Source organism: Drosophila persimilis, unplaced genomic scaffold, assembly GCF_003286085.1.
Source record: "Drosophila persimilis strain 14011-0111.01,24,50 unplaced genomic scaffold, DperRS2 tig00001810-arrow-arrow-pilon, whole genome shotgun sequence".
Classification (NCBI taxonomy): domain Eukaryota; kingdom Metazoa; phylum Arthropoda; class Insecta; order Diptera; family Drosophilidae; genus Drosophila; species Drosophila persimilis.
The window spans coordinates 14,450-81,867 of record NW_020825576.1 but is presented as its reverse complement, the minus strand read 5'-3'; the positions used below and the strand labels follow the sequence as shown (position 1 = coordinate 81,867).

Genomic DNA, 67,418 nt, shown 5'->3' with positions numbered 1-67,418 from the left:
CCACTACAGCGACAGTTGCAGCAACAGCAGCCACCCACACAGCCACTCCACCCACAGCTGCAGCAGCAACGTCAGCGACGGTCTGGGTCGGCAGCATCGGCAACAGCTACAGCATCGCAACCAACATCACCCAGCCACTTGGCCGAGGGGCGCCAATACCAAAGGGTCCAGCCCGATGCAGCCGATCCCAAATCGTGCTCCGACGCCACGCCAACACCAGCAACAAGCAACGGCAAGCAGCTCAGTGCGATGGCAGCTGCGCTCAAAATCTGAAAAGATATGCCGGTAAAATTAGAGAGCTGGAAGAAAAACTGGCAGAAATCACAACGAAACTGACAAACCTGCTGCAAGGCAAGGGACGAGAGCACGGGAGGAGTGCCGCCACTACAGACAACAACAGCAGCAGCAGCATCCACACAGCCATCACCAAGACCAGCACCAAATACGCACCATGACGCCGCAGCCATATCGGACTCTGAATCCGACGAATGGACCGACCACGATCCATTTGACGCGCTGGATGGCCTGGGCGAAATATGGAGGGCACAAATCGCCAGCGCACGCGAAAGCATGCGATCGGGCGGTGCCTATTGATGTGCCCAATCGTCGTTCCCGAGACAGCCACTGCAACGAAGAAAAAGACGTCAATACAGACAACAAGAAGGACTTGCCAAAACACACGAAATCACACGTACCTGCCAATCACCAGACAGAGCTGCCACGCCATCAACAATGGACAATTTCCTGCCAAATGGGCGGAAAAGGAGGCCTCTTACTGATGACGCTGCCACCACACCATCACAATGATGTCACGCCACTCTCAACCAACAGCTGCCATTCCAAACGACGACGCAGATGCTGGCGCCTGTTGCCGCTCCACTCGGTCACACCCGTCTCTCATGCCAATTATGTGAGGGCGGGATGGCCCGGTGTTGAGCCGGCCAGACGCCAGCAAATCCTGCAAAAGAAGAAGGAGAATCATGAAGGAGGCTGCCAATAAAAACACAAAATACTCACCTGCTGTTTACGGCCAACACAAACCGGACAAGGGTCGCCAGCAACAACATCCAAACGCCGACAAGTACCTGCAAATAAACACATATTAAAACTCAAACGCCAAAGCAAACACCTCATCTGGATGGCCGCACCAGCAGCCATCCAAAACGCCATTACAAATTGACGATAACGTGGCCGAGGAGGCCAGGCCAATCCAACTGACAGCGCATCCTGGTGGCCGGACCAGCAGCCACTTGGATGCGGCCAACAATTAAAATCGACAACGCATCCTGGTGGCCGGACCAGCAGCCACTTGGATGCGGCCAATAACATGATTCGTTGGCATCACACTTCATGCCAACGCCAACACACTGGACAATTCATCTCGGGTGGCCGGACCAGTGCCACTCGGTCTGCTGCACCAAACCAACAGACAGATGCAACGTGGGCGGCCGGACTAGAGCCGCTCGCCATCTCCAACTTTGCCCACGATGCACGCCAACACCATGAATCCAGACAGCCAATAAACAACACACAGGGGGACAACAGAGCCGGCCGGTATACAGCGTAATGTTCGCATTGCGTTTGTTATGCCCGCCGGTGCTCCGTTGTTGTTTGTCCTCCTGTTAGAAATAAAATAAATTGTAATTAATATGTTTATATGTGTGTAAATGTATGTCAATTATCGTTTATTTACCTTGTCTGCATCAATGTTTTTGTTGTAGATGTCAATCCTGTTGTTTCTGTAGTTTTTGCATGTCCGTAGATAGTTTTGTCCATAGTTTTAGCTAGATTACTTGCCTGTGATATTAGAAAAAGTTTTTGTAAATTAATGTAGTTTTTCTATAGTTAATTGTATATTTTTAGTAGTTTTCTGATTAGTTTTATTACCTTTTTCCTCTTCTTTCCCAACTATCTGCCATTCCCATATTCCCCTGACATGTGGTATCACCAAAATACCACGCAAATACCAGACCATTGACCGATAACACACAAAAAGCCATTTTAAATTCAAAATGCATTTCTCAATGCTAGTGTGTTATCGGTCGCCAACTTCGGCAATTTATGCCCAGCCAATCCCACACCCACCCCCCCTACCCACTGCAAATGCCACTAAATGCCAAATGAGGCTGAGCAGGAATAAAACGAACACTGCCAACCATCGCCACTCTGCCAAACGCCCCAACAAAGCCATTACAACCGCCCACAAGATGCTATGCGATCGTCTCTTCGGAGCTACTCGCGCCCGGATCGTAAGATCCGGAAGTTTAAAGTATCCGGGCGGTTATACGGGAGCAGGCCAAATTTCCCCTTCCCATCCCATCCCATCCTTGACAACAGAGCAGCCAATACAAAAAGCACAGAGAAACATTAGACATGAGCCATTTGCCAACAACAACACACAGCCACTAATGCAAACAGCCATTGCAAATTTTCATTGCCTACTTGTCGGTGCTGCTGCCCTCGGACCATTTTCATCTCACTCAATATTGGGGTGAGTGAAAGTGGAACCGGGGGTGAGAGCACTGGTAAATGACGATCGGCGATCGGATCTCTCGAGTGGAGAGCATGGGAGTTGGCGGACATATGAGTGTTCCACCATGAACCTCGTCCAGGCCACTCTCATCTCGTCCGCCCGCTCGAGAGGTCGCGATCGTCGGACGTGCCAAAACCGTTTTCGTGTCGTTTTGCCGTGTCGCCATTTCCGTTATCTTGCTGTTGTGCCCTGTTTTCTTTTTGTGCTGTCTGTCGTGTGCCGTGCCGTGCTGTGCCGTGCCCCCGCTGACATGACAAAAAGTCCCTTCCCCCCCACCGCCACTACTACTACCGACAAGCTTTCTTCTCCCCAATAAATGTGATTAATTTTAAACGCCAACAAATAACATTAACTTGTAAAAACACAAAAAGTTTAAACACAAACCTAATGATAAACACAAACCTAACTAGAGAAAACTGTGTAAAGAGACAGAAAGTGCCAACAAATACATTAAACACAAACACACACACACAAGAGACTTTTTAATAGGGGAAAAGAGCAACAAACAGACAGCAAATCGCCAACACACAAACCAACAACACTATGACGAGAGGAATGGCCAGACGAGGGTCGAATAGACGCCACAGCGACGGCGGCAGAGCGGCCCGCAGAGGCGCACTAGCAGCAACAGCAGCAGCCAACAACACCAACACCAACACCGCCAATAGCAGCAGCAGCAGCAGCAGAGCCCTCGGCGCAGGCGACAATACCAACACAAACGCCCCAGCCAATGCAGAGCGCCGACGCCACAGTCACCCAGTGAGTGAGTACCCGCCACTCCCCCCTCGAGACCCATCAAAACAGCCAGTCCAATACAGGCCATGCCCCTCCACTCCCGGCTGCATAGCGGCGAGCAATTCTGCTTCCGCCAGTGCCAGGAGGAGGTGGCACAAAGATGGGAGGCGGCAGCGACGGCCGCCTCAGCAGCAACAGCAGCGCCAATACCAAAAATACCAACTGCAAGTCCCGCAACCCCGCCAAATTCCAAAAACCCGCCAAGCAAAAAGGGAAAGGCCGATAGGACGCCGCTCTCGCTGCCGCTTTTCCCGCCTCTCACGCTCTCGAACATTCAAAACCGTTCGGGAGTAACCGGAGAGGGAGAAGACGGAGGAGAGCTGGCAAGCCGACGCGCAGGAGCAGAGCGCCAAAACGGCCAACGGGCAGCCACACACACACACATGACCGGATCGAACCCGTTGCGAATCGAACTTGGTTCGAGTTCGAGCATCGGGTCGATTCAAGCCATAGCCCAGCCAGCACCTACACAAAGACAAACAGCAACAACTACACAGCCGCAATCACAGCCAATCCCACCAACACCGAAACGACGCCGCGCCCTCATCGACAGTGCCGCCATCACCAGCAGCGGCAGCAAACACAACACACAAAGACAAACACCAACACCGTCACCGCCACTAACACCAGCACCATCGCCATAACCAACACCAACACAACTATTGCCACTCCCAATACACACACCCTTACCATCTTCCCCATTCCACGCCCTCTGACTGGTTCCGGGACTGCATGCAAGACGAGGGGTACACGGTCCGGTATACTCGGGCGATCACCGATCGGTTCGATCGCAGCCGTCAATTCAACCTCTTCGAGGCTGAGATCGCCCCCAAACCGGACCGTGGTCAATACGCTCCTGGCCCACAGGGTCGCCAGGGAGGAGGAGCATCGACGGCAGCAGCAGCAGCCTCAGCCACTACGGCAGCAGCCACAGCCAATGCAACAGACAATTCAGCAGCAACAGCCAGCACATCGTCTCCAGCAGCCACCACAACGTCACCAGCAGCCACTACAGCGACAGTTGCAGCAACAGCAGCCACCCACACAGCCACTCCACCCACAGCTGCAGCAGCAACGTCAGCGCGGTCTGGGTCGGCAGCATCGGCAACAGCTACAGCATCGCAACCAACATCCCCAGCCACTGGCCGAGGGGCGCCAATACCAAAGGGTCCAGCCGATGCAGCCGATCCCAAATCGTGCTCCGACGCCACGCCAACACCAGCAACAGCAACGGCCAGCAGCTCAGTGCGATGGCAGCTGCGCTCAAAATCTGAAAAGATATGCCGGTAAAATTAGAGAGCTGGAAGAAAAACTGGCAGAAATCACAACGAAACTGACAAACCTGCTGCAGGCAAGGGACGAGAGCACGGGAGGAGTGCCGCCACTACAGACAACAACAGCAGCAGCAGCATCCACACAGCCATCACCAAGACCAGCACCAAATACGCACCATGACGCCGCAGCCATATCGGACTCTGAATCCGACGAATGGACCGACCACGATCCATTTGACGCGCTGGATGGCCTGGGCGAAATATGGAGGGCACAAATCGCCAGCGCACGCGAAAGCATGCGATCGGGCGGTGCCTATTGATGTGCCCAATCGTCGTTCCCGAGACAGCCACTGCAACGAAGAAAAAGACGTCAATACAGACAACAAAGAAAGACTGCCAAAACACACGAAATCACACGTACCTGCCAATCACCAGACAGAGCTGCCACGCCATCAACAATGACAATTTCCTGCCAAATGGGCGGAAAAGGAGGCCTCTTACTGATGACGCTGCCACCACACCATCACAATGATGTCACGCCACTCTCAACCAACAGCTGCCATTCCAAACGACGACGCAGATGCTGGCGCCTGTTGCCGCTCCACTCGGTCACACCCGTCTCTCATGCCAATTATGTGAGGGCGGGATGGCCCGGTGTTGAGCCGCCAGACGCCAGCAAATCCTGCAAAAGAAGAAGGAGAATCATGAAGGAGGCTGCCAATAAAAACACAAAATACTCACCTGCTGTTTTACGCCAACACAAACCGGACAAGGGTCGCCAGCAACAACATCCAAACGCCGACAAGTACCTGCAAATAAACACATATTAAAACTCAAACGCCAAAGCAAACACCTCATCTGGATGGCCGGACCAGCAGCCATCCAAAACGCCATTACAAATTGACGATAACGTGGCCGAGGAGGCCAGGCCAATCCAACTGACAGCGCATCATGGTGGCCGGACCAGCAGCCACTTGGATGCGGCCAACAATTAAAATCGACAACGCATCCTGGTGGCCGGACCAGCAGCCACTTGGATGCGGCCAATAACATGATTCGTTGGCATCACACTTCATGCCAACGCCAACACACTGGACAATTCATCTCGGGTGGCCGGACCAGTGCCACTCGGTCTGCTGCACCAAACCAACAGACAGATGCAACGTGGGCGGCCGGACTAGAGCCGCTCGCCATCTCCAACTTTGCCCACGATGCACGCCAACACCATGAATCCAGACAGCCAATAAACAACACACAGGGGGACAACAGAGCCGGCCGGTATACAGCGTAATGTTCGCATTGCGTTTGTTATGCCCGCCGGTGCTCCGTTGTTGTTTGTCCTCCTGTTAGAAATAAAACGAGGGGGAACGTTGTGAGTTGCTGCGGACACCGCAACTCTAAGGTTATACCCGATACTAAGTCAGTATGGCTCTCCTCCGGCAGACGCCGCTAATATTTAACGACACGACAAAGAGTGCGTGCGAGAGAGACAGAAAATCAGTCTGAGCGTGACGTCGGGCGCTGCGTAGCCACTGCAAATTGATTTGTTCCTTTTGGCTAAAAAATTCTGAGATATACGTTTTATAGTGACATCTTAAAGGAGTGTGTGCACCAAATTTGGTTACTCTAGCCTTAATAGTCTCTGAGATTTGTGGTTGCCTCAGATTTTCGTCCTTTGCGGGGGCGGAAGGGGGTGTGGCGAAATTTGGACAGGAAACGGTCAAGGTCCGATATCACAGGAGTGTGGATACCAAATTTGGTTGCTCTGGCTTTTATAGGTTCTGAGATCCTTGAACTCATATTTTGCAATTGGCAAAACCGACCATGAAACCTGTGTGTTAGAGTGAGACAGAGCGAGAAAGAGTGAAATTGTTTTCGTGATTCTGGCTGTAATAATTATACGATCTGGTTCAGATTTTGCACTCTAGAAGATATAGTCATCTTCTACGATTCTGCGTTTTTAGTTTTCTCGTATCGTCGAAATTGTGGATGCCACAGATTTTCGCCCTTTGTGGGGGCGGAAGTGGGCGGGGCAAAGTTTTGAAATATTTTTGGAGCAGTGACATATCACAGAAGTCTGGATCCAAAACATCGTTGCTCTAGCTCTTATAGTCTTTGAGCATTAGGCGCTGAAGGGGACGGACAGACGGACGGACGGACAGACAGTCAGGGCTCAATCGACTCGGCTATTGATGCTGATCAAGAATATATATACTTTATAGGGTCGGAAACGATTCCTTCTGGACGTTACACACATCCACTTTTACCACAAATCTAATATACCCCAATACTCATTTTGAGTATCGGGTATAATAAATTGTAATTAATATGTTTATATGTGTGTAAATGTATGTCAATTATCGTTTATTTACCTTGTCTGCATCAATGTTTTTGTTGTAGATGTCAATCCTGTTGTTTCTGTAGTTTTTGCATGTCCGTAGATAGTTTGTCCATAGTTTTAGTTACTTTACTTGCCTGTGATATTAGAAATAAGTTTTTGTAAATTAATGTAGTTTTTCTATAGTTAATTGTATATTTTTAGTAGTTTTCTGATTAGTTTTATTACCTTTTTCCTCTTCTTTCCCAACTATCTACCATTCCCATATTCCCCTGACATGTGGTATCACCAAAAATACCACGCAAATACCAGACCATTGACCGATAACACACAAAAAGCCATTTTAAATTCAAAATGCATTTCTCAATGCTAGTGTGTTATCGGTCGCCAACTTCGGCAATTTATGCCCAGCCAATCCCACACCCACCCCCCCTACCCACTTCAAATGCCACTAAATGCCAAATGAGGCTGAGCAGGAATAAAACGAACACTGCCAACCATCGCCACTCTGCCAAACGCCCCAACAAAGCCATTACAACCGCCCACAAGATGCTATGCGGTCGTCTCTTCGGAGCTACTCGCGCCCGGATCGTAAGATCCGGAAGTTTAAAGTATCCGGGCGGTTATACGGGAGCAGGCCAAATTTCCCCTTCCCATCCCATCCCATCCTTGACAACAGAGCAGCCAATACAAAAAGCACAGAGAAACATTAGACATGAGCCATTTGCCAACAACAACACACAGCCACTAATGCAAACAGCCATTGCAAATTTTCATTGCCTACTTGTCGGTGCTGCTGCCCTCGGACCATTTTCATCTCACTCAATATTGGGGTGAGTGAAAGTGGAACCGGGGGTGAGAGCACTGGTAAATGACGATCGGCGATCGGATCTCTCGAGTGGAGAGCATGGGAGTTGGCGGACATATGAGTGTTCCACCATGAACCTCGTCCAGGCCACTCTCATCTCGTCCGCCCGCTCGAGAGGTCGCGATCGTCGGACGTGCCAAAACCGTTTTCGTGTCGTTTTGCCGTGTCGCCATTTCCGTTATCTTGCTGTTGTGCCCTGTTTTCTTTTTGTGCTGTCTGTCGTGTGCCGTGCCGTGCCCCCGCTGACATGACAAAAAGTCCCTTCCCCCCCACCGCCACTACTACTACCGACAAGCTTTCTTCTCCCCAATAAATGTGATTAATTTTAAACGCCAACAAATAACATTAACTTGTAAAAACACAAAAAGTTTAAACACAAACCTAATGATAAACACAAACCTAATGATAAACACAAACCTAACTAGAGAAAACTGTGTAAAGAGACAGAAAGTGCCAACAAATACATTAAACACAAACACACACACACAAGAGACTTTTTAATAGGGGAAAAGAGCAACAAACAGACAGCAAATCGCCAACAGGCTGGGTACTCACTCGATGGGTGACTGTGTCGACGGCGCTCTGCATTGGCTGGGGCGTTTGTGTTGGTATTGGCGCCTGCGCCGAGGGCTCTGCTGCTGCTGCTGCTATTGGCGGTGTTGGTGTTGTTGGCTGCTGCTGCTGACGGAGGAGAGCCGGCAAGCAAACGCGCAGGAGCAGAGCGCCAAAACGGCCAACGGGCAGCCACACACACACACACACACACGAACGGATCGAACCTGTTGCGAGTCGAACTTGGTTCGAGTTCGAGCAACGGGTCGATCCAAGCCATAGCCCAGCCAGCACCTACACAAAGACAAACAGCAACAACTGCACAACCACAACCACCTGTTCACCTGCCAGTACACGGGTAATCCCATCAAGACTGTCAGCTGGATGAAGGACGGCAAGGCCATGGGACACAGCGAGCCCGTGCTGCGCATCGAGTCGGTCAAGAAGGAGGACAAGGGCATGTACCAGTGCTTTGTGCGCAACGACCAGGAGTCGGCCGAGGCCAGTGCAGAGCTGAAGCTCGGAGGCCGCTTCGATCCCCCCGTCATCCGGCAGGCCTTCCAGGAAGAGACCATGGAACCGGGCCCCAGTGTGTTCCTCAAGTGTGTTGCCGGCGGCAATCCCACGCCCGAAATCTCCTGGGAGCTGGATGGCAAGAAGATCGCCAACAACGACCGCTACCAGGTCGGCCAGTACGTCACCGTCAACGGGGACGTGGTCTCCTATCTGAACATCACATCACAGCCAGGCGCCCAGTGCGATGGGAGCTGTGCCCATAATCTGAAAAGATATGCCGGTAAAATTAGAGAGCTGGAAGAAAAACTGGCAGCAATTACAACAAAACTGACAAACCTGCTGCAGGCAAGGGACGAGAGCACGGGAGGAGTGCCGCCACTACAGACAACAACAGCAGCAGCAGCATCCGCACAGCCATCACCAAGACCAGCACCAAATACGCACCATGACGCCGCAGCCATATCGGACTCCGAATCCGATATGGACTGCGAAGCAATTGACGACGATGATGACGACGAATGGACCGACCACGATCCATTTGACGCGCTGGATGGCCTGGGCGAAATATGGAGGGCACAAATCGCCAGCGCACGTGAAAGCATGCTATCGGGCAGCGCCCATTGATGTGCCCAATCGTCGTTCCCGAGACAGCCACTGCAACAAAGGAAAAGACGTCAATACGGACAACAACGAAAAACGGCCAAAACACACGAAATCACACGTACCTGCAAATCACCAGACAGAGCTGACCATGAAGAAGCTGCCTCGCCATCAACAATGACAATTTCCTGCCAAAGGGACGGAAAAGGAGGCCTCTTTTGATGACGCTGCCACCACACCATGGCCGTGACGTCACGCCACTCGCAACCAACAGCTGCCATTCCAAACGACGATGCAGATGCTGGCTCCTGTTGCCGCTCCACTGGGTCGCACCCGTCTCTCATGCCAATTATGTGAGGGCGGGATGGCCTGGTGTTGAGCCGCCAGACGCCAGCAAATCCTGCAAAAGAAGAAGGAGAATCATGAAGGAGGCTGCCAATAAAAACACAAATACTCACCTGCTTTTTACGCCAACACCAACCAGACAAGGGTCGCCAGCAACAACATCCAAACGCCGAAAGCACCTGCAAATAAATATAAATTAAAAATCAAACGGCAAAAACAAACACCTCATCTGGATGGCCGGACCAGCAGCCAATCAAAACGCCATTAAAAACTGACGACGAACGTGGCCGAGGAGGCCAGGCCAATCCAACTGACAGCGCATCCTGGTGGCCGGACCAGCAGCCACTTGGATGCGGCCAACAATTAAAATCGACAACGCCCACGATGCACGCCAACACCACCAATCCAGCCATCACCAATAAACAACACACAGGGGGACAACAGAGCCGGCCGGTATACAGCGTAATGTTCGCATTGCGTTTGTTATGCCCGCCGGTGCTCCGTTGTTGTTGTCCTCCTGTTAGAAATAAAATAAATTGTAATTAATATGTTTATATGTGTGTAAATGTATGTCAATTATCGTTTATTTACCTTGTCTGCATCAATGTTTTTGTTGTAGATGTCAATCCTGTTGTTTCTGTAGTTTTTGCATGTCCGTAGATAGTTTGTCCATAGTTTTAGTTACTTGCCTGTGATATTAGAAATAAGTTTTTGTAAATTAATGTAGTTTTTCTGTAGTTAATTGTATATTTTTAGTAGTTTTTGATTAGTTTTATTACCTTTTTCCTCTTCTTCCCCACCTATCTGCCATTCCCATATTTCCCCTGACATGTGGTATCACCAAAAATACCACGCAAATACCAGACCATTGACCGATAACACACCAAAAAGCCAATTCAAATTTAAATTGAATTTCTCAATGCTAGTGTGTTATCGGCCAAATGCCACTAAAGACCAAATGAGGCTGAGCAGGAATAAAATGAACACTGCCAACCATCGCCATAAAGCCATTACAACCGCCCACAAGATGCTATGCGGTCGACTCTTCGGAGCTACTCGCGCCCGGATCGTAAGATCCGGAAGTTTAAAGTATCCGGGCGGTTATACGGGAGCAGGCATTTATCCCCTTCCCATCCCATCCCATCCTTGACAACAGAGCAGCCAATACAAGAAGCACAGAGAAACATTAGACATGAGCCATTTGCCAACAACAACACACAGCCACTAATGCAAACAGCCATTGCAAATTTTTTTATTGCCTACTTGTCGGTGCTGCTGCCCTCGGACCATTTTCATCTCACTCAATATTGGGGTGAGTGAAAGTGGAACCGGGGGTGAGAGCACCGGTAAATGACGATCGGCGATCGGATCTCTCGAGTGGAGAGCATGGGAGTTGGCGGACATATGAGTGTTCCACCATGAACCTCGTCCAGGCCACTCTCATCTCGTCCTCGTCATCTCGTGCCATCACCGTTTTCGTGTCGTTTTGCCGTGTCGCCATCTCAGTTTTCTTTCTGTGTTGCCCTGTTTTCTTGTGCTGTCTGTCGTGTGCCGTGCCGTGCCGTGCCCCCGCTGACATGACAAAAAGTCCCTTCCCCCCCACCGCCACTACTACTACCGACAAGCTTTCTTCTCCCCAATAAATGTCATTAATTTTAAACGCCAATAAGTAACATAAATATTTTAAAACACAAAAGTTTAAACACAAACAAAAGAGAAACACAAACCTAACTAGAGAAGAGGGGAACAAAAAAAAAAAACAAAAAAAAAGGTGCATACTTCCAGGCGGAACTATTTGTTCTGGTAAGGAGTAAGCGATACCTGCCTACATCTAGGCCAAAAGTAGCTAGCACAAGTCTAGATAGGGGAAAGGGCTGAAGGTCGCGGATCCGACTATTTTCCAACCCCCCCGCCTAGGCGGTGTCCCGGAAAAAGGGGCTCTGGGGACCGAGAAGGGGCGGTATATCCCCCATCGACCAGAAGCCAAGGGAAACCTGTGGCCAGCGCGGGATCCCCTATCGCCTGACCTGGTAAAGCAAGCGACATGGAGGTAGGGAACCCCTTTGGAAAAAGCGCAGCGATGGCAAGATCGCCCCCTCAGCCAAAAGCCACGCCATTGGCACAGCAGCTGGCCGAATCGCTTAGCAGCCCTACCACGGCACCAAAGTCCCTGGCGGACGCGGTAAGTCAAATAGGGCTGATCTTGAAGGACCTCTCGACCCTGTTCACTGGCCAGAGGCACATCAACCAGCGGATGAGAGACAGCCTAACACAGCTGGTAAACCTGCAGGAGATGGTAGCCGACCTCACCAGCCAAGAAAATGGTAAGGTCCCCGAGCGCAAAGAGGCAGACACGCAGACGTCGCCAATAGCTGCAAGTAGGAACGGCAGAGGGCTCGGCACACTGGAGAGGAGTCAAGCGACACCAAAACGTGCAACCAACAGCAGGACAGAGGCAGACACCGCCGAAGAAGTTCAGGCCACGGGAGCGAACGGTCCGCGAACCTGAAACCCAACGGTCCCCAACTGGCAGCAGTTCGGTAGAAACCAGAAAAAAACAGACCACGAAAAAAACGCGACCAGACGCTGTAGTAATAGCGAGCGTAGGAAACATCACTTACGCGGAACTATTAAAATCGGTGAAAGGAGATGCAACGCTGAGCCATGTGAGCGGTGACGTGGAAAGCATCAGGAAGACAGCAAAGGGAGATCTGCTGCTGCGCCTCAAAAAAGCCCCGAGTCACAGCGCGGAGGAGGTTAAATCGGCGGTCGGAAATGCACTAGGGGCCAAGGCAGTGGTACGGGCACTTACCGAACAAACAAGGCTCGAGTTAATGGATCTAGATGAGATAACAACGAAGGCAGAGATATTGGAAGCACTAAAGCGTGCCACAGGGGTAACCGAAATCCCCGAGGACGCGGTAAGGTCCTTAAGAGCCACCAGAAGCGGGATGCAGATAGCCACCCTATCCCTCCAGGCAGTTGCCGCCAACAAACTCGCTGAAATGGGGAAGATAAGGGTCGGCTGGGTGAACTGCCGTATCAAGCAAATAATGTCGCCAAAACGATGCTACAAGTGTTTGGAGTTCGGGCACATCTCGGTAAACTGCACCGGAGAAAAGGACCACAGAGGAGCGTGCTTTAGATGTGGAGGCAGAGACCATGAGGCCAGAAATTGCAGCAAGGACCCACACTGCATACTCTGCGCACAAAAAACGGGTAGCCCCACAGACCATGCCTCGGGAAGTTTTAAGTGCCCAGCGTACCGCGAGGCAGTTAGAAAACTCAAATGTTAAGGATCATCCAACTGAACCTTAACCATTGCAGGGTGGCCCAAGACCTTCTCACCCAATCCGTTACAGAGCTCAACACGGACCTGGCACTGCTGAGCGAGCCCTACAAGACCGTGAGATCCAACACGTGGGTCATGGATCAATCGGGGAAAGCGGCAATCTGGATGTGCGGCAAACCAGCACAGCACCTGGACGGAGTTAAAAGATCCAAAGGATACGTACGAGGGAGGCTGAAAGACCTATGGGTATACAGCTGTTACCTACCACCCAGCTGGTCACTCGAAGAGTTCAGCGACACAATAGACAAATTGGCAGATGACATCAGAGCACACTCGCCGTCGCTAGTAGCTGGGGACTTCAACGCCTGGGCAACGGAATGGGAGTCAGCAACAACGAATGCCAGGGGCCGTGTCTTAGTGGAGGCTTTTGCCTCCCTGGACATAGTCCTAAAAAACGCTGGTTCCAACCCAACTTTCAGCAGAGCAGGTACCACATCCATCATAGACCTCACCTACATAAGTACTCGACTAGCAGCGAGCACGTTATGGCAGATCAGCGAGCAGTACACCGCGAGCGACCACAACGCTATCCTCTGCAGCATCCAGACCAGAAGAGCCACCCAGAGTATCGCTACGAGGGGGCACTACAAAGAAACCACGCTGAACACACCAGCCTTCAGGGCAGCCCTAGCAGGACTAGCCGAGGTGGAAGGCGAAGGCGATCTAGTGGCACAAGTCATGGGACAACTCGAAAGGGCGTGCAAAGCTAGTATGGAGCGCAGCAAACCATTTAAAGGCCATAGGCCGGTATACTGGTGGAACCAGGCAATCGAGGAGGCCCGCCACGCATGCATAGGCGCCAGAAGAGCATACCACAGATCCCGCGGAACAGCAGACTTCCAGGCTCTCAAGGAAATCTACACCCGAAGAAGGAAGGCACTGAAGAAGGAAATCAAAAATAGTAAACAACGATGCTTCTTAGATCTCTGTGACGAAGCCGAAAACGATCTCTGGGGAAAGGCCTACAAGGTGGTCATGAAGAAGACCGGCGCATTCAAGCACGCGGCACCAACAGGAGCGGATAAAATGGAGGCAATCGTCAAGCACCTATTCCCAGCGCAGGACACGCAGATAGACAGGATCACGAGTACGGGACACCAAGTACCCCCAGTGACCCCGCAAGAGTTGGCAAAACTGGTAAAGAGAGTGCCAAACTGCAAGGCACCAGGACCAGACGGCATCCCAAATCGGGCCCTCAAGCTGGCTATTAGCCTGCACTCGATGATCTTTGCGCAGACCTACACCAAATGCCTCACAGACGGATGCTTTCCTGGAAGATGGAAGAAGCAAAAGCTGGTGCTGATACCAAAACCTGGGAAAGACACGGAGGACCCATCGGCATACAGGCCTATCTGCCTCCTGGACGGCGCAGGTAAGATGCTGGAAAGCATAATCAGCGCAAGGCTAACGGAGGCTATCGAGGCCGCTGGTGGACTCTCCGACAGCCAGTACGGCTTTAGGAAGGCTCGCTCTACCTTGGATGCGCTAGACAAGGTGTGCGGCACTGCCAGAAAGGCCTTGGAAGGCACACGATGGCTCGGCGGGGCCAAAAAATACTGTCTGGTGGCAACACTGGACGTGAAAAACGCCTTTAACTCGGCATCCTGGAGCAGGACACTCGCACACTCGAAATCCCCGGATATCTACAGGCGATGGTCAGCGACTACCTGGACAACAGATGGCTGACGTACGACACGGAAGATGGCCCTCGATCATACTCCATCACGGGAGGAGTCCCACAAGGATCTGTACTGGGACCTTTACTGTGGAATACCATGTACGATGGAATTCTTCGCCTCAACTTCCAGCAAGGAGTCGAAATAGTGGGATTCGCTGACGATGTCGCGGTGACGGTCACGAAGAAAACCCTCGCGGAGACCGAGAGCTGTATGAACGAGGCAATCAGAATCATAAGCGACTGGCTAGACCTGGCAGGGCTCAAGCTAGCCGAGCACAAGACGGAAGCGGTTCTCATCAGTAGCAGGAAACAGGTGGATACGGCGAGGATAACCGTAGGAGGAGCCTCAATTACCTCAAAACGAGCAATAAGGTACCTGGGAGTTATGCTGGACACCAGACTGTCGTTTAAAGAGCACCTGCAGCAGACACACCAGAAGGCACACGGTGTAGTCATGGCGGTGTCACGTATGATGCTGAACCACAGAGGCCCAAAGTCAACGAGTAGGAGACTGCTATTTAACGTGGCCAAGTCATCCATACTATACGCAGCGCCAATATGGGCCCAGGCCACGAGGACCAAGAGCTACACTAAGGGCATAGAGTCGGACTTCAGACTCGGAGCCCTGCGGGTCAGCTCGGCGTTCCGTACTGTCTCCACAGAGGCAATAATGGTAATAAGCGGCATACCACCCGTAGAGCTCGCAGCGAAGGAAGCCAGTGAAATCCACAAGGGAAGAAAGGCCGCCAACACACAGGCAGAAGCTAGAACGGCTAAGACCAGGGCGAGGGCTGAATGTCTCGAGAGCTGGCAACTCAGATGGGATAATGCTGTAACCGGCCGCTGGACCCACCGTCTAATCCCCAACATTACAGCATGGATGAATCGGCGGCATGGAGAACTTACGTTCTCGCTGACACAAGTTCTCAGCGGCCACGGGTGCTTTAAAGAGTACCTTCACCGCTTTGGCCACGAAGAAGCCATGCTTGTGAAGCAATGCTTCACGGCAGTCCCGCAAGTCTGATATACCCCATATATATGTATACGCTATATATTTTTATTCTAATTTTTATATTCTTATATTTTATATATATATATCCTATTTTTAATATGAATAAAAAAAAAAAAAAAAAAAAAAAAACCTAACTAGAGAAAACTGTGTAAAGAGACAGAAAGTGCCAATAAATACATTAAATACAAACACACACACACAAGAGACTTTTTAATAGGGGAAAAGAGCAACAAACAGACAGCAAATCGCCAACACACAAACCAACAACAACTATGACGAGAGGAATGGCCAGACGAGGGTCAAACAGACGCCACAGCGACGGCGGCAGAGCGGCCCGCAGAGGCGCACTAGCAGCAGCAGCAGCAGCCAACAACACCAACACCAACACCGCCAATAGCAGCAGAGCCCTCGGCGCAGGCGCCAATACCAACACAAACGCCCCAGCCAATGCAGAGCGCCGTCGACACAGTCACCCATCGAGTGAGTACCCAGCCATTGACATGGCCGACATATCCACGGCCACAGCCACTCCCCCCTCGAGCCCCATCAAAACAGCAGCGCCAATACCAAAAATACCAACTGCAAGTCCCGCAACCCCGCCAAATTCCAAAAACCCGCCAAACAAAAAGGGAAAGGCCGATAGGACGCCGCTCTCGCTGCCGCTTTTCCCGCCTCTCACGCTCTCGAACATTCAAAACCGTTCGTGAGTAACGGGAGAGGGAGAAGACGGAGGAGAGTCGGCAAGCAAACGCGCAGGAGCAGAGCGCCAAAACGGCCAACGGGCAGTTCGAGTTCGAGCAACGGGTCGATCCAAGCCATAGCCCAGCCAGCACCTACACAAAGACAAACAGCAACAACTGCACAACCACAACCACCTGTTCACCTGCCAGTACACGGGTAATCCCATCAAGACTGTCAGCTGGATGAAGGACGGCAAGGCCATGGGACACAGCGAGCCCGTGCTGCGCATCGAGTCGGTCAAGAAGGAGGACAAGGGCATGTACCAGTGCTTTGTGCGCAACGACCAGGAGTCGGCCGAGGCCAGTGCAGAGCTGAAGCTCGGAGGCCGCTTCGATCCCCCCGTCATCCGGCAGGCCTTCCAGGAAGAGACCATGAAACCGGGCCCCAGTGTGTTCCTCAAGTGTGTTGGATGGCAAGAAGATCGCCAACAACGACCGCTACCAGGTCGGCCAGTACGTCACCGTCAACGGGGACGTGGTCTCCTATCTGAACATCACATCGGTGCATGCCAACGACGGCGGTCTCTACAAGTGCATTGCCAAGAGCAAGGTGGGCGAGGCGGAGCACTCGGCCAAGCTGAATGTCTACGGCCTGCCATACATCCGTCAGATGGAGAAGAAGGCGATCGTCGCGGGCGAGACCTTGATTGCGCCAACTGCCAGGGCGCCCACATTAGCGCCTACAAGGGCTGCAGCGCCTACAAGGCAGCCAGGCAGCGGCTCCTGGCCCACAGGGTCGCCAGGGAGGAGGAGCATCGACGGCAGCAGCAGCAGCCTCAGCCACTACGGCAGCAGACACAGCCAATGCGACAGACAATTCAGCAGCAACAGCCAGCAAATCGTCTCCAGCAGCCAGCACAACGTCACCAGCAGCCACTACAGCGACAGTTGCAGCAGCAGCAGCCACCCACACAGCCACTCCACACACAGCCGCAGCAGCAACGTCAACGCGGTCCGGGTCGGCAGCATCGGCAACAGCAACAGCATCGCGACCAACATCCCCAGCCATTGGCCGAGGGGCGCCAATACCAGAGGGTCCAGCCGATGCAGCCGATCCCAAATCGTGCTCCGACGCCACGCCAACCCCAGATACAGCAGCAGCCAGGCGCCCAGTGCGATGGGAGCTGTGCCCATAATCTGAAAAGATATGCCGGTAAAATTAGAGAGCTGGAAGAAAAACTGGCAGCAATTACAACAAAACTGACAAACCTGCTGCAGGCAAGGGACGAGAGCACGGGAGGAGTGCCGCCACTGCAGACAACAACAGCAGCAGCAGCATCCGCACAGCCATCACCAAGACCAGCACCAAATACGCACCATGACGCCGCAGCCATATCGGACTCCGAATCCGATATGGACTGCGAAGCAATTGACGACGATGATGACGACGAATGGACCGACCACGATCCATTTGACGCGCTGGATGGCCTGGGCGAAATATGGAGGGCACAAATCGCCAGCGCACGCGAAAGCATGCTATCGGGCGGTGCCTATTGATGTGCCCAATCGTCGTTCCCGAGACAGCCACCGCAACGAAGAAAAAGACGTCAATACAGACAACAACGAAAAACGGCCAAAACACACGAAATCACACGTACCTGCCAATCACCAGACAGAGCTGACCATGAAGAAGCTGCCTCGCCATCAACAATGACAATTTCCTGCCAAAGGGACGGAAAAGGAGACCTCTTTTGATGACGCTGCCACCACACCATGGCCGTGACGTCACGCCACTCTCAACCAACAGCTGCCATTCCAAACGACGATGCAGATGCTGGCTCCTGTTGCTGCTCCACTGGGTCGCACCCGTCTCTCATGCCAATTATGTGAGGGCGGGATGGCCTGGTGTTGAGCCGCCAGACGCCAGCAGATCCTGCAAAAGAAGAAGGAGAATCATGAAGGAGGCTGCCAATAAAAACACAAATACTCACCTGCTTTTTACGCCAACACCAACCAGACAAGGGTCGCCAGCAACAACATCCAAACGCCGAAAGTACCTGCAAATAAACATAAATTAAAAATCAAACGGCAAAAACAAACACCTCATCTGGATGGCCGGACCAGCAGCCAATCAAAACGCCATTAAAAACTGACGACGAACGTGGCCGAGGAGGCCAGGCCAATCCAACTGACAGCGCATCCTGGTGGCCGGACCAGCAGCCACTTGGATGCGGCCAACAATTAAAATCGACAACGCATCCTGGTGGCCGGACCAGCAGCCACTCGGATGCGGCCAATAACATGACTCGTTGGCATCACATTTCGATGCCAATGCCAACGCACTGGACAATGCATCTCGGGTGGCCGGACCAGTGCCACTCGATTGGATGCGCCATCTCCACCTGACAGATGCAACGTGGGCGGCCGGACTAGAGCCGCTCGCCATCTCCAACTTTGCCCACGATGCACGCCAACACCACCAATCCAGCCATCACCATAACAGCCATAAACAACACACAGGGGGACAACAGAGCCGGCCGGTATACAGCGTAATGTTCGCATTGCGTTTGTTATGCCCGCCGGTGCTCCGTTGTTGTTGTCCTCCTGTTAGAAATAAAATAAATTGTAATTAATATGTTTATATGTGTGTAAATGTATGTCAATTATCGTTTATTTACCTTGTCTGCATCAATGTTTTTGTTGTAGATGTCAATCCTGTTGTTTCTGTAGTTTTTGCATGTCCGTAGATAGTTTGTCCATAGTTTTAGTTACTTGCCTGTGATATTAGAAATAAGTTTTTGTAAATTAATGTAGTTTTTCTGTAGTTAATTGTATATTTTTAGTAGTTTTTGATTAGTTTTATTACCTTTTTCCTCTTCTTCCCCACCTATCTGCCATTCCCATATTTCCCCTGACATGTGGTATCACCAAAAATACCACGCAAATACCAGACCATTGACCGATAACACACCAAAAAGCCAATTCAAATTTAAATTGCATTTCTCAATGCTAGTGTGTTATCGGCCGCCAACTTCGGCAATATACGCCCAGCCAATTTCCACACCCACCCCCCCCTCCCACTTCAAATGCCACTAAAGACCAAATGAGGCTGAGCAGGAATAAAATGAACACTGCCAACCATCGCCACTCTGCCAAACGCCCCAACAAAGCCATTACAACCGCCCACAAGATGCTATGCGGTCGACTCTTCGGAGCTACTCGCGCCCGGATCGTAAGATCCGGAAGTTTAAAGTATCCGGGCGGTTATACGGGAGCAGGCATTTATCCCCTTCCCATCCCATCCCATCCTTGACAACAGAGCAGCCAATACAAGAAGCACAGAGAAACATTAGACATGAGCCATTTGCCAACAACAACACACAGCCACTAATGCAAACAGCCATTGCAAATTTTCATTGCCTACTTGTCGGTGCTGCTGCCCTCGGACCGTTTTCATCTCACTCAATATTGGGGTGAGTGAAAGTGGAACCGGGGGTGAGAGCACCGGTAAATGACGATCGGCGATCGGATCTCTCGAGTGGAGAGCATGGGAGTTGGCGGACATATGACTGTTCCACCATGAACCTCGTCCAGGCCACTCTCATCTCGTCCGCCCGCTCAAGAGGTCGCGATCGTCGGACGTGCCATCACCGTTTTCGTGTCGTTTTGCCGTGTCGCCATCTCCGTTTTCTTTCTGTGTTGCCCTGTTTTCTTGTGGTGTCTGTCGTGTGCCGTGCCGTGCCGTGCCCCCGCTGACATGACAAAAAGTCCCTTCCCCCCCACCGCCACTACTACTACCGACAAGCTTTCTTCTCCCCAATAAATGTCATTAATTTTAAACGCCAATAAGTAACATAAATTTTTTAAAACACAAAAGTTTAAACACAAACCAAAGAGAAACACAAACCTAACTAGAGAAAACTGTGTAAAGAGACAGAAAGTGCCAATAAATACATTAAATACAAACACACACACACAAGAGACTTTTCAATAGGGGAAAAGAGCAACAAACAGACAGCAAATCGCCAATACAGAAACCAACAACACTATGACGAGAGGAATGGCCAGACGAGGGTCGAATAGACGCCACAGCGACGGCGGCAGAGCGGCCCGCAGAGGCGCACTAGCAGCAGCAGCAGCAGCCAACAACACCAACACCAACACCGCCAATAGCAGCAGCAGCAGCAGAGCCCTCGGCGCAGGCGCCAACACAAACGCCCCAGCCAATGCAGAGCGCCGACGCCACAGTCACCCATCGAGTGAGTACCCAGCCATTGCCATGGCCGACATATCCACGGCCACAGCCACTCCCCCCTCGAGCCCCATCAAAACAGCAGCGCCAATACCAAAAATACCAACTGCAAGTCCCGCAACCCCGCCAAATTCCAAAAACCCGCCAAACAAAAAGGGAAAGGCCGATAGGACGCCGCTCTCGCTGCCGCTTTTCCCGCCTCTCACGCTCTCGAACATTCAAAACCGTTCGGGAGTAACGGGAGAGGGAGAAGACGGAGGAGAGCCGGCAAGCCGACGCGCAGGAGCAGAGCGCCAAAACGGCCAACGGGCAGCCACACACACACACGAACGGATCGAACCTGTTGCAAGACGAACTTGGTTCGATTTCGAGCAACGGGTCGATCCAAGCCATAGCCCAGCCAGCACCTACACAAAGACAAACAGCCACAACTAAACTACCACAAACACAGCCACAATCACAGCCAATCCCACCAACACCGAAACGACGCCGCGCCCTCATCGACAGTGGGAGTGACGATGAGGATGAGGCTGAGAGGAAGCAGGCCAGACAACGGGGCCGCCATCACCACCAACACCAGCAGCGACCGCCAATCAAGAGGCCTATTAAAAAGAGGCAAACCATGGAGGAGCTGGAGGCCATTGTCCAGGAGCAGCTGAGGCAACACGAGCTGCGGCAGCAACAGCAAAACCAGCAGAAACGGACAACAAAAACCGCCAGCACCAACACAGTTGCCGCTCCTGCCTCTCTGCCGCAATCTGCACAGCCAACACATGCCCCTGCCCCTGCCTCTGCCTCTGCCACTACTAATACTAATACTGACAATACCAATACAAATAATGACGCCAACGCAATTACAAAGACAAACACCAACACCGTCACCGCCACTAACACCAGCACCATCGCCATAACCAACACCAACACAACTACTGCCACTCCCAATACACACACCCTTGCCATTGCCAATGACATCCGGCACGGCGAGTTCGGGCATCAGCCTGTGGAGGACAGAGGATTGAGGATCCTCATCCGAGGTCTTCCCCATTCCACGCCCTCTGACTGGTTCCGGGACTGCATGCAGGCCGAGGGGTACACGGTCCGGTATAATCGGGCGATCACCGATCGATTCGATCGCAGCCGCCAATACAACCTCTTCGAGGCTGAGATCGCCCCCAAACCAATACGATGTGTTGAAGCTGAGACGCCTGGGTGGGAGGCCCGTCACGGTTGAGAGACTTGGAGTCTCCCGTGACCCTGCCCAGTGCCATCGATGTCAGGTGTTTGGCCACACCCGCGCATATTGTAGACGAGCTGCTGTCTGCATGAAATGCGCGGGCGGGCACCTGACGACGGAGTGCAGCAAGCCAAGGGCTGCAAATCCCAAATGCGCCAACTGCCAGGGCCAGCACATCAGCGCCTACAAGGGCTGCAGCGCCTACAAGGCAGCCAGGCAGCGGCTCCTGGCCCACAGGGTCGCCAGGGAGGAGGAGCATCGACGGCAGCAGCAGCAGCAGCAGCCTCAGCCACTACGGCAACAGCCACAGCCAATGCAACAGCCAATTCAGCAGCAACAGCCAGCACATCGTCTCCAGCAGCCACCACAACGTCACCAGCAGCCACTACAGCGACAGTTACAGCAACAGCAGCCACCCACACAGCCACTCCACCCACAGCTGCAGCAGCAACGTCAGCGCGGTCTGGGTCGGCAGCATCGGCAACAGCTACAGCATCGCAACCAACATCCCCAGCCACTGGCCGAGGGGCGCCAATACCAAAGGGTCCAGCCGATGCAGCCGATCCCAAATCGTGCTCCGACGCCACGCCAACACCAGCAACAGCAACGGCCAGCAGCTCAGTGCGATGGCAGCTGCGCTCAAAATCTGAAAAGATATGCCGGTAAAATTAGAGAGCTGGAAGAAAAACTGGCAGAAATCACAACGAAACTGACAAACCTGCTGCAGGCAAGGGACGAGAGCACGGGAGGAGTGCCGCCACTACAGACAACAACAGCAGCAGCAGCATCCACACAGCCATCACCAAGACCAGCACCAAATACGCACCATGACGCCGCAGCCATATCGGACTCTGAATCCGACGAATGGACCGACCACGATCCATTTGACGCGCTGGATGGCCTGGGCGAAATATGGAGGGCACAAATCGCCAGCGCACGCGAAAGCATGCGATCGGGCGGTGCCTATTGATGTGCCCAATCGTCGTTCCCGAGACAGCCACTGCAACGAAGAAAAAGACGTCAATACAGACAACAAAGAAAGACTGCCAAAACACACGAAATCACACGTACCTGCCAATCACCAGACAGAGCTGCCACGCCATCAACAATGACAATTTCCTGCCAAATGGGCGGAATGACGCTGCCACCACACCATCACAATGATGTCACGCCACTCTCAACCAACAGCTGCCATTCCAAACGACGACGCAGATGCTGGCGCCTGTTGCCGCTCCACTCGGTCACACCCGTCTCTCATGCCAATTATGTGAGGGCGGGATGGCCCGGTGTTGAGCCGCCAGACGCCAGCAAATCCTGCAAAAGAAGAAGGAGAATCATGAAGGAGGCTGCCAATAAAAACACAAAATACTCACCTGCTGTTTTACGCCAACACAAACCGGACAAGGGTCGCCAGCAACAACATCCAAACGCCGACAAGTACCTGCAAATAAACACATATTAAAACTCAAACGCCAAAGCAAACACCTCATCTGGATGGCCGCACCAGCAGCCATCCAAAACGCCATTACAAATTGACGATAACGTGGCCGAGGAGGCCAGGCCAATCCAACTGACAGCGCATCCTGGTGGCCGGACCAGCAGCCACTTGGATGCGGCCAACAATTAAAATCGACAACGCATCCTGGTGGCCGGACCAGCAGCCACTTGGATGCGGCCAATAACATGATTCGTTGGCATCACACTTCATGCCAACGCCAACACACTGGACAATTCATCTCGGGTGGCCGGACCAGTGCCACTCGGTCTGCTGCACCAAACCAACAGACAGATGCAACGTGGGCGGCCGGACTAGAGCCGCTCGCCATCTCCAACTTTGCCCACGATGCACGCCAACACCATGAATCCAGACAGCCAATAAACAACACACAGGGGGACAACAGAGCCGGCCGGTATACAGCGTAATGTTCGCATTGCGTTTGTTATGCCCGCCGGTGCTCCGTTGTTGTTTGTCCTCCTGTTAGAAATAAAATAAATTGTAATTAATATGTTTATATGTGTGTAAATGTATGTCAATTATCGTTTATTTACCTTGTCTGCATCAATGTTTTTGTTGTAGATGTCAATCCTGTTGTTTCTGTAGTTTTTGCATGTCCGTAGATAGTTTTGTCCATAGTTTTAGCTAGATTACTTGCCTGTGATATTAGAAAAAAGTTTTTGTAAATTAATGTAGTTTTTCTATAGTTAATTGTATATTTTTAGTAGTTTTCTGATTAGTTTTATTACCTTTTTCCTCTTCTTTCCCAACTATCTGCCATTCCCATATTCCCCTGACATGTGGTATCACCAAAAATACCACGCAAATACCAGACCATTGACCGATAACACACAAAAAGCCATTTTAAATTCAAAATGCATTTCTCAATGCTAGTGTGTTATCGGTCGCCAACTTCGGCAATTTATGCCCAGCCAATCCCACACCCACCCCCCCTACCCACTTCAAATGCCACTAAATGCCAAATGAGGCTGAGCAGGAATAAAACGAACACTGCCAACCATCGCCACTCTGCCAAACGCCCCAACAAAGCCATTACAACCGCCCACAAGATGCTATGCGGTCGTCTCTTCGGAGCTACTCGCGCCCGGATCGTAAGATCCGGAAGTTTAAAGTATCCGGGCGGTTATACGGGAGCAGGCCAAATTTCCCCTTCCCATCCCATCCCATCCTTGACAACAGAGCAGCCAATACAAAAAGCACAGAGAAACATTAGACATGAGCCATTTGCCAACAACAACACACAGCCACTAATGCAAACAGCCATTGCAAATTTTCATTGCCTACTTGTCGGTGCTGCTGCCCTCGGACCATTTTCATCTCACTCAATATTGGGGTGAGTGAAAGTGGAACCGGGGGTGAGAGCACTGGTAAATGACGATCGGCGATCGGATCTCTCGAGTGGAGAGCATGGGAGTTGGCGGACATATGAGTGTTCCACCATGAACCTCGTCCAGGCCACTCTCATCTCGTCCGCCCGCTCGAGAGGTCGCGATCGTCGGACGTGCCAAAACCGTTTTCGTGTCGTTTTGCCGTGTCGCCATTTCCGTTATCTTGCTGTTGTGCCCTGTTTTCTTTTTGTGCTGTCTGTCGTGTGCCGTGCCGTGCTGTGCCGTGCCCCCGCTGACATGACAAAAAGTCCCTTCCCCCCCACCGCCACTACTACTACCGACAAGCTTTCTTCTCCCCAATAAATGTGATTAATTTTAAACGCCAACAAATAACATTAACTTGTAAAAACACAAAAAGTTTAAACACAAACCTAATGATAAACACAAACCTAATGATAAACACAAACCTAACTAGAGAAAACTGTGTAAAGAGACAGAAAGTGCCAACAAATACATTAAACACAAACACACACACACAAGAGACTTTTTAATAGGGGAAAAGAGCAACAAACAGACAGCAAATCGCCAACACACAAACCAACAACACTATGACGAGAGGAATGGCCAGACGAGGGTCGAATAGACGCCACAGCGACGGCGGCAGAGCGGCCCGCAGAGGCGCACTAGCAGCAACAGCAGCAGCCAACAACACCAACACCGCCAATAGCAGCAGCAGCAGCAGCAGAGCCCTCGGCGCAGGCGACAATACCAACACAAACGCCCCAGCCAATGCAGAGCGCCGACGCCACAGTCACCCAGTGTGTGAGTACCCGCCACTCCCCCCTCGAGACCCATCAAAACAGCCAGTCCAATACAGGCCATGCCCCTCCACTCCCGGCTGCATAGCGGCGAGCAATTCTGCTTCCGCCAGTGCCAGGAGGAGGTGGCACAAAGATGGGAGGCGGCAGCGACGGCCGCCTCAGCAGCAACAGCAGCGCCAATACCAAAAATACCAACTGCAAGTCCCGCAACCCCGCCAAATTCCAAAAACCCGCCAAGCAAAAAGGGAAAGGCCGATAGGACGCCGCTCTCGCTGCCGCTTTTCCCGCCTCTCACGCTCTCGAACATTCAAAACCGTTCGGGAGTAACCGGAGAGGGAGAAGACGGAGGAGAGCTGGCAAGCCGACGCGCAGGAGCAGAGCGCCAAAACGGCCAACGGGCAGCGAAACACACACACATGACCGGATCGAACCCGTTGCGAATCGAACTTGGTTCGAGTTCGAGCATCGGGTCGATTCAAGCCATAGCCCAGCCAGCACCTACACAAAGACAAACAGCAACAACTACACAGCCGCAATCACAGCCAATCCCACCAACACCGAAACGACGCCGCGCCCTCATCGACAGTGAGAGCGACGATGAGGAGGGTGAGAGGAAGCAGGCCAGACGACGGGGCCGCCATCACCAGCAGCGGCAGCAAACACAACACACAAAGACAAACACCAACACCGTCACCGCCACTAACACCAGCACCATCGCCATAACCAACACCAACACAACTATTGCCACTCCCAATACACACACCCTTACCATCTTCCCCATTCCACGCCCTCTGACTGGTTCCGGGACTGCATGCAAGACGAGGGGTACACGGTCCGGTATACTCGGGCGATCACCGATCGGTTCGATCGCAGCCGTCAATTCAACCTCTTCGAGGCTGAGATCGCCCCCAAACCGGACCGTGGTCAATACGCTCCTGGCCCACAGGGTCGCCAGGGAGGAGGAGCATCGACGGCAGCAGCAGCAGCCTCAGCCACTACGGCAGCAGCCACAGCCAATGCAACAGACAATTCAGCAGCAACAGCCAGCACATCGTCTCCAGCAGCCACCACAACGTCACCAGCAGCCACTACAGCGACAGTTGCAGCAACAGCAGCCACCCACACAGCCACTCCACCCACAGCTGCAGCAGCAACGTCAGCGCGGTCTGGGTCGGCAGCATCGGCAACAGCTACAGCATCGCAACCAACATCCCCAGCCACTGGCCGAGGGGCGCCAATACCAAAGGGTCCAGCCGATGCAGCCGATCCCAAATCGTGCTCCGACGCCACGCCAACCCCAGATACAGCAGCAGCCAGGCGCCCAGTGCGATGGGAGCTGTGCCCATAATCTGAAAAGATATGCCGGTAAAATTAGAGAGCTGGAAGAAAAACTGGCAGCAATTACAACAAAACTGACAAACCTGCTGCAGGCAAGGGACGAGAGCACGGGAGGAGTGCCGCCACTACAGACAACAACAGCAGCAGCAGCAGCATCCGAACAGCCATCACCAAGACCAGCACCAAATACGCACCATGACGCCGCAGCCATATCGGACTCTGAATCCGATATGGACTGCGAAGCAATTGACGACGAGGATGACGACGAATGGACCGACCACGATCCATTCGACGCGCTGGATGGCCTGTTCGAAATATGGAGGGCACAAATCGCCAGCGCACGCGAAAGCATGCTATCGGGCGGTGCCTATTGATGTGCCCAATCGTCGTTCCCGAGACAGCCACCGCAACGAAGAAAAAGACGTCAATACAGACAACAACGAAAAACGGCCAAAACACATGAAATCCACACTTACCTGCTAATCACCAGACAGAGCTGACCAACAAGAAGCTGCCTCGCCACCAACATTGACAATTTCCTGCCAATTGGGCGGAAAAGGAGGCCTCTTTCTGATGACGCTGCCACCACACCATCACAATGACGTTACGCCACTCTCAACCAACAGCAGCCATTCCAACGACGATGCAGATGCTGAGGCCTGTTGCCGCTCCACTGGGTCGCACCCGTCTCTCACGCCAATTATGTGAGGGCGGGATGGCTCGGTGTTGAGCCGCCAGACGCCAGAAAATCCTGCAAAAGAAGGATAACCATGAAGGAGGCTTCCAATAAACATACAAACACTCACCTGCAAACGTCTTCACGCCAACACCAACCAGACAAGGGTCGCCAGCAACATCCAAACGCCGACAAATACCTGCAAATAAACACAAATTAAAACCAAAGCCAAAGCAAACACCTCATCTGGATGGCCGCACCAGCAGCCATCCAAAACGCCATTACAAATTGACGATAACGTGGCCGAGGAGGCCAGGCCAATCCAACTGACAGCGCATCCTGGTGGCCGGACCAGCAGCCACTTGGATGCGGCCAACAATTAAAATCGACAACGCATCCTGGTGGCCGGACCAGCAGCCACTCGGATGCGGCCAATAACATGACTCGTTGGCATCACACTTCGATGCCAGCGCCAACACACTGGATAATGCATCTCGGGTGGCCGGACCAGTGCCACTCGATTGGATGCGCCATCTCCACCTGACATATGCAACGTGGGCGGCCGGACTAGAGCCGCTCGCCATCTCCAACTTTGCCCACGATGCACGCCAACACCATGAATCCAGCCAGCCAATAAACAGCACACAGGGGGACAACAGAGCCGGCCGGTATACAGCGTAATGTTCGCATTGCGTTTGTTATGCCCGCCGGTGCTCCGTTGTTGTTTGTCCTCCTGTTAGAAATAAAATAAATATGATTAATATGTTTATATGTTGTAAATGTATGTCAATTATTGTTTATTTTACCTTGTCTGCATCAATGTATTTGTTGTAGATGTCAATCCTGTTGTTTCTGTAGTTTTTGCATGTCCGTAGATAGTTTGTCCATAGTTTTAGTTACTTTACTTGCCTGTGATATTAGAAATAAGTTTTTGTAAATTAATGTAGTTTTCCCTGTAGTTAATTGTATATTATTAGTAGTTTTCTGATTAGTTTTATTAACTTTTTCCTCTTCTTCCCCAACTATCTGCCATTCCCATATTCCCCCTGACATGTGGTATCACCAAAAATACCACGCAAATACCAGACCATTGACCGATAACACACCAAAAAGCCAATTCAAATTTGAATTGCATTTATCAATGCTAGTGTGTTATCGGTCGCCAACTTCGGCAATTTACGCCCAGCCAATTCCACACCCACCCCCCCCACCCACTTCAATCGCAACTAAAGACCAAATGAGGCTGAGCAGGAACAAAATTTACACTGCAAACCATCGCCACTCTGCCAAACGCCCCAACAAAGCCATTACAACCGCCCACAAGATGCTATGCGGTCGTCCCTTCGGAGCTACTCGCGCCCGGATCGTAAGATCCGGAAGTATAAAGTATCCGGGCGGTTATACGGGAGCAGGCATTTATCCCCTTCGCATCCCATCCCATCCTTGACAACAGAGCAGCCAATACAAAAAGCACAGAGAAACATTAGACATGAGCCATTTGCCAACAACAACACACACACAGCCACTAATGCAAACAGCCATTGCAAATTTTCATTGCCTACTTGTCGGTGCTGCTGCCCTCGGAACACTTTCATCTCACTCAATATTGGGGTGAGTGAAAGTGGAACCGGGGGTGAGAGCACCGGTAAATGACGATCGGCGATCGGACCCTTTCGAGTGGAGAGCATGGGAGTTGGCGGACATGTGAGAGTTCCACCATGAACCTCGTCCAGGCCACTCTCATCTCGTCCGCCCGCTCGAGAGGTCGCGATCGTCGGACGTGCCATCACCGTTTTCGTGTCGTTTTGCCGTGTCGCCATCTCCGTTTTCTTTCTGTGTTGCCCTATTTTCTTGTGCTGTCTGTCATGTGCCGTGCCGTGCTGTGCCGTGCCCCCGCTGACATGACAAAAAGTCCCTTCCCCCCCACCACCACTACTACTACCGACAAGCTTTCTGCTCCCCAATAAATGTCATTAATTTTAAACGCCAATAAATAACATTAACTTGTAAAAACACAAAAGTTTAAACACAAACCTAATGATAAACACAAACCTAACTAGAGGCAGCAAGGGGCCGCCTTCTGTCCCACCGAGTGGCCATGCAGGAGTTGCGTCGCAAGCGCAGCTCGCTTCTGCAGCCATTGCCAGAGCAGCAGCCACCACCAGCAAGAACAACACCAGCACATCCAGGGCGCCGACAGCAGCAGCAACAGCCAGCTCAAACGCCAGCCAATCCCTGGCGCGGACAGCAGCAGCAGGCAGCATGGACGCCACTCAATGTCTCCTCTCCTGGGCGACGAAGAGGACAACAACATCAGCAGAAGCAGAAGCAGCAGCAGCAGCAGCCAATACAGACAAAACGAGGGGGAACGCTGTGAGTTGCTGCGGACACCGCAACTCTACAGTTATACCCGATACTTAGTCAGTATGGCTCTCCTCCGGCAGACGCCGCTAATATTAAACGACACGACAAAGAGTGCGTGCGAGAGAGACAGAAAATCAGTCTGAGCGTGACGTCGGGCGCTGCGTAGGCACTGAAAATTGATTTGTTCCTTTTGGCTATAAAAATGATCTGATCTGATCCAGATTCAGCAATCTCATAGATATGGTCGTTATCTATGATTCTGCGTTTTTAGTTTTCTCGAATATGCAGTATTGTGGATGAAACAGATTATCGTCCTTTGTGGGGGCGGAAGGGGGTGGGGCGAATTTCTGAGATATACGTTTTATAGTGAGATCTAACAGAAGTGCGGATACCAAATTTGGTTACTCTAGCCTTAATAGTCTCTGAGATTTGTGGTTGCCCCAGATTTTCGTCCTTTGCGGGGGCGGAAGGGGCTGTGGCGAAATTTTGACACGAAACAGGAGTGTAGATACCAAATTTGGTTTCTCTAGCTCTTATGGGTTGTGAGATCCTTGAACTCATATTTTGCAATTGGCAAAACCGACTATGAAACCTGTGTGTTAGAGTGAGACAGAGCGAGAAAGAGTGAAATTGTTTTCGTGATTCAGGCTATAATAATTATACGATCTGGTTCAGATTTTGCACTCTGTAAGATATAGTCATCTTCTACGGTTCTGAGTTTTTAGTTTTCTCGTATCGTCGAAATTGTGGATGCCACAGATTTTCGCCCTTTGTGGGGGCGGAAGTGGGCGGGGCACAGTTTTGAAATATTCTTGTAGCAGTGACATATCACAGAAGTCTGGATCCAAAACATCGTTCCTCTAGCTCTTATAGTCTTTCAGCACTAGGCGCTGAAGGGGACGGACAGACGGACAGACGGACAGACGGACGGACGGACAGACGGACAGACAGACATGGCTCAATCGACTCGGCTATTGATGCTGATCAAGAATATATATACTTTATGGGGTCGGAAACGATTCCTTCTGGACGTTACACACATCCACTTTTACCACAAATCTAATATACCCCAATACTCATTTTGAGTATCGGGTATAAAAACAGACGCCTGCTGCCTCTGGACCACGCACTGGGCGACGACGTCCAGAGCAGCCATTGAGCCGTTCCCAGGCACAACAACAGCAGCAGCTACAGCAGCTGCAACAGCAGCCGCAGCGCGAACAACAACAACAGCGACAGCAGCAGCAGCAGCTTGCCAACAACCGCTCCCGGCAGAAGATGAAGCCGAAACGCCAATCTTGCGAGGGATCCTGCAGCCAGGCACTGTTGGAGAATACGCAGAGGATGACGCGATTGGAAAAGAGGCTGGAAGCGATGATGTCACTACTCACCTCGCTCATCCAATCCCATGCAGTGACGGCAACTCCAGCAGTTCCAGAAACATCGGAAAATCCACCAACAATGGCAGCAGCAACAGTGGTTGCCCCAGCTCCACAGCCACCACAAAAAACGTTAGGGCCAACGCCAGCCGCCATTCCAGAGACGGATCCTGAAACGGATGAAGAAAATGATGACGATGAGATGTGGACAGATGACGACTCCATGGATGACATTAAGGCCTACGCCCGCAACATGAGGTACCATCTTGACAACCAGATATCCTGGAACGCTGTGTACTAATTGGACACATCTCTGCCACTGCATTGGATTAAAGGACAAATGCATATCAATCGCATGCCACAACAAAAATGAACAACGGACGCTGCCGCCATCAAAGCAATTAAATAAAACATCAACACACACAAATATCCATTACACTTGGGCGGCCGGACCTGTGCCGTTCGAGTTATGCCATCGCCATCGTCCTTAGTTGGTGGCCGGATCCAGTGCCATGGCATTCAGAGTGCCCTATGGTCCTGGAAAAGGAAAAATCCATCAGCACACATACGATTAAAAAGGGCTCTCAAAATACTTACCGCCAGCCATTCAGACACACACACACACAAACATCCATTACACTTGGGCGGCCGGACCTGTGCCGTTCGAGTTATGTGTGTCTTTGTCCACCATCGTCCTTAGTTGGTGGCCGGATCCAGTGCCATGGCATTCAGAGTGCCCTATGGTCCTGGAAAAGGAAAAATCCATCAGCCACACATACGATTAAAAAGGGCTCTTAAAATACTTACCGCCAGCCATTCAGACACACACACATCCATTACACTTGGGCGGCCGGACCTGTGCCGTTCGAGTTATGTGTGTGTCATTGTCCGCCATTGCCCACAGCTGGTGGCCGGACCAGTGCCACTCGCTCTACATTAGGGCCGCAATTACCGACGGCACAGTAATATGTGTGCCGTCTACTCCTGGCTCCCAGCTGGTGGCCGGACCAGTGCCACTGGTTCTCCAAGAGGGCAGCCACAGCCACAAAGACGACGAGGTGCTAATTGCAGCTACTTCCGACGACTTTGGATGACGCCAATTTCGACGACTAGGGGGGACGACGGGGTCGGCCGGTATGCAACGCAATGTCTTTACAAGCATTGTGTTTTGCTATGCCGGCAGATGCTTCTTGTCTTCCCTGTAATTATAGAAAAAGATATAGACATTATTTTAAATTGTTATGTTTATTGTAATATTGTAAACGTAAATCAATTGTACCTGTATTGTCTCGTCTTTGTTCCAGTGTAGTATCTCTTTTATTACCTGTTTTTCCGTCGTCTCCACTCCAGTCTACTACTTATCTGTATTGTTATTTCTGCAAGTGTTTGTCTCTTTTTATTTAGTGTATTTCCACGCAAAGCACCTGCATTGTTTACCTTTTCTCTTTATCTATTCCTCAATTGACTACGTGTTGCAACACTGCACTTTCTGAATTTTCGATCTCATTTCTTTAACCCCTTCTTGCCCCCCCCCCCCCCCCCCCCCATTGTTATTATCGTAATTAGTGCGGTTCTCCGACACCCCACTACAAAATTATTACAATCTGTGATAAATCTTCGGCGGCAACGGTGCTGACAATTGAATATCGGTTTCGTAATCGACTTTCAAATCAGCATCAGTTGCCGCCACACCCCACCACTACGGCCTAAATTGAGCCAAAAATGCAAGTCTTCGCATAAATCAACTACGTTCCCTATAAACTGCCCGCCCACATGTACATGTTACATTCCTAGTCGTCTGCCCTCAGTAGGCGGCAAGGGTAGTAGAGGGGACTGAAGACCACATACCGCATTACAGCCAACAAAACATCAAGTTGACGAACTCACAGGGGATTGCAAATCAAATTTTAAGTTGGGGAGAATTACAAATAAAAGACAGCATACTTTTGAGCGTGGGCCCACTTTACTTTCTTGACTCACACCACACACACACACTTGACACCCTCTTGACAATTCGTACTTTTGGAGCCTTTTGCCCCGATCGTGGAATGGTCTCGAGTCTGGGTCTCTGTCTTAAATGGAAAGTCGTGTCGTGAACGTTGTGGAGTCGAGTCGTGTTCGAGGTTTAGTCCCTCCGTCAAAGTGCCGAATATTTTGTCTCTCTCTTTTTCTCTTTTTCCCTTTCCCCCCCCTTGTGACTGCGGGCCTAGTCGAGGTTACAAGTGTTTCGTTGCTGCAGTTTATATGTTTGTAAATTAATGTGCCATCAATATGTACCAGTGTGTTTGAGTGTCGTTTAAAGTTGAATTGTAAAAACAAACAAAAAAATGTACATATATTAATATTAAGACATATACTGCCCACAAACTGAAATTAATAAAGCAACGCGCTTGGTTGCTGGCCGCTCACACCCCAGCCTCTCAGCCCCTCCCCAGTTGGAGCACTGAGAGCCCTCAAACCAAAGCGGGTAATTATTGGTAAAAAAAGAAAGTGATATTCTGGTCAGATTCAGAAGTTACTCTTCATTGGATCAGATCCCACCCTTCGTCGTTGTCAACATTCGTTGCGAACCGAGTAGCGGAGATTCAAGAGTGGTCAAGTGAAGCTACGTGGCGGCATGTGCCAACAAAACAGAACCCAGCAGACATAGTTTCGAGAGGTTGTGACGTAGAGGAAATCGTGCAGTCGATCTGGTTTGGTGGACCAGAGTTCTTAAAGTTTGAAGAAGAGAGCTGGCCCAGAAATCCACACTTCGAGCTTTCCGAAGAAGAGATACAGATGGAAAGTCGGAAGAAATCGGTCACACTGACCGGCGCGGCCAAGTCAAATTATTTAGTGGATGTAATCGAGGGATACTCGTCACACCTCAAACTGCTAAGAGTGTTCGTTTTCGTGTTCCGCTTCATCCGAAAATGCAAAGACAAAAGTCTCAACTTTGGAAAAATTCCGTCATCCGTAGAATACGACGAGGCGTTTCTAAAAATAGTCGAAATAACACAGAAAAATGAGTCTCAAGAAGATATTGAAAGGGTTCGTAAAGGCACCAAGTTAGGCCCCAGTCTTCAGCGCTTGAATCCCTTCATCCATGAAGAGTCTGGGACATGGTGCTCTTTTTCGTTGTTGCGAGTTGGAAGGCGACTAGTTAACGCTCCTATGTCATATAATGCCAATTTTCCCTTTTTATTGACAAAACGCTCGCAGTTTGTGCAGACATACGTTCGCTATCTGCATCAAACGAGTTTTCATGCCGGCCCACGAGCACTCGTGAGTATCCTTAGACAACGCATTTGGATAGTGAATGCTCAGGCGGTCTGCAGGGCGACAGTTAGGTCATGTATTCGTTGCTTTAAATGCAAGCCGCTACTCCAGACCCAAATGATGGGCAACTTACCCGCAGACCGGCTCCGTGCTCTCCGCCCATTTTCAGTATGTGGCGTTGATTTTTGTGGCCCAGTCTATACGACTCTGAAAATTCGTGGAAGGCCCCCTTATAAGTCCTACATAGCGTTATTTGTCTGTTTTGCGTCCAAGGCGGTTCATTTAGAAATTGTCTCCGATTTGACGACTAATTCCTTCTTGTTGGCATTCCAAAGGTTCGTCGGTCGTCGAGGATGTCCGCAACGCGTGAACTGCGACAACGCGACCAATTTCGTCGGAGCAAGTCGCCACTTCAGCGAACTGCGGAGGAAGATAGAGGCGGAAGCGGACGCGATACGCGAATTTGCGTCAAGAAGCGGGTGCGAGATTGCCTTCATACCGCCTCGAGCACCGCACATGGGCGGACTTTGGGAGGCCGGTGTGAAGTCTGCCAAGGGCCTACTCCTACGGGCAGTCGGAAGCTCTCTCCTCACCGCAGAGGAGCTGGAGACCGTGCTGGTCGGGATCGAGGCGGTACTCAACTCGCGCCCGCTAGGACCCCTAAGCCCAGACCCAAGCGACGGAGACATGCTGACTCCCGGGCACCTGCTGACAGGCGGGCCGCTCATCGCACCCCCAGCACCCAGGACCCCGGACCAGGAGGGTCTGAGCTGCTTAAAGCGATGGCGGCTTGTCTCGTCAGCCAGGCAAATGTTCTGGCAGCGATGGTCCCGGGAGTATGTGCTGGGATTGCAAATAAGATTCAAGTGGCACCAGGAGGAACCAAACATCAAGGAAGGCGACCTCGTAATCGTCGCCGAGGAAAACCTGCCCCCTCAACAGGGGCTCCTCGGAAGGGTGGTCGTTACAACCGCCGGGCAGGACGGAAGGGTCAGAGTGGTCGACCTAAGGACGAGCAGCGGAGCCACGTTCAGGAGGCCAATCCACAAGTTGGCTCTTCTGCCACTGGTTTGAAGCCTTCCCGGCCTTCAACGGGGCCGGTGTAGCGCCATTTGGCGTATAATAATTGTTATTAGGATCGTATTTTATGAAGTCTAGTGTAAGTTAGGCTAGGGCAAAGCGGGAGCGCAATATAAGCTCGCTCTCTCGCTCTTGGCGAATTCGCCCCGCTTTGCAACCGTAGGTAAGATAGGCGCAGAAGAAATTGTTTGAATATATGAAGAGAAGTCGAGAAAAATCTATGAAAACGAACGCACGCACTCCTTTTTTTTTCGTCGTCGTAAAATACAAATTTGCAGTCACCCAAGTTATTCGGTCTCTTTATTTTAGAAAAACTATTCTAAATTTTCAGGAATTAATGATGCAGTATCGAAACTTTAAAGGAATCATTTAGTCACGGCACTTTGTAACGGCAATGCCTTATTGTAAAATTAAACTTATTTTTCGCTGAAATATTTTAAAAGTTAGGCGTATGCCAAATAAATTGTATTCTCTAACGTTTTGATTTTAAAAACCTTTCTTTTTTATCACCCACTTATACAAAAAAGATTCTTTAACGAGCGGGAACGAAATTAACTCTGAATTATGCTCGCACTTGTCATGAGATAGGAGAGTGGAACTTTTCTCCCTCTCTCTCTTTCTTACACAAAAGCCCGCCGTTCTGTCTCGCTTCCCTCCGCCAGAGCGAACACACTGCACGAGAAAGAGTGTGTGAGATGGATAGAGAGATCGAGAGAGAATGAGTAAGCGCGTGGAAGGCGATTTGGTCGTTATAATAACGATCCGATCTCATCCACATTTGACAGTCTAGTAAATATGGCGTTCTCTACGATTCTGCGTTAATTGTGAATGCCACAGATTTTTGGTCTTTGTGGGGGCGGACGGGTCCAGGTGTCTGGATATACAATTTGGTTGCTCTAGCTTTCATGGTCTCTGATATCTAGGTGCTCATCAAGGACGCTCATAGGACGAAAAGGCTTCCTTCTGGAAGTTACACTCATCCAGAGCCACATCTATTTGAGTACCATGGCCCTTCAAGAGTTCATGATTTGTTAGCCCCATTTGTCAAAGATATACATACTCGACATGTTTACTCCTCCGAGGACAGCCAAACCAAAACAGTAGTGAGTGAAGGGCCGATGTCCACTCGTTTTTAGATTCTGATCCGTTCGAATTTCCTTAATGTACCGACCAAATAGCCCTTGAAGTGAGTGTCACTTTCTCATGGAGTACATTCATCGCCTGGATAGTCCCCAGGCTATCCAGCGCCGCTCCGCCTCGCAGGCGGTAAACCAGATGTTGCAGCTCCAGCAGATGGACATGTGTGCGGATCCTCCATCCCGCGGACTTGTGGTCGGCGTGTTCGCCGTCGAAACGGACCGCAATGATGCTGGCGTCCTCACCGCGGCCGGTTGGCGGTACAATGTCCAGAAGACTGCCGGCCGATTGCTAGAGGTCCTCCGCATGTCCGGACCCATGCCCAAGCGGGGCGAGGCTCGCCTTTTCTTCGCGATCGAGCCAGAGCGCATCCCCTATTACTCTGTGGTCGGCCTCGGCAAGGAGTGCCTCGGCTACAATCCCTACGAGGTGCTCGACGAACAGAAGGAGGCGATCCGTCGCTCCGTGGCCGCCGCCTGCCGTATCCTGGCCGAGCTGGACACCGACAGAATCGAAGTTGAAAACTGCGGCCACGCCGAGTCCGCCGCCGAGGGGGCCGCATTGGGCATCTGGCTCTACCAGGAGCTGCGTAACCCACAGAACAGGATTCCAGTGCCGTAGCTGGACTTATACGCAAGAAAAGACGAGGTCTGCGACCTCGAAGGATGGCGCATTGGTCTGCAGAAGGCAGCCGCCCAGAACCTGACGAGACAGCTGCAGGAGATGCCCTCCAACCTCCTCACACCCACAGCTTTTGCGCAGAATGTCGTCGAGGTGCTGTGCAAATCCGGTGTCAATGTGGAGGTCAAGGTCGAGGGCTGGGCCGAGAGCCAGTCAATGCACGCCTTCCTGGCAAGGCCTCGTGCGAGCCACCCATCTTCCTGGAGCTGAGTTACTACGGCACCTGTGCCCCATTGTGCTGGTGGGCCAAGGCGTGACTTACGATGCTGGAGGATTGTGCCTGAAAGAGAAACATGAGCTCTTCCATATGCGTGGCGACATGACCGGGGCCGCCGTTGTGGTGGCCTGTTGTCGAGCTGTGGCTGGCCTGCGTTTACCGGTAAGTACTCAGGACAGAAATGATATCTCCTTGAATAATAGTGCTGTTCTTAGGTCAACATTCGCGGCCTGATACCTCTTTGTGAAAACGTAGTGGGCTGCAATTCGGTCCGTACTGGGGACATGGTCAAGTCCATGAACGGCAAGACCATCGAGATCCAGAGCACCGATCACGAGGATGTACTGGTCCTGGCAGACGCCCTGCTGTATGCGCAAAACTTCTGTCCCAAGTGCATAATTGACGTCGGCACCTGCTCGGGCTACATGCGCCAGGCCCTGGATGAGTCGGCTGCGGGGGTCTTTACCAACTCGGAGATCCTGTGGCAGCAGATCAAGCACGCCAGCATGCATACCGGAGATCGTGTGTGGCGCTTCCCATTGTGGAAATATTACAGCAAGGCCGTGCGTGCCGGGGGACGCAGCGATGTGCAGAACTATGGCATTGACCGAGGTGGACGTCCCTGCAAGGCCGCTGCCTTTCTCCGTGAGTTTGTGCCCTGTGGCCAGTGGATGCATATTGTGAGTATTGTGGGGCGCTTTGTTGGGGCGCAGATCTTATGGACTTTCTCCCTCAAAGGATGCCACAAATGTTATGGTGACAAAGGGCTTCGAATACGAGTATCTGCGCAAGGGAATGGCCGGCCGCCCGACCCGAACACTGGTGGAGTTTATTGCTCAGACGATTTGCAAGGATACGGCCCCACGTTTGGCCAAGTAATCAATCTCTAACGGGAATCCAATGTTATATATATTTTTTACTGTGTTTTTTGACGATGCCACACACGAACACAAAATTACACTTGAGCTATGATCACTCTATTTTACATATGTTTTCGCATTTTTAATCTCCACACTAACACATGCGGCACATTCGTTTATTATGAAATTGTAACGTATAAAACAGAGAAACTGCGCTAGTGTTCGATCTTTTGTTGGGTCCTGGGCTTCCAACTATTGAACATGATAACTAGACACTGTGGATTATTGCTTTGTCAGACTCTACCCGGAATCGGGTATTATATGTAATATCTGTGGTATCACTAAAAGTGAGTGCTACGCCAGGGAGACTGCATGAGTAATCACAACGTTTATGTCAATGGGTGGATAGTTTTGCAGCAGCTTCACATTCGAGGCAAAGTCGTTCTCTAAAATTGCTTCCCTTTGGATTCTATAAATCAGTAAATACATCAGTAAATGCAAATGAATCAGTTGAAAGTCAGCGCATGCTTACAATATCATGGTTCAGCAGATTTTGATGAGAAAATTAAAGCGCTGCTCGTCCGAGAATACCTAATCCCAAATTCGCAGCACATCGGGCAGTGGAAACTCCTGCGAGAGCAGGAGGGTGAGCCACCTGAAGCTGTAGTACTGCGGAGGCAGCTCTTGGCTCTTCAGATGCTATATCTTTAGTCTTCAGCATGTTAGATAGCAGGCCCATCATGAACTTTATACCACCCTCCGCATCGTCCAGAGTCTTGATGAAGAAGTCGCGTATCTCGCTCATTAGAGCCGTGAAGCAGAAGAAACAGTCTGCCTCCGCGTGGGCGCGGTAAGAGAGATCCGGATCCGAGGCCATCACATAGTAGATGGGTCCGACAATCTCATTCATGCCCTGTACGTAACCCAGGCCAGGACGTTCGCCGAGCTGAGCACCGTGGGCACTACCCGTTTGTGAAGCCGGCGCCCGTGCTTGCCTTTACTGTGCACCACAATGTCACAGGGATACTCTGTGGGCTGCTGAAAGAACGAGATGTCGGGACACAGGCGCCTCACATCTTTACCGATCTGCAGCAGAAATTTGTTGTCATTGAAGAATGTGTTCCAGGCGCTTTCTGGCCCCTCGCAAAGCGGATGATCTTGTAGGCCAACGCCCCTTGAATCAACAGCGACGTCCCCGTCCCCGTCGCCTTCTCCAGCTCCATTGCAGCTGTGTCCCGGGGGGAGTACCAATTCCTCAATGAACTGCTGGTACAGGGCTCGCTTCTGGGCCAGCGTGGTCGTCCAACTGCTGCGTCTTGGTCCCAAGTAGCCCAACAGCAGTTTCCAGCTGAGTGCACGGAAGCTTTGTACATCGGGCACACCTGTGGATTGGATTGGATTCATGTCCATGAATTACTACGCCTATCAGAAGTGTGATATCCCACCATTAAACGTCAGTCTGCGCAGCTCCTTTAGGTCAACCTTATCCTGGGCCAGCGCATCATCGAACTCTTTTACACTGAAAGATACAGGGGGGGATAACAATCTTTTGTTCTTAATTCCCGAAAACACGTCACATTTTTGTGTCGTCCATACCGCGCCTTGAAAATGGACATGCTTTGGCTGTATGCGGGCGAGGATCTCAGTTTGCTCCATGCAGGGACAGTCGCTTTGCAATGATGTGGACTGGACTTATATTATTGCTTTGTTGTCATCCAGCCAGCTGCATTATTGCTTTTTCCAATACAGTTCGAAGCAGAAACAATTTTGATATTCCGTCGAATATTTTTAGATATCTAGATCTCTCAGCCCTGCCCACATAATTTTATCCGATTAATGAATCAATTTTCTACTTAACTGTCTTGTTTTAAATACTTGACTTTAATTGCTTTTGCCTCAATTTTGGTTCCTCAACAACAATATATGTATCTGAAAACCCGAACTTAGCCCTCTTAAGCCCCCTAAAAAACTATATCTGTTCAGCCACAGACATGTAAATCGGAGTCGAGCATTACTACTCGCTGCTGCTACCAGATCAACAGCTAAGCTGGGATGGATTGTGGCAGGAAAAGTCAAATCTGCCCACAATTCCTCACCCATTTGTGCAACGGGAGTAAACGAGCTCATGGAAAGATTCTGCACTCTGGACAATCTAGAGACGGAAGACAAACCACGCACTCCAGTGGAAGCACGGTGTGAAGCTCATTTTATAGAAAATCTTCAGACAGCTTCAGACGGCCGTTTTATTGTAAAGCTCCTATTTTCCGAACACCCTTCAGCCCTGGGGGAGTCGTTGGAAACCGCAACAAAAAGATTCCTAGCGTTGGAGCGGCGAAGCTCAACAGAAACTTGGAAGAGTTATGTGGACTTCATGGAAGAGTATGAAGGACTAGGACATATGAAGATTGTGCCAGCATCAAAAGTTCCCAAAAGGCACTACTTCATTCCATATCATTGTGTACTCAAACCTGAGAGCACCACCACAAAGCTTCGGGTAGTATTCGATGCCTCATGCAAATCAACAAGCGGGAAATCTTTGAACGACATTCTGCAGGCTGGACCCACCGTTCAGAGCGAACTTATGTCCATTCTGCTACGATTTCGAATTCATAAGTACGTATTCACAGCGGACATAGAAAAGATGTACCGGCAAGTGTGGATGAATCCGGAGGATCAATTCCATCAGATGATAGTCTGGAGAAGCAATCCATCCGAAGAGATCAGGTACTATCGCCTGAAAACAGTAACATATGGGACAACAGCTGCTCCGTTCCTAGCAACGAAATGTCTGGATCATTTGGCAATACAATGTAAATCGATGTTCAATCCGTTTTTCTGGATCGTTGGGGCTCAACCCTCCGATCTCTTTTATTGTCGTTTATGTTCTCTATTTTACAATTGTGTTTTGGGCTTTTGTAAGCCAAAAGCCGCGGAGCTGCGCTGCCAGTGACGCCGGCAGCGGAGCGGCAGAACTATGTGTTCTTATCTCTTATATGTTAGTATGTATATGTGTGAATATGCTCAGCGCTGTTGGCAGCGAGAGCGCGAGGGAAGATATATGTGTGTATGCATGTATATTAGTGCCGTCAAGTCATGGGAACATGCTGACGCTGCACTTGGGTCGCTCGAGGCATTCTTGAGTGAATCGTAATACGATCACCCAGAATGTCTGGGACTTTATTGTTACGTAAACACTGAAACAAAGTGTTACAGTGTGTATTCTTTAAGTACCGTCGGTACAGTGGGTATTCGTAATAATGAATACTTTACTTTACTTTAATATGAGCATACTACATCTCCCTCCTTTTGAAAAATAACGTAATATAATGAAGTTATTATACCCGATACTCAAAATGAGTATTGGGGTATATTAGATTTGTGGTAAAAGTGTATGTGTGTAACGTCCAGAAGGAATCGTTTCCGACCCCATAAAGTATATATATTCTTGATCAGCATCAATAGCCGAGTCGATTGAGCCATGTCTGTCTGTCCGTCCGTCCGTCTGTCCGTCTGTCCGTCCGTCCGTCTGTCCGTCTGTCCGTCCCCTTCAGCGCCTAATGCTCAAAGACTATAAGAGCCAGAGCAACGATGTTTTGGATCCAGACTTCTGTGATATGTCACTGCTACAAAAATATTTCAAAACTTTGCCCCGCCCACTTCCGCCCCCACAAAGGGCGAAAATCTGTGGCATCCACAATTTTAAAGATAAGATAAAACCAAAAACGCAGAATCGTAGAGAATGACCATATCTTATAGACTGCAGAATCTTAATTGGATCGTATTATTATTATAGCCAGCATCAAGAAAACAATTTCATTTTTTCTCGCCCTGTCTCTCTCTAACACACACGTAGCATAGGCGGCTTTGCTTAGAGTAAAACATTAGCGCCTAGATCTCAGAGACTATAAAAGCTAGAGCAACCAAATTTGGTATCCACACTCCTAATATATCGGACCGAGACGAGTTTGTTTCCAAATTTCGCCACACCCCCTTCCGCCACCACAAGGAATGCAAATCTGGGGATATTCACAAATCTCAGAGACTATTAAAGCTAGAGTAACCAAATTTGGTATCCGCACTTCTGTTAGATCTCACTATAAAACATATATCTCAAAATTTCGCCCCACCCCCTTCCGCCCCCACAAAGGACGAAAATCTGTTGCATCCACAATATTGCAGATTCGAGAAAACTAAAAACGCAGAATCATAGATAACGACCATATCTATCAGACTGCTGAATCTGGATCAGATCAGATCATTTTTATAGCGAAAGGAAACAAATCAATTTGCACTGGCTACGCAGCGCCCGACGTCACGCTCAGACTGATTTTCTGTCTCTCTCGCACGCACTCTTTGTCGTGTCGATTAATATAAGCGGCGTCTGCCGGAGGAGAGCCATACTGACTTAGTATCGGGTATAACTGTAGAGTTGCGGTGTCCGCAGCAACTCACAACGTTCCCCCTCGTTTTTTTTCAATCCTTAGATTGATCCATCGCGTAGGACATATAATGTCCTGTCACGGTCGCCATGTAAATCGATGTTCAATCCGTTTTTCTGGATCGTTGGGGCTCAACCCTCCGATCTCTTTTATTGTCGTTTATGTTCTCTATTTTACAATTGTGTTTTGGGCTTTTGTAAGCCAAAAGCCGCGGAGCTGCGCTGCCAGTGACGCCGGCAGCGGAGCGGCAGAACTATGTGTTCTTATCTCTTATATGTTAGTATGTATATGTGTGAATATGCTCAGCGCTGTTGGCAGCGAGAGCGCGAGGGAAGATATATGTGTGTATGCATGTATATTAGTGCCGTCAAGTTATGGGAACATGCTGACGCTGCACTTGGGTCGCTCGAGGCATTCTTGAGTGAATCGTAATACGATCACCCAGAATGTCTGGGACTTTATTGTTACGTAAACACTGAAACAAAGTGTTACAGTGTGTATTCTTTAAGTACCGTCGGTACAGTGGGTATTCGTAATAATGAATACTTTACTTTACTTTAATATGAGCATACTACAACAATACAAAGACAGACTACCAGTAGGATCAACAACATTAAAAACAGATTTCTATGTTGACGACTGTCTAACTGGAGCAAACACGATTCCAGAGGCAATTCATGCTCGTCAAGAACTAAATAAGATATTTCTACCGTCCGGATTCAAATTGCGCAAGTGGTGCTCCAACAATGAGCAACTTCTCCAAGGAATCCCCAAAGAGGATATTGTAACCGATGTAAAATTAGGAGAGACACTAGAGCACTACAGCGTGAAAACTCTGGGTCTCATCTGGATGCCGAAGAAGGATACATTGTGTGGACGAACACAGAAAAGCCAGGCTACACGCATCACCAAACGGGTGGTATGTTCCGAACTGGCCCAAATCTTTGACTCTTTGCACCGGTGGTAGTAAAGGCAAAAATCTTCATGCAACAACTTTGGGAGCTCAAACTGGATTGGGATAACGAATTACTATTACAACACCAAACCGAATGGAAAGAATACCGGGACGACTTACAAACATTGAACAAAATGCAAATTCCCCGGCATATCTACGATGGTAAAATTCCAGTTACCCAAGAAGTCCATAAGTTTGTAGATGCATTAGAACGAGCATATGGCGCAGCAGTATATGTACGCGCTACATACAAAAACAACCAAGTGTCAGTAACACTGCTCTGTTCGAAATCACGTGTGGCGCCGACAGCCAAACAATCACTACCACTGTTAGAACTTTGTGCTGCAGTGAGCTCACAAACCGAGTCCGACAGGATCTGCACATGGACATTACAACGGTTTCAGGATGGTTTTGGAGTGATTCCACCGTTGTTTTATCCTATATAAACGCATCGTCATCAACATACCATACCTTTGTGGCAAATCGAATAGCCAAAATCCAGGCATTAACAAATCAGTCACAGTGGCGTCACGACGTGTCATCGGCCAACAACGCAGCCGATGTCCTGTCGAGAGGAATCGCATTGTGGTGCTCAAGCATTAAGGGCAATCGCAAGACAACAATATTGGATTATCAATGACAAGACAATGGCTAGAAGCATCATCCACAGCTGTGTTAGATGCACCAAGGCTAGACCAAAGCTGATACACCAGATCATGGGCAATCTCCCAGCACAACGAGTCACACAAGCACCCCCGTTTCTTAATGTAGGCGTCGACTACTGTGGACCAATCTCGATCCACCATAAGATCCGAGGCAAAAGACCCGATAAGGCGTACATCGCCGTGTTTTGCTACTTTTCCACAAAGGCAGTACACCTGGAGCTGGTAAGCGACCTGAGCACAGCTGCATTCTTGGCCGCCCTGCGTCGATTCTTAAGCAGACGTGGGAAGTGCCAAACTATTCATTGCGACAATGCAACGAACTTTGTGGGTGCAAACAACCAGCTTAAAGAATTAGAAGACTCTATATTCAGCTCAAAGGCAAGTGCTCTGATCACGAATCATTGCAACAAAAAGCAAGTGGATTTTAAATTCATTCTTCCCAGGGCTCCATCGTTTGGCGGCCTCTGGGAAGCGGCGGTAAAATCAGCAAAAAAGCTGTTGATAACAACCACCAACACAGCCTCATTGACATTTGAAGAACTAAACACAGTGATAATCGAAATTGAAGCAATTCTCAAATCTCGACCCATCACTCCAATGTCAAATAATCCCACTGATACAACAGCGCTCACCCCAGGACACTTCTTGATTGGTGAACCATTGACAACGCCTCCTGACGTCAATACTGATCATCAAGGAAGAACATTGGTCAAGCGCTGGGAATTGGTATCGCGCCTAAAGCATTCATTCTGGAAACAATGGTCTACAGAATACCTCCAAGAATTGCAAGCTCGGCATAAATGGAAGACTGCTTCACCAAACGTACCTGAAGGATTATTAGTTTTGGTTAAGAAAGACAACCTTCCTGTAATGAAGTGGCCAATGGGTCGCATCATTAAGACATATCCTGGACAGGACAACCACGTACGAGTGGTTGACGTTAAGACAGCATCTGGCGTATACAAGCGCCCGATCACTCGTCTAGCGCCGCTCTTTCCAGAAGATGTGGCAATCAAACGTTCCCACAACGTGATCAGTGACACCACGGAGATTGATGAGCCACCCACACAGCGAACAACAAAATTGTCACCTACATTAACATCAACATTAGTGGTGCTGTTGCTCATGCTTCCATTAGCATTGTCACAGTCAATAAATGTGACACAATTCGCAAACAAGCCTGGAATATTCTATGAGAAACTTGGAACATCAAGAATAGCAACGTCTGAGTGGACCATGATCGTATACTATGACTATGGATATGCAACTAATGTCTGCTGGAATTTCAGAGTTACGATACATGTGCCCTGAATTAAAAAATGTTCCGGCATGTAACTCCATAGTTCAACACTTTCAACATATGCATTACGAGCTACAAGCAGGAAGCGTTTTAATGAAAAACTCTCGAAAACGCAGATCGCCGCTGGACATCATAGGAAATGTAGCAAGCAGTCTTTTTGGTGTTCTCTAGGCAAAATACGCAGAAGAGATGACTCAAGTAATTGAGAAAGTGAAAACCAATGAAGACTTTCTACTACATCTTCTCCAAAACCAAACATCAATTGTCGACGCGACAATAAACGTAGTCAGAAAAGACTGTGGAGATAATGTTTTTTATCCCCAATCGGCCGACTAATTATTTCAATTAAATAAAACTCGGCGCAGAAATAAAATTGCGATATGCTCTTTAATGCGTGACATCCAAATTGCAAGTGTGGCTTGCCTGCTCTTTACATTGCCGCTCCGATCGCTAAGCGCAGCTTCGCTCGGCCGACGTCGGTAGGCAGACGCAAAGCGGAGATAGCGAAGAGCGAGCTGGCAGAGAGCGTTTAGCAGGGCAAGCAAGCGCAAAGCTTTAACAAACAAATGAGTGACATAGACATAAGTAACAAACAAAATAAGCGGCTGAGGGCCAAGAATTAGGTGCTATTTGGTAAGCAGCTAATCGGCTGGGTTCTGCTCCGAACAAAGACAATGTAACAACTGATAATCGCCTAAAAGTTTTGGAACAGCATATGGCTACTATCAACCGAGAAAGAGGGTCATATCACAGCGATCATCTGACTCAAGCGTACTTAGGACTAATAGCACAATTAACCCTGCTCACAACAACTCTCCAACGAATGCAGTCCGACATATCTGATGTCCTAATCGGTATTCATCATCGGAGAATAAGCTCCACGCTGGTGTCTCCCGAGCAACTAATAGACCAACTAGACCAGATACGGGATCATTTGCCACAAGATCAAATGCTGCCGGTCACAACGAAGGAGGTGATTCAACTATACAGAATCATGCGAGCCGAAGGAACCCCGACTGCAAAACACGTCATCTTCAAGCTGACGCTACCGCTGGTCTCAACAGCTCAGCTCGAAGTTTTCAGCATCATCCCAATTCCGTTTTGGGATTCAACAAGCTGGAGTCTATTTGACCTCAGAACCACCATAGTAACGGTGAAAATCCACCGAGACCAGTTCATGGGCACTACCCAAGATAAATTCCGACGTTGTCTTAAAGTACACAACGAGGAGTTAATCTGCTTTGACCATCAGACGATCTTCAATGTGGACAATCGCTGTGAGTTTCAACTGTTTAACAATAAAACAGAAACACTGTGTCAGGTAACACACACAAAGGCTGACACGGTGTGGCTAAAAACTCAGCATCCAAATAATTGGATCTTCGCAACGCATTCTACAACCAAACTTCAAGCAGTATGCAACGGAGTTCCGTCAACCATAACACTGGAAGGAACTGGTCTACTCTCCATGTCCCCTGGTTGCACTGCTCGCAATACTGAAGTAAGCATCAGCACCTTCAGCACCACAATCAGCGAAGTAAAATCGACTTACACTCGGTTTGATGACGTGAGCCCACCGGAGACATCACCCTCACCACCAATGTGGCAACTGAAGAACCAGACATCAGACTTTCTTCAAGAACTTGATGATCTACGCCAGCAACTATCAACCATCAATCATCTCGAGCTGCCACACCATATCACCACCGTGCAGCACCATCAACTCGCTGCTTACGCAACCCTAGCAATATTAATTTTATTGATCATTGCCTTCATTTTCCGGGAGAAATATCAACTATGGAAACCAAGGCCATCAAATCCCGATCCAGCCATGTCATCACCCCCTATACCCCCTGCACGCCGGTTTGCCGTCGACTTGAGCGATGGTTGAACACCAGTTCAACGGCCGGGAGAATGTTCAGCCACAGACATGTATTTAATGAATATTAGGAATATACAGTTCAATCTCATACACAAATGCTCATAAATAAAATTGTTCATGTCATTTCATGTAACTGAATATGACGACACGAAAAATACATTAGCAACTAAGAATAGACAATAGCACTTGTAAACTCGAACCCACCAAAAGGGATCAAGCAATAAACTATCTACTTTATTGCTGCCAAGTACCTAAGTAAATACACTGAAATATAACCTCCGCACAGAGTAAGTGTACCCAATCTAAAAATACACTCACAAGGAGCCTGTGCGTTCCTTCCCATAGAATAAGAGTACCACTGCTAGCTATATAAGGAGATGCATTTGTTCAATAAAACTCAGTATCAGAAAAAGTACCATAGCTGCCTGTCACTCATCTTCCATCGCAATCATCAGGGGCTGTCGCCGTGTCTTCAGATCCTCCCTTGCGCACCGTAGGATACCCACTCCGCAGTCCAACTGGTTCAAGTTCTAGTTGCGACGACCAAACTGTAGACGGTTTATGTACCGAATGCAACCCAGCTTCCTACACACACACACACACACATTAACAATATCTTTCACCTGAACTGCGGTAACATTAATAAATTTTCATTATTTTCGGGGGAAAATTGAAATATCCCCTTGGCTTATAATAGGTTAATCGGAGGATCCAAGGATTGGAAACTATATTGCTATATTTTGATATTCCGTCGAATATTATTAGCTATATAGAACATTTAACCATGCGCACATAATTTTATCCGATTAATGAATCTATTTTCCACTTGACTTGCTGATTTTTATACCCGATACTCAAAATGAGTATTGGGGTATATTAGATTTGTGGTGAAAGTGGATGTGTGTAACGTCCAGAAGGAATCGTTTCCGTCCCCATAAAGTATATATATTCTTGATCAGCATCAATAGCCGAGTCGATTGAGCCCTGTCTGTCTGTCCGTCTGTCCGTCCGTCCGTCCATCCGTCCGTCCGTCCGTCCGTCCGTCCGTCCCCTTCAGCGCCTAGTGCTCAAAGACTATAAGAGCTAGAGCAACCATGTTTTGGATCCAGACTTCTGTGATATGTCACTGCTACAAGAATATTTCAATACTTCGCCCCGCCCACTTCCGCCCCCACAAAGGACGAAAATCTGTGGCATCCACAATTTCGACGATACGAGAAAACTAAAAACGCAGAATCGTAGAAGATGACTATATCTTCTAGAGTGCAAAATCTGAACCAGATCGTATAATTATTATAGCCTGAATCAAGAAAACAATTTCATTCCCTCTCGCTCTGTCTCTCTCTCTAACACACAGGTTTCATGGTCGGTTTTGTTAATTGCAAAATATGAGTTCAAGGATCTCAGAACCCATAAGAGCCAGAGCAACCAAATGTGGTATCCACACTCCTGTGATATTGGACCTTATCCGTTTCTTGTCCAAATTTTGCCACACCCCCTTCCGCCACCGAAAACGACGAAAATCTGGGGCATCCACAAATCTCAGAGACTATTAAGGCTAGAGTAACCAAATTCGATATCCGCACTCCTGTTAGATCTCACTATAAAACGTATATCTCAAAATTACGCCCCACCCCCTTCCGCCCCAACAAAGGACGAAAATCTGTTGCATCCACAATATTACAGATTCGAGAAAATTAAAAACGCAGAATCATAGATAATGACCATATCTATCAGATTGCTGAATCTGAATGAGATCAGATCAGTTTTATAGCCAAAAGGAACAAATCAATTTTCAGTGGCTACGCAGCGCCCGACGTCACGCTCAGACTTATTTTCTGTCTCTCTCGCACGCACTCTTTGTCGTGTCGTTTAATATTAGCGGCGTCTGCCGGAGGAGAGCCATACTGACTTAGTATCGGGTATAACTGTAGAAATGCGGTGTCCGCAGCAACTCACAACGTTCCCCCTCGTTTTTTATACCCGATACTCAAAATGAGTATTGGGGTATATTAGATTTGTGGTAAAAGTGTATGTGTGTAACGTCCAGAAGGAATCGTTTCCGACCCCATAAAGTATATATATTCTTGATCAGCATCAATAGCCGAGTCGATTGAGCCATGTCTGTCTGTCCGTCCGTCCGTCTGTCCGTCCCCTTCAGCGCCTAATGCTCAAAGACTATAAGAGCTAGAGCAACGATGTTTTGGATCCAGACTTCTGTGATATGTCACTGCTAGAAAAATATTTCAATACTTCGCCCCGCCCACTTCCGCCCCCACAAAGGACGAAAATCTGTGGCATCCACATTTTTCGACGATACGATAAAACCAAAAACGCAGAATCGTAGAAGATGACTATATCTTCTAGAGTGCAAAATCTCAACCAGATCGTATAATTATTACAGCCAGAATCACGAAAACAGTTTCAATCTTTCTCGCTCTGTCTCACTCTAACACACAGGTTTCATGGTCGGTTTTGCCAATTGCAAAATATGAGTTCAAGGATCTCAGAACCCATAAGAGCTAGAGCAACCAAATTTGGTATCCACACTCCTGTGATATCGGACCTTGACCGTTTTGTGTCAAAATTTCGCCACACCCCTTCCGCCCCCGCAAAGGACGAAAATCTGGGGCAACCACAAATCTCAGAGACTATTAAGGCTAGAGTAACCAAATTTGGTACACACACTCTTTTAAGATGTCACTATAAAACGTATATCTCATCCGCCCCCACAAAGGACGAAAATCTGTTGCATCCACAATATTGCAGATTCGAGAAAACTAAAAACGCAGAATCATAGAGAATGACTATATCTATCCGGTTGCTGAATTTGGATCAGATCAGATAATTTTTGTAGCCAAAAGGAACAAATCAATTTGCATTGGCTACGCAGCGCCCGACGTCACGCTCAGACTGATTTTCTGTCTCTCTCGCACGCATTCTTTGTCGTGTCGTTTAATATTAGCGGCGTCTGCCGGAGGAGAGCCATACTGACTTAGTATCGGGTATAACTGTAGAGTTGCTGTGTCCGCAGCAACTCACAACGTTCCCCCTCGCTTTTCTTTTAAATTTATTATATATATAAATAAATATAGCTAATACTGTAACAGGTAACGAAGCAGGAGGCTAGGATCTGAAACGGTAGACGAGCAGATGGAGGGTATGATCGAGATCCATTGCTGCCGGTCTCATGGTTAGTCGGGTAGAGTTGCGGGTGGGGTAGGGAGAGATCGCGTCACGAGCTCGAGCATTAGGAGCAAAGACAATAAAAACGAGGTGGAACGTTGTGAGTTGCTGCGGACACCGCAACTCTACAGTTATACCCGATACTAAGTCAGTATGGCTCTCCTCCGGCAGACGCCGCTAATATTAAACGACACGACAAAGAGTGCGTGCGAGAGAGACAGAAAATCAGTCTGAGCGTGACGTCGGGCGCTGCGTAGCCAATGCAAATTGATTTGTTCCTTTTGGCTACAAAAATTATCTGATCTGATCCAAATTCAGCAACCGGATAGATATAGTCATTCTCTATGATTCTGCGTTTTTAGTTTTCTCGAATCTGCAATATTGTGGATGCAACAGATTTTCGTCCTTTGTGGGGGCGGATGAGATATACGTTTTATAGTGACATCTTAAAAGAGTGTGTGTACCAAATTTGGTTACTCTAGCCTTAATAGTCTCTGAGATTTGTGGTTGCCCCAGATTTTCGTCCTTTGCGGGGGCGGAAAGGGGTGTGGCGAAATTTTGACACAAAACGGTCAAGGTCCGATATCACAGGAGTGTGGATACCAAATTTGGTTGCTCTAGCTCTTATGGGTTCTGAGATCCTTGAACTCATATTTTGCAATTGGCAAAACCGACCATGAAACCTGTGTGTTAGAGTGAGACAGAGCGAGAAAGATTGAAACTGTTTTCGTGATTCTGGCTGTAATAATTATACGATCTGGTTGAGATTTTGCACTCTAGAAGATATAGTCATCTTCTACGATTCTGCGTTTTTGGTTTTATCGTATCGTCGAAAAATGTGGATGCCACAGATTTTCGTCCTTTGTGGGGGCGGAAGTGGGCGGGGCGAAGTATTGAAATATTTTTCTAGCAGTGACATATCACAGAAGTCTGGATCCAAAACATCGTTGCTCTAGCTCTTATAGTCTTTGAGCATTAGGCGCTGAAGGGGACGGACAGACGGACAGACAGACATGGCTCAATCGACTCGGCTATTGATGCTGATCAAGAATATATATACTTTATAGGGTCGGAAACGATTCCTTCTGGACGTTACACACATACACTTTTACCACAAATCTAATATACCCCAATACTCATTTTGAGTATCGGGTATAAAAAACGAGGGGGAACGTTGTGAGTTGCTGCGGACACCGCATTTCTACAGTTATACCCGATACTAAGTCAGTATGGCTCTCCTCCGGCAGACGCCGCTAATATTAAACGACACGACAAAGAATGCGTGCGAGAGAGACAGAAAATCAGTCTGAGCGTGACGTCGGGCGCTGCGTAGCCAATGCAAATTGATTTGTTCCTTTTGGCTACAAAAATTATCTGATCTGATCCAAATTCAGCAACCGGATAGATATAGTCATTCTCTATGATTCTGCGTTTTTAGTTTTCTCTAGAAAACATGGCCTCTAGAAGATATAGTCATCTTCTACGATTCTGCGTTTTTAGTTTTCTCGTATCGTCGAAATTGTGGATGCCACAGATTTTCGCCCTTTGTGGGGGCGGAAGTGGGCGGGGCAAAGTTTTGAAATATTTTTGGAGCAGTGACATATCACAGAAGTCTGGATCCAAAACATCGTTGCTCTAGCTCTTATAGTCTTTGAGCATTAGGCGCTGAAGGGGACGGACAGACGGACAGACGGACGGACGGACAGACAGACAGGGCTCAATCGACTCGGCTATTGATGCTGATCAAGAATATATATACTTTATAGGGTCGGAAACGATTCCTTCTGGACGTTACACACATCCACTTTTACCACAAATCTAATATACCCCAATACTCATTTTGAGTATCGGGTATAATAAGTTTCTTGTGCGGTTCAAGGTTCAGACGGAAGAAATTTACAGAGAAATGATAGTGTAGGGAGATGAGTCAGCGGAACTAATTCGAGCGGGAGTTGCTTGCGGTGTCATTGCAACTCGGTATGCCCACCCTTCCTTGATCGCACCGGTCCAAATAGGCTGAGTAATGGGTAACGATCCCTAAAATAAACGCTCTACTTCTGCTAGGTTACGTCATCTTGGCGCCACATGATCCTTAATAACGGCAACAATTAATGGGAATTCATTACAAAACAATTCATTACAAAAATATGAGGCTTAATCTCTAAAGGAGAAAGAGAAACGTTTATATTTATAGAGGTATGTATATATAAACGAGAGCGTATATGAATATAATATATGATATTAGAAATAAGGAAATTAAATATGTATAAAGAAAAAACGAAAAATTAAAAAATTATAAAAAGCCGAGGGGGTCACACCAGCGTACCGCCATGGTGAGCCAAAACGCAATTTAATTAAAAATAAAAAAACATTTTTATGGTTGTTGGTTTAAGGAGATTAAAAAAAATTTTCTTTTTTTTGTTGTTAGTGTATTTGTCGGCTACGTTTCAATGCATTACAAAAATGCATGGTGTAACGAACCTGCTTTTTGGGCCCGCTTGAGTTTGCTGGGCTTGCTCAGCGGTCGGCAGATTCGCAGCAACGTATTTTTATTGTTGCCCCCAACGACAAATGATAAGACTTTCCTTTTCTTTGTATTTGAATTTCGCTTTATTCGCAATTCTATTAGGACTTAGGGCTAGGTGTTACAGTTTCTCTTAACTACCGATCTCCACCACGCGGGGGCTCTCGTCGGGTGTGGCAGCGTCGAGGCTATTGATTGGGGCAAGTTGACCTCCGCTATTGCTTTGGTCCGCCACTCGAATCCGCACTCCACGTCTCGCACTCCCCTCCTAGCTTCCACCGGCGTACGGGGATCTTCACTTAATTTAGACTTACTCTGGGGGGGCAGGCGGGGCCTGTCTGCCTGCTGCTACACTTCACTACACTTCTTTGTTTCGTACCGAGTATCACTCTTGCGTTTCGACCGGGTCTCAACGTGCGCGCGCGCTTACTTATCTGCGTGACAAGAGACCCGCTTTGACGCCGCCGCCTCCTTTTATAGCCCCTTGCCAGGCCCCGGCTCGGCGTCGGTAGTTTTCCATCGCCGTCTCCTGGTTTCCACGGCCTTCGTAACGGGGCCTGGCCGGCGGCGTGATCCCGTGCCCTTATTTGGTCATGCGCCAAATTACTGCTGGCCCGATCCCGCCGTTTCCTTTGCCTCTCTTGTGTCTCTCTCTCCGAGAGCAGGGCACTTCCCCTCTCGAGGCCCTTGGCCTCTTCGCCGCGTCCGGATAACCGGGGGCATCTGGCCTGACCTTCGCCTTATCCGGCCGGCCGTCAGCTTTTATCCGACTGTGCCTTTGGTCGCACTCGGCCTGTGGGAACCATGGTTCCTCACAATGGAAAGCGAGCACTGCCAGCTTAAAGCAGAATTGGCAACGACGAGAACGAAAAGCTTCGAGCGTGGGGAACGCAAGCGTTGCGCTCTCTTATCAGCAGCGGCTGGCCGCTGCGCATGCCTTTTACGATTTTACGAATTCAGGCGCAAAAGAGAACAAGGAAATTGGGTCACTTACAGCTTCAATACAGTAAAAAACGAGGGGGAACGTTGTGAGTTGCTGCGGACACCGCAACTCTAAGGTTATACCCGATACTAAGTCAGTATGGCTCTCCTCCGGCAGACGCCGCTAATATTTAACGACACGACAAAGAGTGCGTGCGAGAGAGACAGAAAATCAGTCTGAGCGTGACGTCGGGCGCTGCGTAGCCACTGCAAATTGATTTGTTCCTTTTGGCTGATCCAGATTCAGCAATCTAATAGATATGGTCATCTTCTACGATTCTGCGTTTTTAGTTTTCTCGTATCGTCGAAATTGTGGATGCCACAGATTTTCGCCCTTTGTGGGGGCGGAAGTGGGCGGGGCAAAGTTTTGAAATATTTTTGGAGCAGTGACATATCACAGAAGTCTGGATCCAAAACATCGTTGCTCTAGCTCTTATAGTCTTTGAGCATTAGGCGCTGAAGGGGACGGACAGACGGACAGACGAACAGACGGACAGACGGACGGACGGACAGACAGACAGGGCTCAATCGACTCGGCTATTGATGCTGATCAAGAATATATATACTTTATAGGGTCGGAAACGATTCCTTCTGGACGTTACACACATCCACTTTTACCACAAATCTAATATACCCCAATACTCAATTTGAGTATCGGGTATAACGAGGGGGAACGTTGTGAGTTGCTGCGGACACCGCAACTCTACAGTTATAACCGATACTAAGTCAGTATGGCTCTCCTCCGGCAGACGCCGCTAATATTAAACGACACGACAAAGAATGCGTGCGCGAGAGACAGAAAATCAGTCTGTGCGTGACGTCGGGCGCTGCGTAGCCAATGCAAATTGATTTGCTCCTTTTGGCTACAAAAATTATCTGATCTGATCCAAATTCAGCAACCGGATAGATATAGTCATTCTCTATGATTCTGCGTTTTTAGTTTTCTCGAATCTGCAATATTGTGGATGCAACAGATTTTCGTCCTTTGTGGGGGCGGATGGGGGTGGGGCGAAATTCTGAGATATACGTTTTATAGTGACATCTTAAAGGAGTGTGTGTACCAAATTTGGTTACTCTAGCCTTAATAGTCTCTGAGATTTGTGGTTGCCTCAGATTTTCGTCCTTTGCGTGGGCGGAAGGGGGTGTGGCGAAATTTTGACACAAAATGGTCAATGTCCGATATCACAGGAGTGTGGATACCAAATTTGGTTGCTCTAGCTCTTATGGGTTCTGAGATCCTTGAACTCATATTTTGCAATTGGCAAAACCGACCATGAAACCTGTGTGTTAGAGTGAGACAGAGCGAGAAAGAGTGAAATTGTTTTCGTGATTCTGGCTGTAATAATTATACGATCTGGTTCAGATGTTGCACTCTAGAAGATATAGTCATCTTCTACGATTCTGCGTTTTTACTTTTCTCGTATCGTCGAAATTGTGGATGCCACAGATTTTCGCCCTTTGTGGGGGCGGAAGTGGGCGGGGCAAAGTTTTGAAATATTTTTGGAGCAGTGACATATCACAGAAGTCTGGATCCAAAACATCGTTGCTCTAGCTCTTATAGTCTTTGAGCATTAGGCGCTGAAGGGGACGGACAGACGGACAGACGGACAGACGGACGGACGGACAGACAGACATGGCTCAATCGACTCGGCTATTGATGCTGATCAAGAATATATATACTTTATGGGGTCGGAAACGATTCCTTCTGGACGTTACACACATACACTTTTACCACAAATCTAATATACCCCAATACTCATTTTGAGTATCGGGTATAAAAATGAGTTATATGTGTAGTTATTGCGTCCAACAGGGTTAGATGTACATATGTATATATGTATTAATATCTATGCTCAACTCTAACTACAGCATGCAATCTAGATCTACTATGTCATACGTATGTGCCAAGAATTGAAAGCGAGGTGCAATTGTTACAGCACAAGACAATAATTGCGAGTTTTTTAATCTTTTCGTCTTCACTCTTTCAATTTTTTGCACAAATACCTCTTGATAAGATTGGAAATTCCAGGTGCTGTACTCTCCTCTTCTGATGCTGGATGCTCCACTTGGATCTCCTTTGGTAGATGATATATATATCTCCTTTTGTATATAGCTGCAGACAGGGTATTGCACGACCGACGCGGTGATTTTTTATACCCGATACTCAAAATGAGTATTGGGGTATATTAGATTTGTGGTAAAAGTGGATGTGTGTAACGTCCAGAAGGAATCGTTTCCGACCCCATAAAGTATATATATTCTTGATCAGCATCAATAGCCGAGTCGATTGAGCCATGTCTGTCTGTCCGTCTGTCCGTCTGTCCGTCCGTCCGTCTGTCCGTCTGTCCGTCCCCTTCAGCGCCTAGTGCTCAAAGACTATAAGAGCTAGAGCAACGATGTTTTGGATCCAGACTTCTGTGATATGTCACTGCTACAAAAATATTTCAAAACTTTGCCCCGCCCACTTCCGCCCCCACAAAGGGCGAAAATCTGTGGCATCCACAATTTTAAAGATACGAGAAAACAAAAAACGCAGAATCGTAGAGAATGACCATATCTTTTAGACTGCGGAATCTGAATTGGATCGTATTATTATTATAGCCAGCATCAAGAAAACAATTTCATTTTTTCTCGCCCTGTCTCTCTCTAACACACACGTAGCATAGGCGGCTTTGCTTAGAGTAAAACATTAGCGCCTAGATCTCAGAGACTATAAAAGCTAGAGCAACCAAATTTGGTATCCACACTCCTAATATATCGGACCGAGACGAGTTTGTTTCAAAATTTCGCCACACCCCCTTCCGCCCCCGCAAAGGATGCAGATCTGGGGATATTCATAAATCTCAGAGACTATTAAGGCTAGAGTAGCCAAATCTGGTATCCGCACTCCTGTTAGATCTCACTATAAAACGTATATCTCAAAATTTCGCCCCACCCCCTTCCGCCCACACAAAGGACGAAAATCTGTTGCATCCACAATATTGCAAATTCGAGTAAACTAAAAACGCAGAATCATAGAAAATGACCATATCTATCCGGTTGCCGAATCTGGATCAGATCGGATCATTTTTGTAGCCAAAAGCAAGAAATCAATTTTTAGTGGCTACGCAGCGCCCGACGTCACGCTCAGACTGATTTTCTGTCTCTCTCGCACGCACTCTTTGTCGTGTCGTTTAATATTAGCGGCGTCTGCCGGAGGAGAGCCATACTGACTTAGTATCGGGTATAACTGTAGAGTTGCGGTGTCCGCAGCAACTCACAACGTTCCCCCTCGTTGTTATTAGGATCGTATTTTATGAAGTCTAGTGTAAGTTAGGCTAGGGCAAAGCAGGAGCGCAATATAAGCTCGCTCTCTCGCTCTTGGCGAATTCGCCCCGCTTTGCAACCGTAGGTAAGATAGGCGCAGAAGAAATTGTTTGAATATATGAAGAGAAGTCGAGAAAAATCTATGAAAACGAACGCACGCACTCCTTTTTTTTCGTCGTCATAAAATACAAGTTTGCAGTCACCCAAGTTTTTCGGTCTCTTTATTTTAGAAAAAATATTCTAAATTTTCATGGCGCCCCCGGGTGGACGTGCAAATTAAACGTATTAATAAAAGTGGAAGACAAAAGTGACAGTGACACAGTGGAGAATAGATCAATAACCAAAATCTATTATACCTACATGTATGTACATGCATATGTGCTGCAGCTAAATTGCCAAATTGACCGCGACGTGTGTGCAAAGAATTCAACAAACAAAACTAAACGAGGGAGAACGTTGTGAGTTGCTGCGGACACCGCAACTCTACAGTTATACCCGATACTAAGTCAGTGTGGCTCTCCTCCGGCAGACGCCGCTAATATTAAACGACACGACAAAGAGTACGTGCGAGAGAGACAGAAAATCAGTCTGAGCGTGACGTCGGTCACTGCAAATTGATTTGTTCCTTTTGGCTATAAAAATGATCTGATCTGATCCAAATTCAGCAACTGGATAGATATGGTCATTCTCTATGATTCTGCGTTTTTAGTTTTCTCGAATCTGCAATATTGTGGATGCAACTGATTCTCGTCCTTTGTGGGGGCGGAAGGGGGTGGGGCGAAGTTTAGAAATATTTTTGTAGCAGTGACATATCACAGAAGTCTGGATCCAAAACATCGTTGCTCTAGCTCTTATAGTCTTTGAGCATTGGGCACTGAAGGGGACGGACAGACGGACGGACGGACGGACGGACAGACGGACAGACGGACAGACAGACATGGCTCAATCGACTCGGCTATTGATGCTGATCAAGAATATATACATATAATTTATGGGGTCGGAAACGATTCCTTCTGGACGTTACACACATCCACTTTTACCACAAATCTAATATACCCCAATACTCATTTTGAGTATCGGGTATAAAAAATCACCGCGTCGGTCGTGCAATACCCTGTCTGCAGCTATATACAAAAGGAGATATATATATCATCTACCAAAGGAGATCCAAGTGGAGCATCCAGCATCAGAAGAGGAGAGTACAGCACCTGGAATTTCCAATCTTATCAAGAGGTATTTGTGCAAAAAATTTAAAGAGTGAAGACGAAAAGATTAAAAAACTCGCAATTATTGTCTTGTGCTGTAACAATTGCACCTCGCTTTCAATTCTTGGCACATACGTATGACATAGTAGATCTAGATTGCATGCTGTAGTTAGAGTTGAGCATAGATATTAATACATATATACATATGTACATCTAACCCTGTTGGACGCAATAACTACACATATAACTCATTTTTATACCCGATACTCAAAATGAGTATTGGGGTATATTAGATTTGTGGTAAAAGTGTATGTGTGTAACGTCCAGAAGGAATCGTTTCCGACCTCATAAAGTATATATATTCTTGATCAGCATCAATAGCCGAGTCGATTGAGCCATGTCTGTCTGTCCGTCCGTCCGTCTGTCCGTCTGTCCGTCCGTCCGTCTGTCCGTCTGTCCGTCCGTCCGTCTGTCCGTCTGTCCGTCCCCTTCAGCGCCTAATGCTCAAAGACTATAAGAGCTAGAGCAACGATGTTTTGGATCCAGACTTCTGTGATATGTCACTGCTCCAAAAATATTTCAAAACTTTGCCCCGCCCACTTCCGCCCCCACAAAGGGCGAAAATCTGTGGCATCCACAATTTCGACGATACGAGAAAAGTAAAAACGCAGAATCGTAGAAGATGACTATATCTTCTAGAGTGCAACATCTGAACCAGATCGTATAATTATTACAGCCAGAATCACGAAAACAATTTCACTCTTTCTCGCTCTGTCTCACTCTAACACACAGGTTTCATGGTCGGTTTTGCCAATTGCAAAATATGAGTTCAAGGATCTCAGAACCTATAAAAGCCAGAGCAACCAAATTTGGTATCCACACTCCTGTGATATCGGACCTTGACCGTTTCCTGTCCAAATTTCGCCACACCCCCTTCCGCCCCCGCAAAGGACGAAAATCTGAGGCAACCACAAATCTCAGAGACTATTAAGGCTATAGTAACCAAATTTGGTGCACACACTCCTTTAAGATGTCACTATAAAACGTATATCTCAGAATTTCGCCCCACCTCCATCCGCCCCCACAAAGGACGAAAATCTGTTGCATCCACAATATTGCAGATTTGAGAAAACTAAAAACGCAGAATCATAGATACTGACCATATCTATTAGATTGCTGAATCTGGATCAGATCAGACCATTTTTTTAGCCAAAAGGAACAAATCAATTTGCAGTGGCTACGCAGCGCCCGACGTCACGCTCAGACTGATTTTCTGTCTCTCTCGCACGCACTCTTTGTCGTGTCGTTAAATATTAGCGGCGTCTGCCGGAGGAGAGCCATACTGACTTAGTATCGGGTATAACCTTAGAGTTGCGGTGTCCGCAGCAACTCACAACGTTCCCCCTCGTTTGTATTTACATTTATGGTGGTAGTAGCTAGAGGATTGGCTGTATTGTTGGCCGAAATAGTGTTTGTACTATACGGTATTTCGGCGTAATAATTAATTTACAATGTCATTAGCGGTGGGAATAGTTTGTCCTTTATTAGAGATAATAAAAGTATGCCATAGATCTATAAGGGCATCCATTTTTTTGCACATTTCACTTACAAGGAGAAGATTTTGGTGCACTACCTGCATTAGCTGGTCATTCACATATGGGGCCCCAGGCTGCTGGTATAGCTGTGGTTGGGGGGCGTGCTTCTGTGACTCTCGCTGCTGTTGTTGATGCCCACGAGTTTTTTATACCCGATACTCAAAATGAGTATTGGGGTATATTAGATTTGTGGTAAAAGTGGATGTGTGTAACGTCCAGAAGGAATCGTTTCCGACCCTATAAAGTATATATATTCTTGATCAGCATCAATAGCCGAGTCGATTGAGCCCTGTCTGTCTGTCCGTCCGTCCGTCTGTCCGTCTGTCCGTCCCCTTCAGCGCCTAGTGCTCAAAGACTATAAGAGCTAGAGCAACGATGTTTTGGATCCAGACTTCTGTGATATGTCACTGCTACAAAATTATTTCAAAATTTTGCCCCGCCCACTTCCGCCCCCACAAAGGACGAAAATCTGTGGCATCCACATTTTTAAAGATACGATAAAACCAAAAACGCAGAATCGTAGAGAATGACCATATCTTTTAGACTGCAGAATCTGAATTGGATCGTATTACTATTATAGCCAGCATCAAGAAAACAATTTCATTTTTTCTCGCCCTGTCTCTCTCTAACACACACGTAGCATAGGCGGTCTCAGAGACTATAAAAGCTAGAGCAACCAAATTTGGTATCCACACTCCTAATATATCAGACCGAGACGAGTTTGTTTCAAAATTTCGCCACACCCCCTTCCGACCCCGCAAAGGATGTAAATCTGGGGATATTCTCAAATCTCAGAGAGTATTAAGGCTAGAGTAACCAAAATTAGTGTCCGTACTCCTGTTAGATCTCACTATAAAACGTATATCTCAAAATTTCGCCCCACCCCCTTCCGCCCACACAAAGGACGAAAATCTGTTGCATCCACAATATTGCAGATTTGAGAAAACTAAAAACGCAGAATCATAGATAACGACCATATCTATCAGATTGCTGAATCTGGATCAGATCAGATCATTTTTATAGCCAAAAGGAACAAATCAATTTGCAGTGGCTACGCAGCGCCCGACGTCATGCTCAGACTGATTTTCTGTCTCTCTCGCACGCACTCTTTGTCGTGTCGTTTAATATTAGCGGCGTCTGCCGGAGGAGAGCCATACTGACTAAGTATCGGGTATAACTGTAGAGTTGCGGTGTCCGCAGCAACTCACAGCGTTCCCCCTCGTTTTTAACTGCAATCGCTGTCACATCTTACCCCTTACTCGTTTTCGTTGTGTCAAATATATGTAAAGTTGGGTCGTTGGCCAAGCACGCATACCAATACGCAGCTGCAGCGGTGAATTTTTTCGTCTCGCTTTCGCTCCTCACCGTTGCTTATCGTTGTTCTTTTGTTTGGCGCTCTTGATCCAAACCAAACACCAAGTGACACGCTACCCTGTTTTCGTCGGGTATATTCGTTTGGTGTCAGTAGGATCCAACTATCAATTAAGACAAAGTCGTGCCTCGCAAATCAATTTAGCGTCGATCGTTGTCGGTGCATACGTATACACAACATCCAATTACCCATTATTTCATTGAGTGTCTCGGCATTAAATACGATTATTAGAAACGATCTTTCGCCTTCAGTTGCTTGTATTGAGAATCAATATGACCTCAAAAGCCAACAATATCGTCCTTGAAGAGCTGAAGAAAAAGCGCAGTTGCCGTGTCAAAGGCATTCGTTTATTAGCGGACCGTTTAGAAGCGGGGGATATTCCGCTGGTATTGACGGAGCTCGATTGCAGACTCGAAACGCTGATGCGTAGCATTGACACGGCACGCGAACTTCAAGAGAAGATTGAAGATATAGACATTGACGATGAATTTGGAGTCGAGTTGGAAGAACTCTCAATTGTCACAAAGGCAAAATTAATGTCTCTCATTTGCGCATGAGACAATACCGGCAGTACCAGCTTATGGTGGCCCATCTCGTGCTCGCCTTCCGAAGTTAGCTCTGCCGCAGTTCAGCTGCAACTTTTCGGACTTTAAAAACTTCATAGGTTTATTTGAGACTCTAGTTCACAATGACCAAAGCATTCCAATTATCGAAAAGTTCAACCATTTGCTTTCGTGTCTCTCCGGTGAAGCGTTGGGAACAGTTAGGGCTTTCCAAGTAACCGAGACCAACTACGAGAAAGCAATGGCTAGCTTAAAACGGGTCTACGATAATGATTGTCTGATCTTTAAAAATCACATTGATGCCCTATTTAGTCTTCCCAAAATGACTCAGCAATCAGCATCGTCCTTAAGGAACCTTATCGATACCGCCTCATCCATTTATGGTTCGTTGTTGTCGATAGGCGATGATAAAAAGATCTCGAATGCGATGATTATTCATCTCATCTTGAGCAGAGTCGATCCGGTGACCAAAGAGAAATGGGAAGAACAGCTCGATTATGACAAACTGCCACTTTGGACGGACTGTGAAAAGTTGCTTAATCGCAGACATCAGCATCTTTCGGCCGAAAATTCGGACAAACCAAAGCAGAAGCAGAAAGCTGTGCCAAGCAAGCTGCATAATCGGAGCTCATTCGCGTGTTCCACCGCGAATACCAAAAACCAACAATGCAGCTACTGCAAAGCGAAAGGTCATTTGTTGACAGATTGCAGTCCATTTGGTCGGCTGCCAGTAATGCAAAGGTTCGAATTCGCAAAAACTGCATCCTTGTGCATCAATTGTCTGCAGCCAGGCCACTCTGTAGTATGATACAAAGCTAAGAAGTGTCGACTGTGTGGCTGCTCACACCATACCTTATTGCATAGGTACACAGTGGCGAATAAAAGTCTAGCGTTACCATCACCCCCAGAGAATTCTTCTCCTCCTCCTAATCAGAATCAACCTTCCACTTCGCATGCTCTCCATGCGACAGCTATGGATAGAGTTATTCTGGCTACGTCGATCGTAAGCGTCCGAACAAATAATGGTGAACATGTTTTGGCCCGAGCTCTGCTTGACTCGGGGTCTCAAACCAATTTTATAACTGAGGACTTAGCACAGCGCTTACAGATCCGTAGGGAGGAGTCGTGTATCAACTTGCTTGGTATTGGTGAATCCAATTCACAAGTCAAGAAAAAGATACACACGGTGGTGAAGTCGCGAATTACTGGTAGTGAGTTTTCGGTTGATTTCTGGATTTTAAGGTCCATTTCGGGGTACCACCCTGATCAAACACTTAACGTGAGTGACTGGAAAATCCCGAAGAACTTACCACTTGCAGACCCATATTTCTTCAAGCCACAGAAGATAGATATGTTGATAGGTGCAGAAACATTTTTCGAACTTTTATCTGTTGGTCAGATTCCTGACTATCCAACTCTGCAGAAAACGCTTCTCGGCTGGATTGTGTCCGGCAGATACACTCCAAAGGTGACTGCCACCCAAGAAGCGAGGAATTGTTTGAGTTGTCGAGAAGAGTCAGTGATACACATCGAAAACACATTACAAAAGTTTTGGTCACTGGAAGAATTGCCGTCTTCTAAAAAGTCTTTATCTCCTGAACACAAGTTATGTGAAAAACATTATAGAAGGACTATTCAGGTCGTGCCTTCACCTCGGTTTGAAGTAAGACTGCCGTTCAAATCAGATCCAAGTATCTTAGGCAACTCCTACGCCTAAACGGCGGTTTTTATCGCTTGAAAAAAGATTGTTGTCTACCACAGAGAACACAATCCCGAAAACTCCACATTATTTCATTCCACATCAGTGTGTGTTGAGGCCCCAAAGCACGTCGACCAAGCTCCGCGTCGTTTTCGATGCGTCTTGTAAAACGTCCTCTCAGGTGGCCTTGAACGACATATTGATGGTCGGTCCTACGATAAAGGATGAGCTGTATTCGACATTGCTCCGATTCAGACTACACAGGTACGCCTGGACAGCCGATGTCAAGAAGATATATCGCCATGTCTGGGTCGCTGATGCGGATAGACAATTCCAGCTCATAGTGTGAGAAGAGACCCATCTGAGTCCTTGAGAATATACCAGCTCAACACCGTAACATATGGGACTGGACCAGCCCCATTTTTGGCTATTCGGTGTTTGAAGAGGTTGAGTGAGTCTGCAAAACTCTCATTCCCTAAAGCTGCTGAATATATTGACTCCGACTTCTATGTCGATGACATGTTGACTGGTGCTGGTTGCGTAGAGGAGTTAAAGACAATTAAGTCTGATCTGGCTCAGGTTCTTCAAACCGCTGGGTTTGAATTGACTAAATGGTTTTCGAACTCACCTGAGGTCACCGCATTCGAGAGCACAGTTAAACCGATAACGATCTCGGACTCAGAGTCAACTAAGGCGTTAGGAATATCGTGGCTGCCACACGAAGACGTCTTTAAGTTCCAAATTGACACGTCAGTTATGGGTCTCCGAGCGACAAAACGGAACATATTATCGGTGACATCAAAGCTGTTTGACCCCCTTGGCTTGTTAAGTCCTTTAGTAATTAAGGGAAAGATCCTACTGCAGGAGCTTTGGCTTAACAAGCTAGGTTGGGATGAGTCAATTCCAATGAACTTGGAAACAGCATGGAACTTATTAAAAGAATCCTTGGGTCAGTTGGAGAAGATTACCATACCTCGATTTGTGCATACTGATCTCATGTCACCGATTCAAGTACATGCCTTTGCCGACGCATCCATGAGAGCTTATGGAGCCTGCGTCTATATCCGTAGAAAGACTGCAGAAGGTTTCGAGGTCTCCTTGTTGACTGCAAAGTCGAAAGTAGCGGCACCCAAGACGAAAACGCTCCCAAGGCTTGAGTTATGTGCCGCTCACCTTCTAGCAGACCTTTGTCACCGAATCAAATCACTGCTCAAGGTTCCAATTGAGAACGTGATATTCTGGTCAGATTCAGAAGTTACTCTTCATTGGATCAGATCCCACCCTTCGTCGTTGTCAACATTCGTTGCGAGCCGAGTAGCGGAGATTCAAGAGTGGTCAAGTGAAGCTACGTGGCGGCATGTGCCAACAAAACAGAACCCAGCAGACATAGTTTCGAGAGGTTGTGACGTAGAGGAAATCGTGCAGTCGATCTGGTTTGGTGGACCAGAGTTCTTAAAGTTTGAAGAAGAGAGCTGGCCCAGAAATCCACACTTCGAGCTTTCCGAAGAAGAGATACAGATGAAAAGTCGGAAGAAATCGGTCACACTGACCGGCGCGGCCAAGTCAAATTATTTAGTGGATGTAATCGAGGGATACTCGTCACACCTCAAACTGCTAAGAGTGTTCGTTTTCGTTTTCCGCTTCATCCGAAAATGCAAAGACAAAAGTCTCAACTTTGGAAAAATTCCGTCATCCGTAGAATACGACGAGGCGTTTCTAAAAATAGTCGAAATAACACAGAAAAATGAGTCTCAAGAAGATATTGAAAGGGTTCGTAAAGGCACCAAGTTAGGCCCCAGTCTTCAGCGCTTGAATCCCTTCATCCATGAAGAGGCTGGGACATGGTGCTCTTTTTCGTTGTTGCGAGTTGGAAGGCGACTAGTTAACGCTCCTATGTCATATAATGCCAAGTTTCCCTTTTTATTGACAAAACGCTCGCAGTTTGTGCGACATACGTTCGCTATCTGCATCAAACGAGTTTTCATGCCGGCCCACGAGCACTCGTGAGTATCCTTAGACAACGCATTTGGATAGTGAATGCTCAGGCGGTCTGCAGGGCGACAGTTAGGTCATGTATTCGTTGCTTTAAATGCAAGCCGCTACTCCAGACCCAAATGATGGGCAACTTACCCGCAGACCGGCTCCGTGCTCTCCGCCCATTTTCAGTATGTGGCGTTGATTTTTGTGGCCCAGTCTATACGACTCTGAAAATTCGTGGAAGGCCCCCTTATAAGTCCTACATAGCGTTATTTGTCTGTTTTGCGTCCAAGGCGGTTCATTTAGAAATTGTCTCCGATTTGACGACTAATTCCTTCTTGTTGGCATTCCAAAGGTTCGTCGGTCGTCGAGGATGTCCGCAACGCGTGAACTGCGACAACGCGACAAATTTCGTCGGAGCAAGTCGCCACTTCAGCGAACTGCGGAGGAAGATAGAGGCGGAAGCGGACGCGATAAGCGAATTTGCGTCAAGAAGCGGTTGCGAGATTGCCTTCATACCGCCTCGAGCACCGCACATGGGCGGACTTTGGGAGGCCGGTGTGAAGTCTGCCAAGGGCCTACTCCTACGGGCAGTCGGAAGCGATCTCCTCACCGCAGAGGAGCTGGAGACCGTGCTGGTCGGGATCGAGGCGGTACTCAACTCGCGCCCGCTAGGACCCCTAAGCCCAGACCCAAGCGACGGAGACATGCTGACTCCCGGGCACCTGCTGACAGGCGGGCTGCTCATCGCACCCCCAGCACCCAGGACCCCGGACCAGGAGGGTCTGAGCTGCTTAAAGCGATGGCGGCTTGTCTCGGGAGTATGTGCTGGGATTGCAAATAAGATTCAACTGGCACCAGGAGGAACCAAACATCAAGGAAGGCGACCTCGTAATCGTCGCCGAGGACAACCTGCCCCCTCAACAGGGGCTCCTCGGAAGGGTGGTCGTTACAACCGCCGGGCAGGACGGAAGGGTCAGAGTGGTCGACCTAAGGACGAGCAGCGGAGCCACGTTCAGGAGGCCAATCCACAAGTTGGCTCTTCTGCCACTGGTTTGAAGCCTTCCAGGCCTTCAACGGGGCCG

At 48.6% G+C, this 67,418-nt stretch overlaps 2 pseudogenes; one reads left to right on the top strand and one right to left on the bottom strand.

The window, feature by feature from the left end:
* Window positions 1-8,703: 8,703 nt before the first annotated feature.
* Window positions 8,704-38,813, top strand: LOC6604070 (annotated as a pseudogene).
* A 225-nt stretch (window positions 38,814-39,038) lies between these two features.
* On the bottom strand, window positions 39,039-40,300 carry LOC6604071 (annotated as a pseudogene).
* Between the last annotated feature and the right edge of the window lie 27,118 nt (window positions 40,301-67,418).